Source organism: Staurois parvus, unplaced genomic scaffold, assembly GCF_062004578.1.
Source record: "Staurois parvus isolate SC_StPar_1 unplaced genomic scaffold, SC_StPar_1.0 ptg000574l, whole genome shotgun sequence".
NCBI classification, from domain to species: Eukaryota; Metazoa; Chordata; class Amphibia; order Anura; family Ranidae; genus Staurois; species Staurois parvus.
This window is the reverse complement of record NW_028318370.1, coordinates 4,773,214-4,845,302: the sequence shown is the minus strand read 5'-3', so window position 1 is coordinate 4,845,302 and position 72,089 is coordinate 4,773,214. Positions and strand designations below refer to the sequence as shown.

The 72,089-nt window shown below is 43.6% G+C and overlaps 1 protein-coding gene across 1 annotated transcript; it reads left to right on the top strand.

The window, feature by feature from the left end:
* The first annotated feature begins 36,289 nt into the window (after positions 1-36,289).
* On the top strand, positions 36,290-69,189 carry LOC149450478 (cell surface glycoprotein CD200 receptor 1-B-like). The gene is made up of 5 exons (XM_089691879.1): positions 36,290-36,341; positions 38,981-39,286; positions 63,402-63,647; positions 66,375-66,382; positions 69,079-69,189. The coding sequence occupies exons 1-5, from the start codon at positions 36,290-36,292 to the stop codon at positions 69,187-69,189; spliced, it is 723 nt and encodes a 240-aa protein (XP_089548005.1).
* Positions 69,190-72,089: the final 2,900 nt, after the last annotated feature.

The window sequence follows — 72,089 nt, the reverse complement described above, 5'->3', positions numbered from 1 at the left end:
CCCTCCAGGTAAAGTCATACTCTTCGGTAGAGTCCAGTAATCTTAAGACTTTGCCCTTTCTGTTCAATCGGGGCTCTGTGACTGTGAAAGATATGGGTCAGCTGTAGGTCATCAGCTGGAATTTATGATAAGCCTAGAAGGTGTTAAAAATGACAAGTCCAGGCCCTACTTTGGGGTTGCCACCACATCCCTTTAAAACCCGAACACATATTATTTACAGAGATTCTGTGGCTGATTTAGGTGGTAATTAAACTCACTTAGTGCCTTATCTGCATTAAATTACCGTATTTTTCGCTCCATAAGACGCACCTAGGTTTTAGAGGCAGAAAACAGGAAAAAAAAAATTCTGAACTAATGGACTGCAGACATAGTACAGGAGATGACCAGAGACTGCGGACACAGTACAGGGATGACCAGAGACTTCGGACATAGTACAGGAAATGACCAGATACTGCGGACATAGTACAGGAGATGACCGGAGACTGCGGACACAGTACAGGAGGTGACCAGAGACTGCGGACACAGCACAGGAGATGACCAGAGACTGCAGACATAGTACAGGAGATGACCGGAGACTGCGGACACAGTACAGGAGGTGACCAGAGACTGCGGACATTGTACAGGAGATGAACAGAGACTGTGGACACAGTACAGGAGATGACCAGAGACTGCAGACATAGTACAGGAGATGACCAGAGACTGCGGACACAGTACAGGAGATGACCAGAGACTGCGGACAGCACAGAGATGACCAGAGACTGCAGACAGTACAGGAGATGACCAGAGACTGCGGAAAGTACAGGGATGACCAGAGACTGCGGACAGCACAGGGATGACCAGAGACTGCGGACAGCACAGGGATGACCAGAGACTGCGGACAGCACAGGGATGAGCAGAGACTGCGGACACAGTACAGGAGATGAGCAGAGACTGCGGACACAGTACAGGGGATGACCAGAGACTGCAGACAGCACAGGGATGACCAGAGACTGCGGACAGTACAGGAGATGACCAGAGACTGCGGACAGTAAAGGGATGACCAGAGGCTGCGGACACGGTACAGGGGATGACCAGAGACTGTGGACAGTACAGGAGATGACTGCTGACCTTTGGGGAGGGGGGGGGAGCAGGTACCTGAATTTGATAGGTATCCGCTCTTACTTCTGCGGAGTTGTTCTTTGATCTTACCTGTTCCTCTATCCAGCGCCGCGCTGTCTTCCCGGCTTCTGTAGTGTCAGCGCTCGGCATGACAGCCGGGTGCCCAGTGCGCATGAGCGAGAAACACTTGCGCTTTGTGATTGGTCCGGCGGCTTCTGGGATCTTTCATGTGTCCCAGGTACCGCCTTACCATTCACAAAAAGCACCGCTTCTTGAGCATGCGCACTTGGCACCCGGCTGTCACGCTGAGCGCCCACACTACAGAAGCCGGGAAGACAGCGCGCCGCTGGATAGAGGAACAGGTAAGGTCAAAGAACAACTCTGCAGAAGTAAGAGCGGGTACCTGTCAAATTCAGGTACCCGCTCCCCCCCTCCCCAAAGGTCAGCAGTCATCTCTATAAGGTCCCGCTGCAGAGCTGAGCGGCCGGCCCGGTATTCTGACACGGCGGCGGTGGAAATACTGGACCGGCCGCTCCATATTCGCTCCATAAGACGCACTGACATTTTCCCCCCTTTTTTTGGGGGGAAAAAAGTGCGTCTTATGGAGCGAAAAATACGGTAGCTTCAGAACTTGTGTAATTAATATGTGTTTGGGTTTAAAGGGATGAGGTGGCAAACCTAGCCTACTTCCTCTCAGGTGGCCATACTAACGTAAACCTCTACAGCACGGGTGTCAAACTGGTGGCCCTCCAGCTGTTGTCAAACTACAAGTCCCATGAGGCATTGCAAGATTGAAAGTCACAAGAATGACTCCCAAAGGCAGAGGCATGATGGGACTTGTAGTTTTGCAACAGCTGGAGGGCCACCAGTTTGACACATGTGCTCTACAGGAACCCTTCAAGGGGGTTTGTGGTGATGAAACAGATGGTAAACTACATATTCAAAGGAATACAGTCAAAGTCGAACTTGTGCTTCTTGGGGAATACAAAAGTTCGTAAATTATTATTATACAGGATTTATATAGCGCCAACAATTTGCGCAGCTCTTCACAATATAAGGGAGACAGTACAATTACAATACATTTTAGTACAGAAGGAGTAGGAGGGCCCGGCTCGTGGAGCTTACAATCTAAAGGAAGGGGGAGGTGGTACAAAAGGTGATAACTGCGGGGGATGATCTGGTAGAGGTGATTCAAGTACAGTTCTTAGGTGGAGGTGGGGTAGGCCTTCCTGAAGATCGCCTAAAGGCAGACAGGGTGGGGGCTGACCGGACATGCTGTGGTAGGGAGTTCCAGAGGATGGGAGAGGCTCTGGAGAAGTCCTGGAGGCGAGCGTGGGAGGAGGTGATGAGGCAGTTAGGAGGATATCATTGGAGGAGCGGAGTGGGCAATTTGGGCAGTATCTGTGGATGAGGTTAGTGATGTAGCTAGGGGCAGTGTTGTGGATGGCTTTGTACGTTGTGGTTAGTATTTTGAATTTTATACGTTGGGTTAGTGGAAGCCAGTGGAGGGATTGGCAGAGAGAGGCAGCAGTCGCTGATGGTAAGGTGTATGAGTCTAGCAGCAGCATTCACAATAGACTGAAGGGGGGATAGCCTGTGTAACGGTAGACCAGTGAGGAGGGAGTTGCAGTAATGATGACTTATCATTTATGATGCCCTTTGATGAAGTGCAGTTCCTGTATTTCGCATGAACTGAGACTTAGACCCCTATCAAAAGTTCAAAATAATGTTCATGAAGGTAAAAATTATTGTAGGCCCCAAATATCCATTATACATCTTAAATATGGGTGTAACACGTGTAACACCCTTCTGTAATGTGGTTGCAGGATGTTAAAACCAACACAAGATGGCAGTGTCCTGCAATTCAGGGGCACTCACACTCTGTGGAACAGCCCCATGGACCTTGTATGCTGAACCGCAGGACTTTGCTGGGGAGGAATGTACCAGAAGACTACATTTCCCAGAAGAGCTGGAATTAGTTATTTATATACAGAAGCCCAGTAGACTGGACAGGAAGGGAGAGGAGAGAGAGCTGGAGAGCAGTAGTAGAAAGAGTTGTGCTGACTGCCAGAGAACCTGACCAAGCCGCAGAGCTAGAGAGAGAAGAAAGGCAAGGAGGTGATCCAGAGCGTGGTGACCAGACGGAACACTGCAAGTGAGACCAGAGAAACTGTGGTGGCCCCCATCGGCTGAGAGAGAGAGACAGCCAAGACCTGCTGGAAGCCACCGAACGGGTGAGAGAGTTCCATACACCAGGCAAACACAGACATTCTCCTCTTACCTGCTACTTTCCCTGCACACAGTTGTGGACATTGCATATAGTTAAGTCAGTGTTTCTCAACTCCAGTCCTCATGGACCCCCAACAGGTCATGTTTTCAGGATTTCCCTCAGATGAAACAGCTGTGGTAATTACTAAGGCAGTGAAACTGATCAAATCACCTGTGCAAAATAATGGAAATCCTGAAAACATGACCTGTTGGGGGTCCATGAGGACTGGAGTTGACAAACACTGAGTTAAGCGTTGTGACCTAATCCCCCCGCCGTTAATGTTGAACACATGAGCAGCACAGTCCAATCATCAGAGCTGACCTTCTGCAGGCCAGATCACATCAGTGTTCCCTTAATCATCAGCCTACCCTCTTGAAGGAACCTCTTCTACCATTGCCATTAGTCCTTGCAGTCCAGAGGGGAGTTGCCCTTTGCCAACAGAGGCGGACTGACCATTTGGAAACTCATGCACTGCCAGAGGTCAGTAGAGGGCCCCATGAGATGCCCCTGGTGCTTTTTCATAGGCTTTTTTGAGTTTTGGCAAGGACACAGGGGCCCCATGATCCCCTATTGCCCGGTGGCCCATGAGTTGTCAGCCCCTGTTTGCCAACAAGTACTTCTGCCAGCTCTTGACACCTTACATGCTTAAAATCTACCACTTGCTCACTGCATTGAAGGGACACCACCCAAGTCAAGTGCCACTTTAAGGGAAAGTACTTGTCCTTCCTTCTAATTCTAGGGACTCCTCTGTGTGTGATGGTGGGGCTATGGAAGGAGCAGCTGTGGTGGACATGGAGCCTGTGGAACAGGCTCTTTTGACAGCTGCGGTGAAGGCAAAATAGTATGAGCCTGGGAGACAGAGGATGAGGAGGATGAGGATGGCTGAGTTATCCACTCCACCACCTCTTCTGCATGTTGTGGCTTAATAATACAGCCAGCACCAGAAAAAAATGACAAGCGTGCCCTGCCTGCAGAGGATACACCATGGCAACCACCAGCACTTTTCACTGTGGACACAGAGGCTGCTTGCCCTCTTTTAGCTGCCTGTGAGCATCTGCCTCTCCTTCTTGGCCTTTTGGACATGATGGGGAATTTTCTATGGGATTTATGTAACTTTATTCTTGAGTGTGGGGTGGGATGGGATTTTGGTGCTTGGGTGAAATATCTTTGTGCACTATAAACTTTTATTTATTTATTTATTTATTTTTAATAGAAAATAGGGGCAATTTTTTTTTGGCCACAGCAGTACAAAAATTAAATTAATGTATATAAAAAAAAAGTGAGCCACTGCTGACGCAGAAGGAGGAACACCTGCGTCGTGGAAGGGGAGAACAGAAATTATGCCATAAATGGTTTTAGTGCTGTAGCCAATAAATAAATAAATTAAATGTAAAAAAAAAAAGGAAACCACTGCTGATGCAGAAGGAGGAGCACCTGCCACGCAGAAGGGGAGAACAGCAATTATGTTGTAAATGGTTTCAGTGCTGCAGCCAAAAAACATAAATAAATTAAATTAAATTAAATTAAAAAATATAAATTAAAAAAAGAAGGAAAACCACTGCTGAATCAGAAAGAGGAACATATGTGGCACAAAAGGGGAACGCTAAAAATGCAGCAACAGAACCTGAAAAAAAGACATTTAAAAAAAAAAAATCACAAAGAATAAAGAAAAAAAAAGCAGTAATAAAGAAGTGTAAAAACAGTGCTCCACAACAGTGCACTACCTTCACAACAGTGACTACACTCACAACACTGACTACACTGACTACACTCACTAAACTGACTACACTGACTACACTCACTAAACTGACTACACTCACTACACTGACTACACTCACTACACTGACTACACTCACTACACTGACTACACTCACTACACTGACTACACTCACTACACTGACTACACTCACAACACTGACTACACTCACTACACTGACTACACTCACTACACTGACTACACTCACAACACTGACTACACTCACAACACTGACTACACTCACTACACTGACTACACTCACTACACTGACTACACTCACTACACTCACTACACTGACTACACTGACTACACTCACTACACTGACTACACTCACTACACTGACTACACTCACTACACTCACTACACTGACTACACTCACTACACTCACTACACTGACTACACTCACTACACTCACTACACTGACTACACTCACTACACTGACTACACTCACTACACTCACTACACTGACTACACTCACTACACTGACTACACTGACTACACTCACAACACTGACTACACTCACTACACTGACTACACTCACTACACTGACTACACTGACTACACTCACAACACTGACTACACTCACTACACTCACTACACTGACTACACTCACTACACTGACTACACTGACTACACTCACTACACTGACTACACTCACTACACTGACTACACTCACTACACTGACTACACTCACTACACTCACTACACTGACTACACTGACTACACTGACTACACTCACTACACTGACTACACTGACTACACTCACAACACTGACTACACTCACTACACTGACTACACTCACAACACTGACTACACTCACAACACTGACTACACTCACTACACTGACTACACTCACAACACTGACTACACTCACTACACTGACTACACTGACTACACTCACAACACTGACTACACTCACTACACTGACTACACTCACAACACTGACTACACTCACTACACTGACTACACTCACAACACTGACTACACTCACAACACTGACTACACTCACTACACTGACTACACTCACAACACTGACTACACTCACTACACTGACTACACTCACAACACTGACTACACTCACTACACTCACTACACTGTCTCCTTACACACCACTAACTATCCTCATCTATCTAACTCCACCAACACACTACACAAGGCTGCTGTGTAAGCAGCCTTATATAGTGTGGGACGTGGACTTAGCCTCTGAGCCATGATTGATGGTTTTTCCTGTGACCTGCGGTCAGGTGCAAAGCTTTCGCCAAACAGAATGTGTGCAATGCATTGTGGGGCGCGCGGGCGAACTTCCCGCTGAACGCCCTTGGCGTTCGAGTGTTTGGTAAACACTTGAACTACCAATGTTCGAGTCAAAACGTACATTCGACTTTAACCATCAGCCCATCCCTACTTTCTGCTAGTAATTTATTGCGCATGTGTATATATTATCCTCTGTGGTCATCTGGGTTCAGGTAAGGAACAGGAATCATCTGGCACACAGACCGCATACAAGGCATCACTCCAGACCTCACTCACAGGACCCTCTCAGTATACAGGAACAGATCCTCAATACTTCTTCACCACCGGACACAAATAGCTCAAAAGAGGATGTTTCCACCTTAAAAGGCTCGTTTTATGGCCTTTAGGTGTTCTGGTTTCTGTTTTCTTGCGGAAACTGCATCATTAAGTGATGAACGGTAGTTACCTGAGCCGCACACTGCAGGCTGGAAGGGGGAACACACTGATCAGTAGCCGTCTTGAAGATGCTGTAGTTGACATGTCAGTCTGTTGATGATGATTTTCAGCTGTCTGTACAGAGCTCCTTGTGTAGAATGTTGTGTGATTCGTTTACTCTGATTATTATCCAGTGTCTGTGTTCCAGATGGTTGCTATTCCTTACCTGAACCCAGATGACCACAGAGGATAATATATACACATGCGCAATAATATTGCACTTCTGCTGAGTGCAATCACACTACTACTGATCCTTATCACGGAAGTCACGGGCACGGATTTCACGGAAAAATTGGATTGTTTCACGATTTTTCCAGATTTTATTGATTATATGTCATAATTTCAGTAATTATACACTGAAGTCACGATGGTTTTATAAGTCACTATTTATTACGTCAACTCATTACGGTACACTTGATTTATATTGTTATCACTTTAGCGCAATGTAGAGCTCACACTTGATGCATCAGTCACTTTATGAATTTTCAGAGCTGCATTATTTATTTATCAAGCTGTTTTGAGGATACAGAGGTTATTATTTATTATTATTATTATACAGCATTTATAAAGCGCCGATAGTTCGCTCAGCGCTGTACATTACAAAGGGGGACAGAACATGTGACAGAACAATACCAATACAATGCAAAACATGAGGGGATCGAGGGCCCTGCTCTTTGGAGTTTACAATCTAGGAGGGAGGGGATGGTGGTACAGGAGGAGATAGCTGTGGGGGATGGAGTGGTAGGAAGAGTGGAGGAGGTCAGTCAAGTTAGCAGGGGGTGGGGTAGGCTTCCCTGAAGAGATGGGTTTTCAGGGTGCGCCTAAAGGAGAGGAGAGTAGGTGATAATCTGATGGGTTGGGGCAGGGAGTTCCAGAGGATGGGTGACACCCTGGAGAAGTCCTGGAGGCGGGCATGGGAGGAGGAGACCAGGGAACTAGAGAGAAGGAGGTCTTGTGAGGAGCGGAGTGTGCGTGTTGGGCGGTACTTGGATATGAGGTCAGTGATGTAGTTCGGGGCTGGACGGCTTTGTACGTCAGTGTTAGGATTTTGAATTTGATCCGTTGTGCAATCGGAAGCCAGTGGAGGGATTGGCAGAGGGGGGTGGTGGAGATGGAGCGGTTGGAAAGGTGAATGAGTCTGGCAGCTGTATTCAGGATCGACTGAAGCGGGGATAGCCAGCGGCGAGGCAGGCCAGTGAGGAGGGAGTTGCAGTAGTCGAGTCGTGATATGATGAGGGAGTGGATGAGCTGTTTAGTGGTTTCTGGGGTTAGGAATGTGCGGATTTTGGCGATGTTGCGGAGGTGGAGTCTGCACGAGTTTGTTAAAGATTGGACTTGGGGCTGGAAGGATAGGTTGGAGTCCAGAATGACACCAAGTACTCTGGCCTGCAGGGCGGGTTTGATATTGGCGTTGTTGGATGTGATGGAGAAGTCAATGGGGGGTGGGGTCCGGGCTGGGGGGAAGCTAGCTGCTATTGTGACCCTGAGGAAGTCAGGTGATTATCGTGACGCAACGCGTCGGTACGCAGTGACAGGACTTCCGGTGCGTGGTGACGTCAGTTCCGGCGTTGGGGCCATCTTGGATCACCCAGAACCATGCACATACACCCATGATATGGGTAAAAGCTGGATTATGCTATTTTACATGTGAGTGGGAAATTTTTCTTTGTTACTTGAGTATTAAATTACTGATTTACACTATGGAGGATCTCTGTTTGTTTCTGCTATGATCCTCTGTGAGAGAACGACCAGTTGAGTTGGAGCACTAAAAGAGGATTGCGGATCTGTGGGGATTTCCAGGAGGGTCCACCTGGTGGTGATGAGGATATCCCTGTGAAAGTGTGGCTTAACCTTAAAAAGCGAGCTGGCCCTTGTGGTCACTGTAAGGAGGTGAGGGGGCATTTTGGCTAATTCTGGATTCATGGTTTGGCACTGGATTTACTGCACGTTGGATTGAGTTTACACATCATTTGTGGAGCACTATTTAATATTATAAGTGCAGCGGATAGATTTGGAGTGGACATTTATTTTCACTGAGTGTGTTTTTGTACACTTGCACTGTGTTTTATGCTCACATATATTTTTTGATTCCCTAAATTGAGGAAATCATCTAAAATGTATTTTTTGTAGTGTTTTGTACTTTATTATATTCACTTATTTATTTATTATTATTATTATACACGGTTTAATGAGTGATATTTCTAATTGTGATGAACATGTTAGTATTTATTTAGCGCTACACCAATTTATTTATTTATTGTTTAACCAGGTGCTCGCTTATTACCAGTTTCTAAGGCGCAACCTGGTGGCGTCGGCTGGACTGAAACATGATATTGCAGAGGTGATCTATTTGATTTAGGTCAGGCGAGCGTGGGGGCCATTCAATGGTATCAATTCCTTCATCCTCCAGGAACTGCCTGCATACTCTCCCCACATGAGGCCGGGCATTGTCGTGCACCAGCAGGAACCCAGGACCCCCTGCACCAGTGTAGGGTCTGACAATGGGTCCAAGGATTTCATTCCTATACCTAATGGCAGTCAAGGTGTCATTGTCTAGCCTGTAGAGGTCTGTGTGTCCCTCCATGGATATGCCTCCCCAGACCATCACTGACCCACCACCAAAACAGTCATGCTGAATGATGTTACAGGCAGCATAATGTTCTCCACGGCTTCTCCAGACCCTTTCACGTCTGTCACATGTGCTCAGGGTGAACCTGCTCTCATCTGTGATAAGCACAGGGTGCCAGTGGTGGACCTGCCAATTCTGCTGTTCAATGGCAAACGCCAATCAAGCTCTATGGTGCCAGGCAGTGAGCATAGGGCCCACTAGAGGATGTCAGGCCCTCAGGCCACCCTCATGAAGTCTGTTTCTGATTGTTTGGTCAGAGACATTCACACCAGTGGCCTGCTGTAGGCCATTTTGTAGGGCTCTGGCAGTGCTCATCCTGTTCCTCCTTGCACAAAGGAGCAGATACCGGTCCTGCTGATGGGTTGAGGACCTTCTTCGGCCCTGTCTAGCTCTTCTAGAGTAACTGCTTGTCTCCTGGAATCTCCTCCATGCTCTTGAGACTGTACTAGGAGACACAGCAAACCTTCTGGCAATGGCATGTATTGATGTGGCATCCAAAAAAATTAAATAAATAAATATTATATACAGTTAGGTCCAGGTGTGGGCTACTCCTTTGTTATTTCTTCATCAATTAAGCAGGTAAAAGGTCTGGAGTTGATTCTAAGTGTGGTATTTGCATTTAGAATCTATTGCTACGAACCTACATCATGCATTCAAAGGAGCTGTCCATGCAAGTGAAATGGGCCATTGTAAGGCTTCAAAAATTAAAAAAAATCCATCAGAGAGATAGCAGCAACATTAGGAGTGGCCATATCAACACTTTGGTACATTCTGAAGAAAGAAGAATGCACTGGTGAGCTCAGCAACATGAAAAGGCATGGACATCCATGGAAGACAACAGTGGTGATGAGTTCAGGATCCTCTCTATGGTAAAGAAAAACCCATTTGCAACATCCAGACAAGTGAAGGACACTCTCCATGAGGTGTCAAAGGGTGTCCCAGCCGACACCAGCGTTAACAGCATATAGGAATCACAGTGAAAACGAACCCAGTCACTCAGCACATGCGCAGTAGATCGCTGGGAAATGTAATGACGTCACATCAATCAAGCCCTACGCGTTTCGTCATCGACGTCCTCACGGAGCACCCTTCAGAAGTAGTACGTGTCACCATGATGACACTGTACTGCTAGGGTGACAGTATGTAAAAAAAAAAAAAAATAATAATATGAAAAAATAAAAACAAAATGTAAAAAAATGTTTAAAAATTATAATTTTTGTTATAACTAATTTGGGTTATTTTTTTTCTACTAAAAAGATAACGGAATAAATTTTGATCAAGATTTATGAAGAAAGATTATTTATTTGAAACACTACTTTTCAAAATTTTTTGACTTTTTCATTTACACAGCAAAAAAAATAAAAATCCCAGCGGTGAATAAATACCACCAAAATAAAGCTTTATCTGTCTCAAAAAAATGCTAAAAAATTCATATGGGTACAGTGTTGCATGACCGCGCAATTGTCATTCAAAGTGTGACAGTGCTGATAGCTGAAAATTGTCCTGGACAGGAAGGGGGTAAAAGTGTCCGGACAGGAAGTGGCTAACCATTTCAATATCGGGCAATTTTACACCTTCCTGCCCAGGACAATTTTCAGGTTTCAGCGCTCTCACACTTTGAATGACTATTGCGCGGTCATACAACATTGTACCCAAACTAAAATTTTATAATTTTCTTCACGCAACTAGAGCTTTCTTTTGGTGGTATTTAATCACCGCTGGGGTTTTTATTTTTTGCTAAATTAACAAAAAAAGACCAAAAATTTTGGAAAAAAAACACGTTTTTCTTTGTTTCTGTTATAAAAGTTTACAAATAAATAATTGTTCTTCATAAATTTAGGCCGAGATGTATTCTGCTACATGTCTTTGGTGAAAATAACCCAAATTAGGATGTATTTTTTAGTTTGTAGGAAAGTTATAGAGTTCACAAACTATGGGATAGATCTGAATATTGATCAATCCTGAAGTACTGACAGCCAATCTAATTTCTAGAGGTCCAAGAATGTCAGAACAGTACAGATATCCCCCAAATGACCCCTTTTTGCAAAGTAGACAGTCCAACGTACTTCATAAGAGGCATGGCGAGTTTTTTGAAGTTGTATTTTTTTTGTCATAATTTTTGGGAAAATTAAAAAATTAAAAAAATTATTTTCACTATTTTTTTTTTACATACTGTCACCAGTGCAGTACAACGTCATCATATAACTGGCATGGCGGTGATCAGGGACACTGACTGGTGACAGTATGAAAAAAAATGATATATATATATATTTATTTTTTTTTTATTATTTTTAATTTTTTATTACATTTTTTTTTTTTTTTTAATTTTTTTTTCATATTTTACTATGACCAAAGTAGTACATTGTACTACTTTGGGGAAGTGATCAGTATTTATTTTTTTTTTTTACACAATTTGCTTATAGCAAAGAATTACTTTGCTATAAGCAAGCATTTACTTGAATGAAATCGATTCATTCAGGTTTTTTTTTTTTTTTTTTTTTTTTTGTGCTTAGCTGTGATTTGGCCACAGCTAATCACATGACATGTGCATGTGACCTGCTGGGCCCCATTCACCATGGGGACTTTCCACGCAATTTCTCAGAAAAATAGATAAAATGGCCATCCAATTGTTCAAAGTCCAATTTAAAAAATGTTAATATTTGATCTGAATATGCCCCCTCGTGGTTTGCTAGGTATTAAAAACAACAGTTGTATTACAATTGTATATTATGGAAAATTATCAAATACTCTCCATCATTTTGCTTTCCTGGCCTATCTTCATGTCCGCATAGTCACAGGCCAGCTCCTCCTCTGACCCCATAGAACCACCACTGGGGTTAGCCTATAAAAAAGAGAAATGGGAACACCCCTGCATTTTGTCCCTCGCACACAACAGACATCGGAATGAATACTGATATGAAGATAGGCCAGGAAAGGAAAATTATGTGTTTGATAACAATTTTCCATATTCCTTTCTATCTCAGACCAACATACTCATGGGAAATAGCTCATCATCTGCAGAACAAGAAATTTTAATTAGAAGCTGTAGCCAAGCCGTTAACAAACCAAGGGATAACTGAAGCTCCAGAGGATGAGGAAGAAGAGACAGCAAAATCCATGCATTGGTGGTTAACAAAGGTGTTCTGCCTCCAGCAGGGGAATATATTATGCCTGTCCTGCCTACAGACTGTTTAGATAAGGGTTAAGAGTTAACAAAAATTGCATAATTCTGAGAGAAAGGAAAAAGATGCATTTTGGGAGCTCAGACTCCATCTTAGAGACTGGCAGAGCACATGTTGGACTAAAACTTGCATCTCTTTGCATCCCCTAAAGGCAGCATCACAGGTATGCTTGGACTTTCTGTCATCTATAGCCTAACTATTCATTATGATTTCTGTATGTTCTTACATTGATTGCATGTTTTTGTTTTCTCATCTGTTTTTCCTAATAGTTTCACCCGTCCTGTTTTGTTAATAAAGCTTCAAGATTACACTGAGTCTGGCTTATTGCAGAATAGGAGGGTTTATCTGCATGTCACGCTACACACAGGGAAACATGTAGTGAGGACAGAACAAAAGGTGTTAGAAGAAGACCAACTGGCAGCCTACCAGATATTCTCCGTAGACAATTTTGCAAATGCCACACAAGATGTCACCACACTCCTCGTTGAGTCCTTACCAGGGGCGGACTGACAACTCATGGGGCCCCCGGTCAATAGGGGATCATGGGGCCCCTGTGTCCTTGCCCAAACTCAAAAAAGCCTATGATAAAGGTATCAGGGACATCTCATGGGGCCCCCTACTCACCCCGGGCCCTCGGGCAGTGCCCGAGTTTCCAAATGGTCAGTCCGCTCCTTGTCCTTACTTTAGAAGGAGATGAAAGTCCAGCCAAGCAATATGCTTCTTGAATAATCCTCACAAACCAGCAGAAGATGACCCTCAAAGATACCTCAATATCCTTCTGTGTTTTTCTAGGTAAAAAGTAAAGACAGTCCACCTTTCAAAAATGTGGTAAATTGATTTGATTAAAGGTAATAGACATTTCTTTGATTTGGTCTAGGAAATGCATTTAAAAATAATATATTTTTGAAATCTATGTACTGATGGGATGCCATGTCGTGCAGGACTATTATTGTATGTATGTATTATGTATATATATATATATATATATATATATATATATATATATAATTTTTTATTATTTATTTATTTATTTATTTTTTTTTTTAATATTGAGTATGTTTTTATGTTATTTTTGGTTTATCAGTAGAATGAAGCTCTCCTGAAGAACCATGTTGGTTAAACGCGTTGAGAAACTGTAACCCTCTCCACAGCCCACACTTGATCCTAGGAAACAGCATTTCATGTGCTATATTGCATTACTTCATACATGGCGGGGTAACTATGTAGCCTTTTCAAGAATGGTGAAATGTTACTTGTATATATATATATGTGTATATATATATATATATATATATATATATATATATATACACACACACATTGACACAATGCTCAGCATAAATGAGTACACCCCAACAGATTTGTCAGAAAACCTTTATTTTCCTTTCAGAATCAACATTTTCTATGGGCCTGCAGTAAAACATGGTGGTGGCAGTGACCTTCTGTGGGGCTGCATGAGTGCTGCCGGTGTCGGGGAGCTGTATTTCATTGATGTTATCATGAATTCACAGATGTACTGCTCTATATTGAAAGAGAAGATGCTACCATCACTCCGTGCCCTCGGTCGTTGTGCACTTTTCCAACATGACGATGATCCAAAACACACATCTAAGGCCACTGTTGCATTTCTGAAGAAGAACCGGGTGAAAGTGATTCAGTGGCCAAGTATGTCTCCTGATCTGAACCCAATTGAACACCTATGGGGAATTCTGAAGAGACAAGTTGAGCATCCCTCTCCATCCAGCATCCAGACACTAAAAGAGGTCGTTCTTGAAGAGTGGAAAAAGATCGATGTTGCAATATTTCGCCAACTTGTTCATTCCATGCCTAGAAGACTTGGTGCCGTCCTTACAAATCATGGAGGACATACAAAATACTAGACGTAGTAATTTTTGTTGTGGGATGGATTCATTGTTTCATCAACTAATTTGAGTAAAACTGAAGATTTTGTAATCTAAGTTATATTATTAACCTTACTTTCATGTGATGAGCTAAACAAATGTTCTATAAAACTCAGTTTTGTCCAAATTTTGGAAATTGTTCTTGTGTTCATTGAGATATTGATTAAAATCTTACTTTTCAAAAGGGGTGTACTCATTTATGCTGAGCACTGTATATATGCTGTAGATGGAACTATAAGCATAGGGGACCATTCCATTAAATTATAGGCAGATGCTTTTTAAACCCTTGTTTTGTCTTTTAGCATTATTCAACCTGATATTTTAGGTTGAATTAATATTAATAAAATGTTGGCTCATATTCGATGCATGTTTGTCTCTCTTTGGTTGAATATATTTTTATTATCAAGATAGGCAAATACATCACAAGTAATCAAAAATTGCATATTTATGAAAAATGCGCCACACACCTACCAAATGGAAATCTTATAAGATTTTACGGATTTTAGATAACATGGTGGGAGAGTTGGTAGATTTACCAGATGAAGAGTCTAACCTGGGAATCAATGGGACGTTGAGATCACAACCCAGAATGACAGGTCCAGGTTAAAGGCCTCTAGTTTGGAGAGGACCAGAGATAGGAATTGCAGTTGTTCCTGGTTAAGAAAATAAACATTAACCACAGTGAAGATATATTGACAAAATTGTAATTTAAGAAAAATACAGCAAGGGTGAAAGTGCAATGAAATGCAATAGAGAATAGAGACTCCCTTAGATTTCAACACAGGATTGGTACTATGAAACCAGGTGGTAAAAATTTCTGTTTCGGAGAAGAGTGATCTTGTGAGACCTAAAATGAGTCTCCTGTAAAAGTAAAATCTTGGTGTGGGTCTTGTGAAAATGGTAGAGAATTTGTTGCCTCTTTTCAGGGGTGTGGAGACCCCTGTAGTTAAAGGAAGACAGTTTGATTACAGACATACCTGCCATTTATCTGTAAAGAGGGCGGAAAAAACGTGAAAATGCAGATGCACCCAGAGCAAGGAAGGGGAGTAGGAAAAAAGGCAAGCAAAGAAAGAAAAAGCAATGAGAGAGACCAATAAAAAGGACAATATCAACCAAGCAAGACATCTCCTGGAGGCCAATCGATCAGATCCGCTCTACGAGTATATGATGGTAAATGAAAGGGGAAACTAGAGTACGTACAAAAGAGATGTGATTGTCAGATAACACGGTAAGCAAAATAGCCTAGTCATAAATACAATATACAGTATACAGCAGAGCCTCAAGGGGACTGGAAACCCTATGAAGGGGAACCTAGCAGCTGCTTGTAGCGGCTTGCTCTGCATAGCCTTGAATATATTATGGTCTTCCAGGTGAACAATATAATGACATTGAAACTATGATGGAGACAGACAGGCATCCAGAAAAAATCCCGGATGACAGTAAGTCTCCTACCCGGTAAGATAAAGAATTGTAGTAACCGCTCCCAGCAGGGAGAAAACAGTGAAAAGTATAAACCACAGAAAAAGGAGATGAACTCAGACGAGAGCCCAGAGTGGGGGCAACAAATGGTAACAAATGGGGTAATGCATTCAGCAAAATTAGAACAAATAATAGTGCAGGATCCTCATCGCCAGGGAATATCAAGTGTCAGAGGGTTTATGAGAATCAGTACAAGCTCTCTTTTTCTTGGGAGGCTTTTGCCAATCTGAGGATAATGGAAGACCAGGTGTCTCAGCTTTGAGAGGCCAATCTGGTATAGCGATCCGGTATGGAGATCTGTCGGAGGTCAACAGTACTGAGGAACGTAGGTAAGTCCCCCCTGTGTGTGGAAGATGGCTGATTTTCCCTCGTGGGAGACCCTTAAGTTGAAGGGAAATCCCAAGAAATACTTGATTAGCCTGGTTTGAAGAGCCTCCATGTGGGGCTTTAAGGACCACCTTAGATCCAGTGTAAGTTGCGACAAATCTTAAAGCAGTATTACAAGTGTTTAGTTAAGGATAGCATCCTGAGTGAGGGCCACTTGCATCATTTCTTCATTCACTTTTTTAAAGAAATTAATGTGGCAAATGACATCCCGTGGAAATGCAGGGTTAGGATTTCTAGGGCCTAGAGATCTATGGAAGTGATCAATTTCAATAGGACTGTCTATAGGTTTCTGGAGAAGTTGATTAGAAATATCAGTAGCAGCAGGGACTAAATCTTTGGTCTCAACAGATTCAGGAAGGTCCCTGATTCTCATATTATTGCGCCTATTTCTGTTTTCCAGATCATCTTGCTGAAGCATAAGCTGCTGGATTTGTATAGTATGTTCCTGGAGGACTACCTCGTGGTTATTAAGTGCAGAATAGATGCTGTTATTGGATTTCACCAAATCCTCTAATCTAGAGTCCAAATCCTTGTTTAGCTCTAAAATTTCTTGTTTATATAAGTGCTTAAGTCTGAACATACGATTCCAAATCCTGCCTGGTGGGTATGGCCCTAATGTAGGCTTTCACATCCCAGTCATCCCTGGTGCCCCGGGATGTTCGTACGGGTCTTCTGGAGCTGTAAGGGATCTCATCTGTCTCCAGGGGCAAAGGAGAGTAGCTACCTGAATCACCATGTCCAGCTCTAGCGTGGCCTCCATGGCATTGTGTGCAGCCGGTGCCATCTTGTCCACTGTCTGGGCTCTGCTACAGGAGGAGGATCCGGTTAAGAATTAGCCAGTTTCCCCCATGGATCTACCCCCACTGGGCTTCCCAGAGGTAGTGTCCTGGTGCTTATGCATTCCTGAATATATTTCGAGGATGATGTGTGATAGGAGTAGCCGTAAAAGCCAAGCAGAGCGGGAGCCTCTGAGAGATGAAGCTTTTCACGCCATACGCCAGACCATGCCCCACGTTTGTCTTTGAGAGCTAGGCAGCTCTTGATCAAACCCTTTGACACTATTCGATAGCTTTCAAAAAGAACTAGTTTTCCAAAAGTATATCGGGAATAAGGGCATGAGACCCAGTGGATTGAATTCTTCACCCTGATTCAGAAGGAATGCAGGTGAGACTGATTCCCCAATTCTAATGTGGGGTGTAGAAGCTTGGGGTAAGCAGATTGCAAGCAGGGGCGCACTGACCATTTGGAAACTCGGGCACTGCCCGAGGGCCCGGGGTCAGTACGGGGCCCCATGAGATACCCCTGGTACCTTTTTCATAGGCTTTTTTGAGTTTGGGCAAGGATACAGGGGCCCCATGATCCCCTATTGCCCGGGGGGCCCCATGAGTTGTCAGTCCGCCCCTGGTTGGGAATCCTATATACACCTAGACCCTAAGTTGGTCACCATAAATAAAACACTACAAAACAAGCCCATGGACTGGTTACTGACTTTGAATGCAAGAGTGAAAAATTTGTGAAGTAAAGGGGGACCCAAAAACAGTGGCTCTCAAGGGGGTAGCACTACACTATATATAAAAAACTATGCTTGGAAATCTTTAATATATCAGAAATCACTTCCTACTTCTAATATGCATATTTCACAGAAGGTTTGAGCTATCTGTACATCTGATAAACCATTGAGAGAAATATTTAGTAATATATGGTTTAGTAATTAGTTCTCTTTTATTCCTCTAGCTCAGCCCTCTGTGTCTCTGCATATAAACAGAGATGGATCTCTGGAGTGTAGAGCCATTGGTGGATTCCCGGCTGCAGAGATCTCCTGGATCCCACATTCAGATAATATAAACACAAGTGACGTTAAAGATTTGAATGACACCTGGACAGTGATCAGCACATATAAGTCTGATGGAGGCAATGCGACATGCCTTGTGTCTCATCCCACATTTGGGAATCTCTGGAGCCTGTCTATTATATCAGAAGGTAAAACTGGTGAGTTCATGTTAAGAATGTTAGATTCCTCCAACCAACATAGACATCCAGCCTTCTTACTTTACATTCAAAGGCCAATGTGTTTTAGGATCCCAATCTATTGACCTCAAAGTTCATTCCCATTGTAGCACAATATGATACAGCTCTATGTGAAAGTGGCAACTCTGCTGCGAATTCAGAAGTGCAACAGCGTTGCCACCCCATCGCAGGAAGTTGCATTAGGTAGACTCCACTGGCAGGCTCGATAGATATTTGTGGGACTTTGAAGGGGACTAAAAGAAAAAACTGTAAGGGTAGAAGATCCTTATAACTGTATAAGTGTTGCAGTACATATTTATTTCACTGGGTGGCCTTGGTTCTACTTTAATTACCCCAAAGATAGGACATTCACTTACAGGTCGGCTATGTAAAAATGTATTTTACCTGGTAGTAATTTCTAGTAATGAATAACAGGAAAGACCCTATTTTTTGATCAGCTGAAACCAATTTCTGATATGAATCGGCATTAAAGTGTATGTAAACCCAGGGTCAGATTTACATCTCAGGAGTCTATAGGCTGAGAATTCTGAAGCCCCCCTCCCCCGAATTGGTGCCAGTTTATGCAATAATAATCCAGAGGATAGGCGGCAGTTTCTGCAATAATCCCCAGCATTGGCCCCAGTTTCCTCAATAATAACCCCCTGCACTGGCATCAGTTTCCACAGTAACAACCCCCAGCATTGGTGCAGGTTTACACAATATTAACCCCTATCCTGCAAAGGGGTCAAAGTGGTTGTAAAGGATCAAAGTTTTTTTATCTTCATGCATTCTTTGCATGAAGGTAATAAAAAACCTTCAGGTGTGCAGCATCCCTCCCCCCCCAGCCCCCCTAATACTCACCTAAGCCCCCTCTCGATCCAGCGATGTTCAATGGAGTCTTGGCTTTCCCAGGACTCCCTCTTCTCATTGGACAAAAGCAGGAGCCATTGGCTCAATAAAAGTAGTCTGCATGAACACATAGGATAACACTAATTAGCTTCTAGGAGCAGAAAAATGCTAATAACAGCTTCTAGGAACTTAAAATTATATTTCTCATATTTTTATTTTTTTTTTAAATAACAAACAAGTTATACTTACCTGCTGTGTGTAGTGATTTTGCACAGATCCTCCTCTCCTCCCCCGCAGTCTCTCCTATGCCCCCACAGCAAGCAGCTTGCTATGGGGGCACCCACTGCTCTGTGTGTACATTCACACATGGAGCTGCAACGTGGCACCACCCCCTCTCTCTCCTCATCGGCTGACTGGTTGTGATTGACAGCAGCGGAAGCCAATGGCTCCCACTGGCTATCTCAGCCAATGAGAAGGCAGAGACCCGGGACAGCCGAGGCTACACATTGATGGATCGCGATGGGACTCAGGTAAGTATTGCAGGGGCTGGGGGCACTGCTACACACATAAGTTTTTTTACCTTCATGCACAGAAGCCTTTACAACTGCTTTAAAAAAACGCCAGCATGCATGGAGCCTAAGTGTTCCTTTAAATAACATTTTTAGATCATTGACATAACCAGTCCAGACAAAAATATAAATATGATAATAAATGTAATACATGATGATTGTAATCTTCACTGTGCCATTTTCATTTGCCTTTAGGTGTTACTCAATGTTTTTGGAGGATTATTGCCCTCATCGGCTTCAGTTGTCTTGTGATAGGACTTTTTCTATACTGCAGATACAAGTCCAAGGTAATGTAGGAAGAGAAACTTAACCCAAAGTGGAACTCTGGAGGATATTTGTGATCCCACGGACCAAGTGAAGCAGAAATGACTAGTGGCCTCTCACCACTGCTGATGGTCTGGTGATGGACAACAGTATGTAGCCTTCTTCCAGTATCTCTGAAGTCTTTGATGAAGCATTACTGGAACTGCAGACCAGGACACTTGAACAGCAGCTCCCTGGAACAACAGTTCAGTCTTTGGGTAACACCAGCAGCCTTGGCACACAGCACAACTCAGCCCACGTGGCCCTCTCGTGGAACTGTACCCCAGCGGCTCTTTCTGTACAATGTCTCACAACAGATATTCTTTCTGGGCTCAGCATAGGATCAGTCTGTTCTTAAGACAGTCCTTGTCTCTGCTGCTCCCTTTATTACATCTTTATTACACCCCTTTATGCTGCTCCCTTTATTACATCAGCCACCTGTCCCTGGACCCTTGGCACTTTAGCCCAGACAGTTCCCAACAGCTCTCCTCACCCCTGTGCTGGGCTCCTGCAACTTTGCTCTGTACAAGACATGACAATGGTCCAAGTCCATTTGCTGATGCTGGTTTTTCACAATATTAACACAGAGTGGACACTATAAATATTTATATATTTTTGATTTTATGCGTATTTTTCAAATAATAATTTTGTGCATATTTTTGACAATTTTTCATTTTATATCACTTTTCACAGGTTGATAGTTATTTTAATCACGTCTTTAGATATACAAATTTTATCAATTTGGTTTTGAATCAAATGTTTATAGCACATTGATCATTTATTCATTTACAAATGTATTTATTGAAGTGCGCCAAATATATATTATTATTATTCACCCTGCGCACATTTGCGCGGTGTCCTGTTCTGTCCATGGGCAGGGTGCTTTACTTAAGCAGCTCCTTGAAGCAGCTCCAAGTACAGTATATAAAATATAAACCCACGAGCAGCTGAATAAACATAAAAATGAATATAAAAATAGCTAAACCACCAAATCAAAAAATTCAAAAACAAAAAGCTGCCCACAAGTACACATCCTCATATAAATGTGCTACAAAAGAAAAACCACACAATAACAGTGCCATGCTTTTCTCATAACGTCATTAGAACCACTCAAACGTGACATTATTTGTAGGGAAATTAATTTATGTCACGTTTGAGTGGGTCCAAGGTCTAAATACAGTAGCTGCTTGTATATGCAACAAAGCATAACCATTACAGAATATAACCAGTTGACTGTGACTAACGCTGACTATACCATGACCTCGATAATGAGAACCTTTCGATACATCGACATATAGTGTTGTAATAGAATGAAGAATTTAATAGTGTAATGTAAAGTTAAATTTTTTTTAACCACTTGAGCTCCTGAGGATTTACCCCCTTAATGACCAGGCCTCTTTTTGCTACTCGGCGCTGCACTAATTCAACTGATAATTGCGCGGTCATGCAATGCTGTACCCAAACGAAATTTACGTCCCTTTTTTTCACACAAATAGAGCTTTCTTTCGGTGTAATTTGATCACCTGTGCGCTTTTTATTTTTCACGCTATAAACAAATAAAGGCCAAAAATTTTGAAGAAAAACAATATTTTTTACTTTCTGCTATAAAAAATATATAGTAAACTCAAAGTTGGTTATAAATTTTGGCCAAAATGTATTCTGCTCCATGTTTTTGGTAAAAAAATCCCAATAAGTGTATATTGATTGCTTTGTGTGGAAGTTATAGCGTCTACAAACTATGGTATAGATACTGCAATTTACGCCATTTTTCTGCTATACAGCGCTGCACTAGTTTAACGGACAATTGCGCGGTCATGCAATATGGTACATAAATGAAATTTACATCCTTTTTTCCCCCATAAATTGAGCTTTCTTTCGGTGGTATTTGATTGCCTGTGCGGTTTTTATTTTTTGCGCTATAAAAAAAAAGGCTGACAATTTTGAGGAAAAAAAAACAATATTTTGGACTTTTTGCTATAAAACATGTCCAGTAAAAAAAAAATGCAAAAATCAAATTTAGTCATAAATTTCTGCCAAAATGCATTCTGCTCCATGTCTTTGCTAAAAAAAAACCCCAATACGTGTAAATTAATTGGTTTACGTAAAAGTTATAGCGTTTACAAATGGCGGGAAAGATACTGGGATTTTTAATTTTTATTTATACTAATAATGGCGGCGATCAGTGACATATAGCGGCAATCAGCGACATATGGCGGCGACCAGCGACTTATGGCGGGACTGCGGCGGACATTTTGAAACTGGGGGGGGAACTGACTTGGGGTCACTGACATCCCCAGTGACTCCAATACAGTGATCAGTGAAACAAAACCACTGAAACTGTACCAATGTCACTGGGGAGGAAGGGGTTAACATTTTTAGAATTTGCTGTGTAAGGGGAGTGTTTTACTAGGGGGCAGGGGTGTGTACTGGACGGGGGGAGGGAGGGGGGAGCTGATCGAGGGAGAGAAACTCTTCTCTCCCTCTGCAGCTTGTCGGCGAACTGTTACAGAGCAGGCTGTGTGTAAACAATGCAGCCCTGCTCTGTGTCAGTGATTACCGCTCATCCGGCCGTGACCCGGCAGCGGAGACCCGCTGCTGACACCTAGCGCGCGCCCCCTACCTGTTTTGAAGGCAGCCGTTTTAAAACGTGCTTTTGCCTATGTGTGCCGCCCTGCCACCGTTTATATGCGGTGGCTGGGCGGCATGTGGTTAAATTTCTTTTTTGAGCTTTCAAGTAAGGTAGAAAATGCAAAACAGCTAACAATTAGAGCAGCAAACGCGACCAACGGCACCAGGTCACTCAGAATACCAGAACACATTGAAAAATAACAGTACAGGATTATAGGCCTGTCCATATCACTTCCATGATCACTTAGTATGATAGGGTGGTGGTAGTGGTGGTGGGGTAGTGAAGGGAGGGAAGGGGAAAGAAAGGGGAGTAAGGCTTTGTCACCAATGTGTTTTTTAGTGCTTCTTGCAGAAATGCACTACAGTCCATTTAATATGGTTTCCTATGGAACATGTTCACATCGATACTTTTTTGAGCTGCTGTGTTTTTGGAAAGGGTCAGGGACTTTTTTAAAAGCAAAAATCAGCGTTTATGCTACAATTATTATTATACAGGATTTATATAGCGCCAACAGTTTGTTCAGCGCTTTACAATATAACGGGAGACAATACAGCAACAATACAGTTCAATGCAAGAGGGTTAGGAGGGCCTGATCCTGGGAGCTTACAATCTAAGATAGAGTTCAATGGAGAATCTGCTGAAATGCATGGTAGTGTGTTTTTGCCGCGTTTCTCATTTATATTCTGCCCAGCGGAAAAAAAAAAGAACCGAACAAAACACGGTAAAAACGCATAAAAAAATCTGTGTCAAAAAACGCAAAATGAACTGCGAAAAGCACTGCAAAATGGACAAAAAGCAAACTGCATAGGTGTGAGCAGAGCCTAAAGTTACATTTTTAATTATGGTCAATACATTGATATACAAACAAGATTAGAAAAAAAAGTAAAGTTTAGGAGGAGAGTATCACACGTCACAATTTAATTTTTTTGATGTACGCTGTTACTATTTGAATGGACTTTAGGCTCATTGAAGACCTTTTACTAGATTATGAAAAAGAAGGTTAAAGGCTAAGTCCACCTTTCAAAAAAAGCATCTATGTTTGCAGGAATAAAAATGCATTTATTGTGTTTTTGCATCACAACATGCAAAGGATTGCATTCACGATCAGCGGATCTTGGGTACAATGACAGGCTCCTGCAGACGTCCTCCAGCTCCATGTTTGTACCAAGGAATGGACTTTCTGTTGGAAAGCCGGAGTAGGTGCCAGTGGACTATTTCCCTGAGAACTACAAGTCCATTTGCCCCGGATTTGTAGTACATTTACTCACATATCTCTGAGAAAGAATGATGCGGCTGGAGGGGATAAGAACCCGCACGCTGTCATAGAGGGGGTCTTATGGGGGAGTGGAGGTTTGCTTGGCACCATGTTACAAGTCGGTTATGCCACCTCACTTATTCGCTTGATGATAAATATAATAAGTGATTACAACCTTTTGTCTTTATATGAATTTAGCCAATCGGGAAGCGGCTATTACCAATAAATTTAATACCAAATGATAACAACTGTGCTAAAAAATAAAGATCTAATGTATTTACCCAGAAAAGAAGCTTGCTATTAACCAAATTTATGAAAATATAAAGTAGCTGGTATAACTTTAAAAGTTGTGATATTACAATGTAAATACAGAATGGTACCAATACATAGAGACAACTACAGCAGAGAAAGTTACAGAGAAAAAGAACAAAGGATAATGATGATACGATACGCACACATCCTGATGTCTGATCTTTGATGCCTGGGCTCAAAGAGAGAGAGCGAGAGCAGAAAGAGAGCCACGTCTTGCTTTTATACCCCCTCTCTGCCCCCCTCCCTCCAGGTAAAGTCATACTCTTCGGTAGAGTCCAGTAATCTTAAGACTTTTCCCTTTCTGTTCAATCGGGGCTCTGTGACTGTGAAAGATATGGGTCAGCTGTAGGTCATCAGCTGGAATTTATGATAAGCCTAGAAGGTGTTAAAAATGACAAGTCCAGGCCCTACTTTGGGGTTGCCACCACATCCCTTTAAAACCCGAACACATATTATTTACAGAGATTCTGTGGCTGATTTAGGTGGTAATTAAACTCACTTAGGTGTCCGTTTATGACACAGAGAATAGCTGCGATTCAACAGATCTCAGCTATTCTCTGGTCATTCACAGTTTATGACACTCAGGAGATCATGTCAGCCCTTCGCTGGAGATCTGTGTTCTCCCTCCAGATTCTCCAGCCCAGAGCTGGAGAATCAGAGGGACCGCAAACTAAGCAGAGATAATTTACCTCTGTTTAGTAAACTGATCTTTTACTGTAATCTCACGAGATTATAGTAAAATGAGCCGTTTTCCAGAGTTTGTAGACCGTTCTCCCTTCGTTCGGAGAACTGCTTCATAAACTGCATTCACAGGAGAACTGTGTTCTCCGAGAATGCCGGAGAACTGAGCAGCGATCATTTACCGCTGGTTCATAAACGGACACCACAGTGCCTTATCTGCATTAAATTACCGTATTTTTCGCTCCATAAGACGCACCTAGGTTTTAGAGGCAGAAAACAGGAAAAAAAAATTCTGAACTAATGGACTGCAGACATAGTACAGGAGATGACCAGAGACTGCGGACAGCACGAGGATGACCAGAGACTGCGGACACAGTACAGGAGATGACCACAGACTGCGGACACAGTACAGGAGATGACCAGAGACTGCGGACACAGTACAGGAGATGACCAGAGACTGCGGACACAGTACAGGAGATGACCAGAGACTGCGGACACAGTACAGGAGATGACCAGAGACTGCAGACACAGTACAGGAGATGACCAGAAACTGCGGACACAGTACAGGAGATGACCACAGACTGCGGATACAGTACAGGAGATGACCAGAGACTGCGGACACAGTACAGGAGATGACCAGAGACTGCGGACACAGTACAGGAGATGACCAGAGACTGCGGACACAGTACAGGAGATGACCAGAGACTGCGGACACAGTACAGGAGATGACCAGAGACTGCGGACATAGTACAGGAGATGACCAGAGACTGCGGAGATAGTACAGGAGATGACCAGAGACTGCGGACAGTACAGGAGATGACTGCTGACCTTTGGGGAGGGGGGGGGAGCGGGTACCTGAATTTGACAGGTACCCGCTCTTACTTCCGCGGAGTTGTTCTTTGATCTTACCTGTTCCTCTATCCAGCCGTGCGCTGTCTTCCCGGCTTCTGTAGTGTCGGCGCTCGGCATGACAGCCGGGTGCCCAGTGCGCATGAGCGAGAAACACTTGCGCTTTGTGATTGGTCCAGCGGCTTCTGGGATCTGTCATGTGTCCCAGGTACCGCCTTACCATTCACAAAAAGCACCGCTTCTTGCGCATGCGCACTTGGCACTCGGCTGTCAAGCCCAGCGCCCACACTACAGAAGCCGGGAAGACAGCGCGCCGCTGGATAGAGGAACAGGTAAGGTCAAAGAACAACTCTGCGGAGGTAAGAGCTGGTACCTGTCAAATTCAGGTACCCACTCCCCCCCCTCCCCAAAGGTCAGCAGTCATCTCCATAAGGTCCCGCTGCAGAGCTGAGCGGCCGGCCCGGTATTCTGACATGGTGGCGGTGGAAATACTGGACCGGCCGCTCCATATTCGCTCCATAAGACGCACTGACATTTTCCTGAGCCGCACACTGCAGGCTGGAAGGGGGAACACACTGATCAGTAGCCGTCTTGAAGATGCTGCAGTTGACATGTCAGTCTGTTGATGATGATTTTCAGCTGTCTGTACAGAGCTCCTTGTGTAGAATGTTGTGTCATTCGTTTACTCTGATTATTATCCAGTATCTGTGTTCCAGATGGTTGCTATTCCTTACCTGAACCCAGATGACCACAGAGGATAATATATACACATGCGCAATATTGCACTTCTGCTGAGTGCAATCACACTACTACTGATCCTTATCACGGAAGTCACATGCACGGATTTCACGTGTGAGTGCTGGGTGGTACTTGGATATTAGGTCAGTGATGTAGTTCGGGGCAGTATGGTGGACAGCTTTGTACGTCAGTGTTAGGATTTTGAATTTGATCCGTTGCGCAATCGGAAGCCAGTGGAGGGATTGGCAGAGGGGGGTGGCGGAGACAGAGCGGTTGGAAAGATGAATGAGTCTGGCTGCCGTATTCAGGATTGACTGAAGCGGGGATAGCCAGCGGCGAGGCAGGCCAGTGAGGAGGGAGTTGCAGTAGTCGAGTCGTGATATGATGAGGGAGTGGATGAGCTGTTTAGTGGTTTCTGGGGTTAGGAACGTGCGGATTTTGGCGATGTTGCGGAGGTGGAGTCTGCACGAGTTTGTTAAAGATTGGACTTGGGGCTGGAAGGATAGGTTGGAGTCCAGAATGACACCAAGTACTCTGGCCTGCAGGGCGGGTTTGATATTGGCATTGTTGGATGTGATGGAGAAGTCAATGGGGGGTGGGGTCCGGGCTGGGGGGAAGCTAGCTGCTATTGTGACCCTGAGGAAGTCAGGTGATTATCGTGACGCAACGCGTCTGTACGCAGTGACAGGACTTCTGGTGCGCGGTGACGTCAGTTCCAGCGTTGGGGCCATCTTGGATCACCCAGAACCATGCACATACACCCATGATATGGGTAAAAGCTGGATTATGCTATTTTACATGTGAGTGGGACATTTTTCTTTGTTACTTGAGTATTAAATTACTGATTTACACTATGGAGGATCTCTGTTTGTTTCTGCTATGATCCCCTGTGAGAGAACGACCAGTTGAGTTGGAGTACTAAAAGAGGATTGCGGATCTGTGGGGATTTCCAGGAGGGTCCACCTGGTGGTGATGAGGATATCCCTGTGAAAGTGTGGCTTAACCTTAAAAAGTGAGCTGGCCCTTGTGGTCACTGTAAGGAGGTGAGGGGGCATTTTGGCTAATTCTGGATTCATGGTTTGGCACTGGATTTACTGCACGTTGGATTGAGTTTACACATCATTTGTGGAGCACTATTTAATATTATAAGTGCAGCGGATAGATTTGGAGTGGACATTTATTTTCACTGAGTGTGTTTTTGTACACTTGCACTGTGTTTTATGCTCACATATATTTTTTGATTCCCTAAATCATCTAAAATGTATTTTTTGTAGTGTTTTGAACTTTATTATATTCACTTATTTATTTATTATTATTATTATTATTATTATTATACACGGTTTAATGAGTGATATTTATAATTGTGATGCACATGTTAGTATTTATTTAGCGCTACACCAATTTATTTATTTATTGTTTAACCAGGTGCTCGCTTATTACCAGTTTCTAATGCGCAACCTGGTGGCGTCGGCTGGACTGAAACATGATATCGCAGAGGTGATCTATTTGATTTAGGTCAGGCGAGCGTGGGGGCCATTCAATGGTATCAATTCCTTCATCCTCCAGGAACTGCCTGCATACAGTACTCTCGCCACAAGAGGCTGGGCATTGTCGTGCACCAGGGGGAACCCAGGACCCACTGCACCAGCAGGAACGCAGGACTCACTGCACCAGTGTAGTGTCTGACAATGGGTCCAAGGATTTCATTCCTATACCTAATGGCAGTCAAGGTGTCATTGTCTAGCCTGTAGAGGTCTGTGTGTCCCTCCATGGATATGCCTCCCCAGACCATCACTGACCCACCACCAAAACAGTCATGCTGAATGATGCTACAGGCAGCATAATGTTCTCCACGGCTTCTCCAGACCCTTTCACGTCTGTCACATGTGCTCAGGGTGAACCTGCTTTCATCTGTGAAAGGCACAGGGTGCCAGTGGTGGACCTGCCGATTCTGGGGTTCAATGGCAAATGCCAATCAAGCTCTATGGTGCCAGGCAGTGAGCACAGGGCCCACTAGAGGATGTCAGGCCCTCAGGCCACCCTCATGAAGTCTGTTTCTGATTGTTTGGTCAGAGACATTCACACCAGTGGCCTGCTGTAGGTCATTTTGTAGGGCTCTGGCATTCCTCATCCTGTTCCTCCTTGCACAAAGGAGCAGATACCGGTCCTGCTGATGGGTTGAGGACCTTCTTCGGCCCTGTCTAGCTCTTCTAGAGTAACTGCCTGTCTCCTGGAATCACCTCCATGCTCTTGAGACTGTACTAGGAGACACAGCAAACCTTCTGGCAATGACATGTATTGATGTGGCATCCAAAAAAATTTAATAAATAAATATTATATACAGTTAGGTCCAGGTGTGGGCTACTCCTTTGTTATTTCTTCATCAATTAAGCAGCTAAAAGGTCTGGAGTTGATTCTAAGTGTGGTGTTTGCATTTAGAATCTATTGTACGAACCTACATCATGCGTTCAAAGGATCTGTCCATGCAAGTGAAACGGGCCATTGTAAGGCTTCAAAAATTTAAAAAAATCCATCAGAGAGATAGCAGCAACATTAGGAGTGGCCATATCAACACTTTGGTACATTCTGAAGAAAGAAGAATGCACTGGTGAGCTCAGCAACATGAAAAGGCATGGACATCCATGGAAGACAACAGTGGTGATGAGTTTAGGATCCTCTCTGTGGTAAAAAAAAACCCATTTGGAACATCCAGACAAGTGAAGGACACTCTCCATGAGGTGGGTGTATCATTGTCAAAGTCTATAATCAAGTGAAGACTTCACAAGAGCAAATAGAGAGGGTTCACCACAAGGTGCAAACAATTCATAAGCCTGAAGAATAGAAAAGCCAGATTAGACTTTGCCAAAAACATCTAAAAAGCCAGACCAGTTCTGGAAAAGCATTCTTTGGATGGAGGAAACTAAGATGAATCTGTACCAGAATGACGGGAAGAAAAAAGTGTGGAGAGGGCTTGGAACAGCTCATGATCCAAAGCACACAACGTCATCTGTAAATCATGGTGGAGGCAGTGTGATGGCATGGGCATGCATGGCTTCCAGTGGCACTGGGTCATTTGTGTTTATTGATGATGTGACAGAAGACAGAAGCAGCCGGATGAATTCTGCAGTGTTTACAGATATACTGCCAGCCCAGATTCAGCCAAATGCAGCAAAGGTGATTGGATGGCCCTTCACAGTACAGATGGACAATGATCCAAAACACACTGCAAAAGCAACCCAGGAGCTTTTGAAGAAAAAGAAGTGAAATATTCTGCAATAGCCGAGTCAGTCACCTGATTTCAACCCAACTGAGCATGCATTTCACTTGCTGAAAGCAAAACTAAAGGCAGAAAGACCCACAAAGAACAACTGAAGACAGCTGCAGTTAGAGCCTGGCAAAGCATCAGGAGGAAACCCAGTCTTTGGTAATGTCCATGGGTTCCAGACTTCAGGCAAAGCATCAGAAAGGAGGAAACCCAGTCTTTGGTCATGTCCATGGGTTCCAGACTTCAGGCAGTCATTGCCAGTAAAGGATTCTCAACAAAAGGACCAATTACCTTTGGTCCTTTGAAAAAGGGGGGATGGCTACTCTTAAGAGCTGTAATTCCTAACCCCTTCCTCCAATTTGGATGTACGTACCCTCAAATTAACCCTGAGAGCGTGCACTTTCAGCCCATATCCATTATATAACTATAGCTTGAATATATTTTGGGAAATACATGAAAAAATTGTGCCTGTGTCCAAATATATATGAACCTGACTGTACTGTATATGTAGTTTAAGGGTGTATTTATAATAAATTAAATACATAAATAAAAAATTAAATGCAGTGCGATTCCTGTCTGAATCGCATGCAGTTTCCTGCACCACACTTATGTGAACCCAAGTTAAAGTCACTGTGACAGGAATCAAAATTATATAAATGTGTAGTTTAAGGGGTGTATTTATGAAAAATTTAATAAAATTCATGAAAATAAAAAGGGACCCGTCGTTAGTCTTTTAATTAAAAACTAATATATATTCTGTTTCCATAAAAATATAATATGTATAAAAATTTGTAGTTTAACCACCTCAGTTCCAGTAGATTTTAACCCTGTCATGACCAGGGTATTTTTTTGCTATTTAGCACTGCGCTCTTTTAACTGGTAATTGTGTGGTCATACAACACTGTACCCAAAGGAAAAGTTATATCATTTTTTCACACAAATAGAGAATTCTTTGGTGGTATTTGATCATCACTAGGTTTTTCACTTTTTATTATGTAAACGAAAAAAGGACCACAAATTTGAAAAAGGAACCATATTTTTTCTTTCGGATATAAAACATATCCAATAAAAAAAAATGTAAAAAGTTAAAAATCAAATTTCTTGTGCTACATGCTATTCTGCTACATGTCTCTGGTTAAAAAAAATCCCAATAAGTGTATATTGATTGGTTTGTGTGAAAGTTATAGTGTTTACAAACTATGGAACCAAGGTATATATACTGGAATTTTGTTTTCTTTTTTTATACTACTAATGGTGGTGATCAGTGACTTATAACATGACTGCAATTAAGCAGCGGGCAATCTGACACTAATACTGGGGAGTCCTGACTAAATGACACTGACATCACACTAACTGACACTGACATCACCAGTAACACTAATTAAGTGATACAATACTATACACTGTGACTGTACTAATGACACTGGCTGGGAAGGGGTTAACATCTTGGGCGATCAAGGGGTTAAATGTGTGCCTAACATGTGTTAATTTGTGTAACTTGTGCTGCATTTTACTAAATAGCTCTTTGTTTCTTATCCCTGCTTTGCAGGGATAAGAAACAGAGATTGTTCCCTCTGTGCAGAGCCCTGTGTTAACTGTCAACACAGAGCTCTGGGCTGTGATTGGACACAGCTGATCCGCAGGTCCCGGCCATGAACCAATGGCAGGCAGTGATGTACCAGTACATCGCTTTGCCTGTATGGGCAGCCTGTCTGCAGTATATTGCAGGAGGGTGGTCCGCAAGTTGTTAAAGGGTGTATTTACAGTATAAAAATAAAAATTGCAGAACAATTCAACATGTATAAATACAATGATGATCAACAGGCATAAATACATCAGTGGTTCATATAGTGAACTCGGTGTAGAGCTATTCACCCTGAGGTCATCACAGAGAACAAGGGGGTGCTCTTTATGTCTTGAGGAAAATAAATGTAATCTCCAGATAAGGAAAGGTTTCTTCACAGTGAAAGCTGTGAGAATGTGGAATACACTCCCTCAAGAGTTGGTATACCCGTCCACCGCCAATCCTCTGTCCAAGTATACCACATCCACTGCCACCCATCTGTCCATGTATACCACTTCCACTGACACCCCTCTGTCCAAGTATACCATGTCCACCGCCACCCCTCTGTCCAAGTATACCACATCCACCGCCACCCCTCTGTCCAAGTATACCCTCTCCACCGCCACCCCTCTGTCCAAATATACCGCGTCTACAGCCACCCCTCTGTCCAAGTATACCCTCTCCACCGCCACCCCTCTGTCCAAAAATACCGCGTCCACAGCCACCCCTCTGTCCAAGTAGATCCTCTCCACCACCATCCCTCTGTCCAAGTATACCACGTCCACAGCCACCCCTCTGTCCAAGTATACCACATCCTCTGCCACCCATCTGTCCAAGTATACTACGTCCACAGCCACCCCTCTGTCCAAGTATACCACGTCCACCGCCACCCCTCTGTCCAAGTAGACCCTCTCCACCACCATCCCTCTGTCCAAGTATACCACGTCCACAGCCACCCCTCTGTCCAAGTATACCACATCCACTGCCACCCCTCTGTCCAAGTATACCACATCCACTGCCACCCCTCTGTCCAAGTATACCACGTCCACCGCCACCCCTCTGTCCAAGTATACCACATCCCCCACCACCCCTCTGTCCAAGTATACCACATCTGCTGCCACCCCTCTGTCCAAATATACCACGTCCACAGCCACCCCTCTGTCCAAGTATACCACGTCCACCGACACCCCTTTGTCCAAGGTTTTTCTCACCTCCTCATAAAAAGAAATCAGATTTGTTTGACAACTTCTGTCTTTCATGAATCCATGCTGTCTGTTGCTTAAAATATTTCTTGCCAGCAAGAACTCATCTATGTGGTCTTTTATTAACTGCTTCCCAACCGCGCTATAGCTGAAAGATGGCTACAGCACGGTGGTCTAGTTCTGGGAGAACGTCCATGGATGTCCTCCCAGAACACGTCCCCAGAGGCACGCTCCCGGCACTGTCGGTGATGAGGTAAAAGGCCAATCACAGCAGCCTTTTTCCACGTGATCAGCTGTGTCCAATGACTCAGCAGATCACAATGTAAATACAGTTGCCGGTTATCGGCTGCACTTAGTACTGCCGATAACTGGCATATGTGACAGGGGAGATCTGCACTAATAATCAGGGCACTGATTACTAGTGCTGCCCAGCAGCGCCGCCCATCAGTGCCTAGTAGTTGCGCCCAGCAGTGCTGCCAGTCAAAGCCTTCGTTTGGTGTCATTAGTCAGTGCTGCCAATCAGTGTCACCTATCAGTGCCGCTTATCAGTGTCCATCATTGCTGCATATCAGTGCATCATCAGTGCCTCCTCATCAATGCCCACCACTACCACCTCATCAGTGCAGCCTATCAGTGCTACCTATCAGTGTTGCCTCATCAGTGCTCATCAGTGCTGCCTCATCAGTGCCCATCAGTGCTGCCTCATCAGTGCTGCCTATCAGTGCAGCCTCATCAATGCACATCAGTAAAGGAGAAAAATTACCTGTTTGCAAAATTTTATAATAGAAACAAAGAAAACAGTTTTGTTTTTTTTAAATGTTTTTCTCTTTTTTCATTCATAGTGCAAAAAATAAAACCCCAGTGGTGATTAAATACCAACAAAAAGAAATCTCTATGTGTGTGAAAAAAATTTCATATGGGTACAGTGTTGCATGACCGCGCAATTGTCATTCAAAGTGTGACCGCGCTGAAAGCTGAAAATTGGCCCGGGCAGGAAGGGGATATAAGTGCCCGGTAGACAAGGGGTTAAACTCTCCAGTATCTTCCCAACTATAGAAGCTAAACTAACAGGTCTATAATTACTTGGTAAAGATTTTGATCCCTTTTTAAATATTGACACCACATTGGCCTTACTCCAATCCATTGGTACTACGATCCAGGGAATATCCGACTGCCTCTCGGGGATCAGTAAAGAATTTTTTCTCCTGCAGGAGCAAATTGGATCATGCTTTGCTGGGTTTTTTGCCTTTCTCTGGATCAATGGTGGGTATAGGAATATAACTTTTTTTTGTTTTTTTTGGTTGAACTGGATGGACTTTTGTCTTTTTTCAGCCAGACTAACTATGTAACTACAATTCATTCTGTAAAACTGCCTGTACATTTGATGATGGGTGAGAAAGTGAATATTATTAGGCTATGTCTCTAGGCTGAATGTTATTCATTCATAAAGGATAGAATGAATCAGGCAATTACCACTTTTTGGCCAATAGATGGCACTGACAATTCTAGTGAATAAGTATTTATGTCCTTTGATCACTAGCTCCAACTAGGGGCCAAAATGTGGCATTTTACTGATTCACTCGATGTTTTATGAATTAACCACATGCCGCCCTGCCACTGTATAAATACGGCGGCAGGGCGGCATGGGCAGCCAAAACAACGTTTCAAAACGTGTGTTTTGTAAACAGGTAGGGGGCGCGCGCACAGGTACCGGCTATGTCCCGGCGATCGGCGGCAATAGCTGACAGATAGCACAGCTGCAGTAGCTGTGCTTTCTGTCAGTTCCCTGACAGCTCCAGGACAAGCTGATCGGGACAGAAGAGTTTCTCTCTCCCGATCAGCCGTGTCCCCTGCAGTACGCCCCCCCCGCCCCCTAGTAAAACACTCCCCCTCACACAGCTAACACTTTCCCTGAAAAATAAAGTTAACCCCTTCCTCCCCAGTGTCATTAGTACAGTGTCAGTGTTTTTTTTTTGCACTGATCACTGTATTGGTGTCACTGGGGATGTCAGTGACCCCAAGTCAGTACCCCCCAATGTCAGAATGTCCGCCGCAGTCCCGCCATAAGTCGCTGATCGCCGCCATTATTAGTATAAAAAAAAATGAAAAATCCCAGTATCTTTCCCGCCATTTGTAAACGCTATAACTTTCACGTAAACCAATTAATTTACACGTATTGGGTTTTTTTTTGCAAAGACATGTCGCAGAATGCATTTACTTTTAGTTTACTATATATTTTTTATAGCTGAAAGTAAAAAATATTGTTTTTCTTCAAAATTTTTGGTCCTTTTTTGTTCATAGCGTGAAAAATAAAAAGCGCACAGGTGATCAAATTACACCGAAAGAAATCTCTATTTGTGCGAAAAAAAGGACGTAAATTTCGTTTGGGTGCAGCATTGCATGACCGTGCAATTATCAGTTGAATTAGTGCAGCGCTAAGTAGCAAAAAGAGGCCTGGTCATTACCTCCCTGGCGGTATGATTATTTCAGATTTTTGGTGCTGAAAGCGGTACATTATTTTGCATGGAAATATGTATTTTTTTTATTGTAGGCTGTAATATTTAGGAATAACTCACTGAAATCTGTCTGAACAAGAGTCTATTAAACATCCCGGGTAGGATAAAATTTGAAACACAAAATCATAAATTATAATTTAATTAATAATCATAAAAAATAATAATATAATAATAAATTTAATTCAATAATATAATCAAACCAAAAACACTAAAATTTGAAATATAGCGCCAAGTTCACACATCGCTGAGCAAAGTCGCAGAATCGTTTTCAGTGTCTGATGAGGAATTTCCCCCACGAATCATTATCACTCAATTCTGCAAGTGGTTCTGATTTACTATCGCTGTTCTCTAGCCGGTCTAAAACCACTTTTGACCTAAAGGGACGCTTTTTGGACGCAAAATGCAGACAGAGCGCAGGACAAAGCACTCGGGACAAAATGTATGTGAAATGGTTTGAAACAGCAATGTTTTACTATGTAAAATCGTTTTGAAAAAATGACACTTTTTTGAAATTTTTAAATTTCCCGCCGCCGGCGGCACCCGTACGTCCCGACGTCACAGGGACCGGAACACGGAAGCCGGATGCCGGCATCGGCCGGAGGAGATGGTCGGGGACACTGCAGGGGACACATCGCGGGAGCGAAGGACAAGGTAAGTGCTGCAGGGACTCCCTATGCAGCGCCGCATGGTAAGCCCGAGTGTAGCTCGGGGTTACCGCTTTTGGTACTGACATTTTACCCCGAGCTACACTCGGGAATACCGCCAGGGAGGTTAAGGGGGGTAAATCCTCAGGAGGTCAAGTGGTTAATAACATTCAACCTGGAGAGAAATAAGCCTCGTAACATCTGACTTTGCTCCCAGTTCACACATAACGAATGTACATGGGGTGTTGAAGGACAAATAGCTCTGCAATTTTTTTTGTTTTATATAAATACACCTTATAGTGTAGCAAAAAAATAAAATTAAGCTCTGAGTTTCAATGATGGTTTTGTTTGTGACCACTGATTGACCACAATATAAAAGTTCCAGGAACGGCATTATGTACACAGGATGTGCGACTCTGTTAATAGCTGTAACGGTGGCATGACCTTACAGACCTCAGAGTCTCCTCTGCAGACATCATGTATCTTCTGGCTCTCCTGCTGCTTCTATACCGGGATGTATCATCCACAGGTGAGAGCTTTATATTGGGGCTGAGGAGAGGAGGGTGAAGGCAGGGAGGTTACCGCTATTAAAATGGAGTTTGTATTTAGGGACTTTTCACAAGGGCGTTCCGTTTTTTTCATCAGTTCAGTCATTTTTTTGTAAAAAAAAAAGGGATCAGTTCACATCAGTTTTCCATCAGTTTCCATCTGTTTTTCATCAGTTTAAGTCAGTTTTTCATCAGTTTACATCCATTTTTCATCTGTTTACATCCGTTTGCATCTGTTTTTCGTCCATTCTGTTTTGGGGTTTTTTACAGAAGAAAAATAGGATTTTTTTCCTAGAAAAAATGGATCAGTTCACATCAGTTTTTTTGATCAGTTCACATCAGTTTCCATCCATTTTCCATCAGTTTAAGTCAGTTTTTCACCAGTTTACATCCATTTTTACATCCGTGTACATCTGTTTTTCATCCATTCCATTTGGTTTTTTTTTTATGGAAGAAAAATGTTTTTTTTTCCAAGAAAAAACGGATCAGTTCATATAATTTTTTTATCAGTTCGCATCAATTTTCCATCAGTTTCCATCCGTTTTTCATTAGTTTACGTCAGTTTTTCACCATTTTACATCAATTTTTCATCCGTTTACATCCGTTCGCATCTGTTTTTCGTCCATTCCATTTTTGTTTTTTTTACGGAAGAAAAATGGGTTTTTTTCCAAGAAAAAACGGATCAGTTCACGTCAGTTTTTTTTATCAGTTCACATCAGTTTCCATCCATTTTTCATCAATTTACGTCAGTTTTTCACCAGTTTACATCAATTTTTCAACTGTTTACATCCGTTCGCATCTGTTTTTCTTCCATTCCGTTTTTGGGGTTTTTTTACGGAAAAAAAAAGTTTTTTTTTCCAAGAAAAAACGGATCAGTTCACATCAGTTTTTTTTAGCAGTTCACATCAGTTTCCATCCATTTTTGATCAGTTTACATCAGTTTTTCACCAGTTTACATCAATTTTTCGTCCGTTTACATCCATTCGCATCTGTTTTTCGTCCATTCCTTTTTTGTTTTCTTTTTACGGCAAAAAAAATTTTTTTTCCAAGAAAAAATGGATTAGTTCACATCAGTTTCCATCCATTTTTCATCAGTTTACGACAGTTTTTTATCAGTTTACATCCATTTTTTGTCCGTTTACATCCGTTCGCATCTGTTTTTCGTCCTTTCCGTTTTTTTTTTTTTACGGAAGAAAAATAGAGGTTTTTCCATGATACATGACTAAATATCAATGATCCTGGTGATAATACATGACACACGACTAAATGTCAGTGATTCTGGTGATAATGCACGACACATGACTAAATATCAGTGATCCTGGTGATAGTACAAGACACATGACTAAATATCAGTGATTCTGGTGATAATACATGACACACGACTAAATGTCAATGATCCAGGTGATAATACACGACACACGACTAAATGTCAATGATCCTGGTGATAATACACGATACATGACTAAATATCAGTGATCCAGGTGATAATACACGACACAAGACTAAATATCAATGATCCTGGTGATAATACATGACACACGACTAAATATCAGTGATCCAGGTGATAATACATGATACACGACTAAATATCAGTGATCCAGGTGATAATACATGATACACGACTAAATATCAATGATCCTGGTGATAATACACGACACAAGACTAAATATCAGAGATCCTGGTGATAATACACGACACACGACTAATATCAATGATCCTGGTGATAATACATGACACACGACTAATATCAATGATCCTGGTGATAATACATGATACACGACTAAATATCAATGATCCTGGTGATAATACACGACACACGACTAATATCAATGATCCTGGTGATAATACATGATACACGACTAAATATCAATGATCCTGGTGATAATACATGATACACGACTAAATATCAATGATCCTGGTGATAATACACGACACACGACTAATATCAGAGATTCTAGTGACAATACATGATACTCCTAGACAGGGGCGGACTGACCATTAGAGCACTCGGGCACTGCCCGAGGGCCCTGGGTCAGTAGGGGGCCCCATGAAATGCCCCCGGTACCTTTTTTATAGTCTTTTTTGAGTGTGGGCAAGGACACAGGGGCCCCATGATCCCCTATTGCCCGGGGACCCCATGAGTTGTCAGTCCGTCCCTGCTCCTAGATTGTAAGCTCCCAGGATCAGGGCCCTCCTATCCCTCTTGTATTGAACTGTATTGTTGCTGTTTTGTCTCCCATTGTAATGTAAAGTGCTGAGCAAACTGTTGGCGCCATATAAATCCTGTATAATAATAATAATATATAAATCCTGTATAATAATAATAATATATAAATCCTGTATAATAATAATAATATATAAATCCTGTATAATAATAATAATAATATATAAATCCTGTATAATAATAATATATAAATCCTGTATAATAATAATAATATATAAATCCTGTATAATAATAATAATAATATATAAATCCTGTATAATAATAATATAAAAATCCTTTATTATAATAATAATAATAATAATATATAAATCCTGTATAGTAATAATAATAATAATAATACATGACTTTGGAGGTCAATAAACCGTTCGCTAAAAAAATCTGATCTCCTGATTTTAGATATTCCTGCTGTGGTGGGGAGAAGAGGCAATTCTACAGTTCTACAATGTGGAGGGGATTCTGGAGACCAAATAACGGCAATTATATGGAAGATCCATCACATCAGTAATTCTCGGTGTTTATTCTCATATGTCCCACACACCAAAGGAGGATCACAGATATACAACAACTGCAGTACAAGAATGACACTAACCAATATAACACTGACCATCCAGGACAGCCAGATATCTGATGGAGGAAATTATACCTGTGAACTGTCAACTCCTAGAGGGACCTTCATCTATACAACTATTTTACAAGTATTAGGTGAGTAGGATCTGATTTCGCCATCACAAGAAATTCAAACCGATATATCAAAATGTTTTGTCTTCAAAACGCATACCACACTCATTGAATTCGTTTTCTTTTTTAGACTCCATTAACACTTGTGCAACTTCAAAATTGTGCGATTTTCACTGCGACTTTACAGTGCGGCTTTCACACGACTTTGGATGAGTGGGACTTTGGCTTTGACCAAGGATAATTGTTTGTGCTGTACAAAGTCGCACACGAGTCGCATGTACCACATTCAGGTGTGACCTTTGGAAGGTTTACATTGAAGTCTATGGCCCTCAAGTCACATGAAAGTCGGACCAAAGTAGTGCAGGAACTACTTTGAAGTCACTGCGACTTGAGGTTGCATAGATGAATGGTACCCATTGGGAAACATGGAGGGCGACGTCATGTGACTTTGGACCCCAAAATTGCATGACAAGTTGCATAAGTGCGAATGGAGCCTTATGCAGGCCACAGACGGGTCGAAAACCAGACGTTTTTTAATTTAAAAAAAAACGAAAAATCGGTCGTTCGATCGGCCAACGTTACCACCAACGGTAAAAAAAATCACCCGGCATTTAATTACTTCTGTCCCTGCAGAGAGCTCCGCTATTATATTTGACATGAAAAAGTATTGCAGTTGCAACATTTGTATCTATTTGTATCCATGTCGGATACAGATGTTTTTATTCGGATACAAATAGATACATTGTTCCAACCGCAAGACTTTTTCATGTCAAATATAATAGCGGACTGGAATTCTTATTATTATTATTTTTCTTCTTTTTTTCTTCTCCTTCTTTTTCTTCTTCTTCTTTTCTTATTCTTCTTTTCTTATTCTTCTTTTTCTTCTTCTTTTTCTTTTTCTTCTTCTTGCAGGTCACGGCTCATGCGCAGATTTTTTATCAGTAAAACAATTGGCCGAGTTACCCATCTTCAAAATTCCAACCTTACCGATAAAAAAAATGTGCCAAAACCCCGAAAAATGGCCGACCAATTAACCCACTAACGGTGCAAAAATCGGCTCTTTATTTTTTCAGGCAAAAAATTGGCCGATTATTGACCCGTCTATGGCCTGCATTAGGGCTTTTCCTCCTCTCTGTTTTCACCTGGTGATCCTGTCAGTAAGTCTGTTATTTCTCAACTCCATTTACCAGACCAAGCTGTCCAGCAAAAAAGGCAGTTATTTATTTTATTATTTATTTCAGGTACTTATATAGCGCTGTCAATTTACACAGCACTTTACATATATATTGTACATTCACATCAGTCCCTAACCCTCAAGGGGTGTACACTCTATGGTCCCTAACTCACATTCATACATACACATACTAGGGACAATATACACAGGAGCCAATTCACCTACCAGCATGTCGTTGGAGTTACCCCCGGTTCACATCTGTGCGGGTGGTGCCACTGCAGATCCACACAAAAATCCGTGCACCCGCACAGAGGAATGTGGGCCCGCGGGCCGGTGCCATTAATTCTAATGGTATGCCGCCCACACTGGAAATCACAGCCATAATAGGACCGAGGTTCCCATGTGGGCTGCGTTTTCAGAAGTGCAGGGACTTCTTCCCTGCGTGTCACGGGGCACGAGAGTCCATTCAAATGAATGGGCTCTCATGCCTGTGCAAAACGCGGCCCGCAGAGATGTGAACCTAGCCTCAGAGGTTTGAGACAAACCATTTTCAGGGTATTGATAATGATCAGCTTTTGTTTTGGAAAACTTTTATCCCAAAAGGCAAAAACAAAAAGCCTATTCCTGTAACAGCTTATAAAGTGCTTGCTGGAGTTCAGCTTTCAGGGCCAGTTCACACTACATGTGTTTCAGTTGCTTTTTTTCTGCATCCAAAACTCACAGAAAGTAGGTGATATGATTGTCAGTGTCATAGTTCACATCAGTGCTTGAGCGTTCCGGTTGCAGAAAAAAAAGTACAACAGGCTGCATTTTTTTTACACAGAACTGTAGTGGAACACATCAAAAACGCACCGGAAGTCACCAAAAACACACATGTCCCTATTTAAATGGAAGAAAAAGAAGCGGGAAAAATGAACCGGAATGCATCAAAAATGCACTGGAACGTGTCAAAAATGCATGGAAAAAGCACCGGAATGTGCCAAAGATGCTTCAAAAACGCATGTGCAGAAACACATCCGGAATGCATTTCTATAGTGTGAACTGACCCTCAGAGCTGATTCACATGTGCGGTGCGGATTGAAGCTCAGGTTTCATAGCTAATTGTTACAGGATTGTTCACCTGCTCATGTCAGGTTTACATCAGGTTCAGGACAGGATTAGCTCAGGATTTTATCTGTTCACACATATGCAGTTTAGAAACACCTCCCATAGAAGTCAATAGCCTGTAATCTGCTCCTGAACCGGACCGCACTGCTCAGAAATCAGACAGGACTCTTTTTCAATCTGCACTGAATTCGCACATGCAGTGCACCGGACATATGTGAACAGGCACCATAGGAAGCAATGTTTTTTCACATGTCATGTGGATTGGATGGGGTTTAAACCGCATCCAATCTGCATATATGTGAACCTCCACTAATTGACACAGTAGTTGTTCAGCTACTTGATACAGAATTGTTCACCTGCTCATGTCAGGTTTACATCAGGTTCAGGACAGGATTAGCTCAGGATGTTATCCTGTTCACACATATAAGATTTAGAAACGGTTCCCATAGAAGTCAATAGCCTGTAATCCGCCCCTGAACAGGACTGCACTGCTCACAAATCGTACAGGACTCTTTTTCAATCTGCACCGAATCCACACCGCCAGTGACCAGACATACAGTATGTGAACAAGCACCATAGGAAGCAATGTTATTTCACATGTCAAGCGGATCAGATGCATGCAGAAACCACATCCAATCTGCATATATGTGAAACGTCACATAAGATAAGTTCATCTTTTGACAAAAAATAATAAATGTACATTTGTTAGCAGGTAAAAAAAATGTATTTATTATTTTTGGTTGCAGGAGCCTGTAAAGAATTGCATTAGCGATCAGCAGATTGCTGGAACCATGCAGGTCTCCTTCGCATACCTCCCAACTTTTTGAGATGGAAACAAGGGACATCTATTAGCAGACATACTGTATGTAGGCATAGGACATACCCCCCGTCATGCCCCCCTAAAGGAGAATTATACAAAAATATAATGATTGGTTAAACCCACAAGTGCTTGTTTTTAGCACTACTATTCCTTTATATTGGCTTTTGAATTTTACAAATGCATCAATTTAGAAACTGGATGAAAGGTTTAGCACTGGGAAACACTTAATAAATAGATAAATAGTGCATTTAATATACAACTATATAGATCACAATAAAATGACGGACAAATGAAGAGGACAGAGGGCTTTGTTCCGAATCAGGGACAGTTCCTTGAAATCAAGGACAGTTGGGAGCTATGTCTTCAGACCTGTAAGTATATCTGCTTGCCCATACGGAATGTACAGGGTGTATGGGATGTACGGGATGTACAGGGTGTACAGAATGTATGGGCTGTATAGGGTGTACGGGATATACGGGATGTATGGGATGCATGGGATGTACAGGGTGTACGTAATGTACAGGATGTACGGGATGTATGGGATGTACAGGGTGTACGTAATGTACAGGATGTACGGAATGTACGGGATGTACGGGATGTATGGGATGTACGGAATGTACAGAATGTATGGGATGTACAGGGAGTACGGGCAAGCAGGTATACTGACAGGAAGATTCAGTGAATTACCATAGCTCTCCACAGTGCCGTGACAGTTTAATGATGACTACAAGCTGACAGCTATGAGCCCTTAGGGTGTCTCCACTCAGGATGGAGGAGCAACTGAGACACCCTTGGACAGCAGCACTGTCAGTCTGGGAAGAGGGTAGTGTTAGGGCTCATTCACATGTGTGTTGATTATAAAGAACAAAGCAATGCACTCTGTTAGGATAACTCAATTTCGTGCCGGCAGCCTCCGTCCAATCATGCCAGATACAAAGTACTTTGGGAATAATACAATTCAGACACTGAGGTGTGAAACGCAGAAATCAAAAGTCTTTTATTATTGTTTGAGTTTAAATACTGAGATAACACCGAATACTTTGGGCAGTATCCATAAAGCACCAATCAGAATACATTATACTGTAGATGTTGCAATAACTCACCATATGGTGCGTAGTAGAAATATAGCAAACAAGATCATAAGTTCTACAAACCTTCATGGCTGAGGACCAGGGGCGGACTGACAACTCATGGGGCCCCCGGGCAATAGGGGATCATGGGGCCCCTGTGTCCTTGCCCAAACTCAAAAAAGCCTATGTAAAAGGTACCAGGGGCATCTCATGGGACCCCCTACTGTCCCGGGCCCTCGGGCAGTGCCTGAGTTTCCAAATGGTCAGTCCACCCCTGCCGAGGACACATATAGATAACAATATTCTGGTCCCCAGAGAACATTCTGTTTCTGAAAATAAAAGTTGGTTAGTAAGCACAAAGCAAAAGTTAGTTAACTGACAAAAGATTTCCCAGCAACACCTACCAGCCAGCCTGCGAAACAACCAACTTGGCCCTAACAGTTTGCGTTAATAACAGAGGTTTTCTTTGCACATATTTGCAAATACATGCGTAAGCCACAGTCCCGCGTCAAGGGTCCTTTGTATACTGTGGACCTAACTAAAATTTCCAAAGCCTCCATAGTAGGAGCACATGTATAAATTGATAGGTTAAGGGCAGGTGTGCCTGGAGGAGCCCGTTCCTCCTTAACCATTTCAATGCCGGGCAATTTTACACCTTCCTGCCCAGGCCAGTTTTCAGGTTTCAGCACTCTCACACTTTGAATGACAATTGCGCGGTCATACAACACTGTACCCAAACTAAAATTTTATCATTTTCTTCACACAACTATAGCTTTCTTTTGGTGGTATTTAATCATTGCTGGGGTTTTTATTTTTTGCTAAATTAACAAAAAAGACAGAAAATTTTGAAAAAAAAACACGTTTTTCTTTGTTTCTGTTATAAAAGTTTGCAAATAAATAATTGTTCTTCATAAATTTAGGCCAAGATGTATTCTGCTACATGTCTTTGGTGAAAATAACCCAAATTAGGACGTATTTTTTAGTTTGTAGGAAAGTTGTAGAGTTCACAAACTATGGTATAGATCTGAATATTGATCAATCCTGAAGTACTGACAGCCAATCTAATTTCTTGAGGTCCAAGAATGTCAGAATAGTACAGATATCCCCCAAATGACCCCTTTTTGCAGAGTAGACAGTCCGACGTACTTCATAAGAGGCATGGCGAGTTTTTTGAAGTCGTATTTTTTTTTCATAATTTTTTGGAAAATGAAAAAATAAAAAAAATTATTTTCACTATTTGTTTTTTACATACTGTCACCAGTGCAGTACAGCGTCATCATATAACTGGCATGGTGGTGATCAGGGACACTGACTGGTGACAGTGTGAAAAAAATATGTATATATATATATATATTTTTTTTTTTCTTTATTTTAAATTTTTTATTAATTTTTTTTCTTTTTTTTAAGATTTCTTTTTCATATTTCACTATGTTCAAAGTAGTACAATGTTACCATAATAACATTGTACTACTTTGGGGAAGTGATCAGTATTTTTTTTTTTTACACAAAGAATTACTTTGCTATAAGCAAGCATTTACCTGAATGAAATCGATTCATTCAGGGTTTTTTTTTTTTTGTGCTTAGCTGTGATTTGGCCACAGCTAATCACATGTCATGTGCATGTGATTAGCTGTGACCATTCACAGCTAGGCAGTAGTATACAATGGATGGCATGAATGAAGCCATCCATTGTATACAACTGTCATGTGACCTGCTGTGATTGGTCACAGCAGGTCACATGGTATCGGCAACGGGGGCCGGTACTCAGATCTGTCATCGGCCGTGTCCGAGGTACACGGCCGGTGACAGATCGCGCCACTGCGCGGCTCTGCAAGCGCGCAAACTGCGCATGTACGGGAGGACGCCATATGGCGGCCTCCCGGAAAGGTAATGCACTTTTGCGGATGCCATTTGGCCATAGGCCGGGCGTCAAATGGTTACAGGTACATTCCAGTTTACCGAGAACATTCTGTTCATGAAATTAAAAGTTGTTTAGTAAGCACAAAGCCAAGGTTAGTTTACTGCTTCCCGTCCGCCCTATAGGCAGTGATTTTGCATCTTCAGGTCGGGGGTGCGTGCGTGCCCTGCCCGTGCCAACATTCATGACTGCGGCTGTCAATCACCGGCTGCCGGTGATTGTCGAGCATCTCTGACGAGGAGGAGAACTGTTTGTAAACAAAACAGTTCTCTCTCCTGTCAGCTCCTGCACACTGCTTTTGCCTAGCAGAGCCATGCAAAGCAGTTGGCTTACAGTGAAGCACAAACTAAGCCAGTATGTAAAACAGCACACAGTTAACCCTTTGATCACCCCACATGTTAACCCCTTCCTGCCCAGTGCCGTTAGTGCAGTGTCAGTGCTTTTTATTAGCACTGATCACTGTATTGGTGTCACTGGAGAAGTCAGTTCCCCCCCAGTCTCAGAATGTCCGCCGCAGTGCCGTTAAAAGTCACCATTACTAGTAAAAATAAAAATTAAAAATCCAAGTATATATACCGCCATTTGTAGATGCTATAAATTTCATGTAAACCAATTAATTTACACATTTTGGGATTTTTTAGTAGCAAAGACATGGAGCAGAATATACGTTGGCCTAAATTTATGACGAAATTAGATTTTTTAATTTTTTTTTACTGGACATGTTTAATAGCAAAAAGTCAATAATACAGTTTTTTTCTCAAAATTGTCGCCTTTTTTTATAGCGCAAAAAATAAAAACCGCACAGGTGATCAAATACCACTGAAAGAAAGCTCTATTTGTGGGAGAACAAGGACTTAAATGTAATTTGAGTGCAGCGTTGCATGACGGCGCAATTGTCAGTTAAAGTAACGCAGTGCCGTAACTTTGAAAAACCGCGAAAGGGCTGCAAGGGCTGGGACAGTGATAATAATGGAGGATTTTAACTACCCAGAAATTGACTGGAGTAATACTGCAGGAACAGTTAAAGGGCAAACATTTTTAAACCTACTACAGGACAATTTTATGGTATAGTTCATAGAAGCCCCTACTAGGAATGATGCGCTGCTGGACCTGGTAATATCAAACCATTATTATGAATATCCATAAAAAGAACATCTGGGTAGCAGTGATCATAACATGATTTAATTTATTGTTAGCTGTAAACAAAGAGCACATACAGGAAAAATAAAACCGCTCAATTTCAAGAGAGCTAATTTTTCTAGGCTGAGAGCTGCTCTCCAAGACTTAGATTGGGAGGGAATATTGGAATCGATAAACACAACACAGAAATGGGAGTTCTTCATACAGTAAAGACTGTATGTGATCACACTACAAAATATATTTCCATGGGCAACAAGTTTAAAAGGCTAAAAATCAAACCTATGTGGCTTACGGCCAAAGTTAAAAAATCTATAGATAATAAGAAAAGAACTTTTATTAAATATAAAAATGTAGGAACGCGATCATCGTTTAAACATTACAAAGAATAAGCAGAATATGCAAAAAGGAAATAAAGGCCGCAAAAATTGAAAATGAATGACAGATTGTAAAAGATAGCAGGACTAACCGCAAAAAATTCCTAGACTCTCTAGCACCCCTAACCACACGCATCTTCAAACCTAGGCCGCTTCAACCCTGGCAGAATGACAGCACTAAACGCCTCAAACGCCGCAGTCGCGCACTGGAGAGACTGTGGCGCAAAACCAGGTCCCCTCACGCATTTTCCCTCTACAAATCTGCCTTCCTCACTTACACCTCCTCCCTCCACGCCGCCAAGCAGGCCTACTTTGTTAACCTAATTAACACCCTCTCCTCCTGCCCTCGTTGACTCTTCTCCACCTTCAACTCCCTGCTCTCTCCCCCCCCTCCTCCACTCAGTACCTCACTCACCGCCCACGAGATTGCCACCCATTTCCGTAACAAGACTGACACTATCCGTAAGGACATTGTCAACTCGCAATCTACCTCCCCACCTAGCCTCCCCACCCCCGTCACCCCTTCTTCTCCCCCCTCCTCTGCTCTCACAACCTCACTGCCCTCCACCTCTCCCAAGGCCCCGCCCACCGTAACCCCCCCTGCACTGCACTCCCTCAGCCCTGTCACTACTGAGGAAGTCGTCAAGGTCCTCTCAGAAGCCCGCCTCACTTCCTGCCCCCTGGACCCTATCCCCTCTCAACTCCTCCGGTCACCCCCCTCTTGCCTCATCCGCTCCCTCACCCACATCTTCAATCTCTCCCTCTCTACTGGCGCATTCCCCTCCCCCCTAAACACGCACATATCACCCCCATCCTCAAAAAGCCCTCCCTGGATCCCGCTGACCCCAACAACCTCAGACCCATCTCCCTGCTGCCACTCACCTCCAAGCTCCTTGTGCGCATAGTCTACGATCGCCTAAGCGCCCACCTTATTGACAATAACCTCCTTGACCCATTACAGTCCGGCTTCCGTCCCCTACACTCCACCGAAACTGCCCTCCTCAAAATCACTAACGACCTACTAAACGCCAAAGCCAAGGGCGACTACTCTGTCCTCCTTCTCCTGGACCTCTCTGCGGCCTTCGACACAGTCGACCACCCCCTCCTCCTTAATAAACTACTCTCCCTTGGCATCAGAGATACCACTCTCTCCTGGTTCTCATCCTACGTATCCCAACGCTCCTTCAGTGTCACCTACAATGGCGCCACCTCCCCCTCCCTCCCCCTCTCTGTTGGGGTCCCTCAAGGCTCTGTCCTTGGACCCCTTCTCTTCTCCATCTACACCTCCTCCCTGGGCACACTCATACACTCCCATGGCTTCAATTATCACCTCTATGCTGACGACACCCAAATTTACCTCTCCACCCCTCTCCTCACCCCCACTATCTCCGCCCGCATCACTCACCTCCTAAACGACATCTCAGACTGGATGTCGCTCCATTTCCTCAAGCTTAACCTCTCCAAAACAGAGCTTCTCATCTTTCCCCCTGCCCACACCCCCCCTATCCTATCCATCACCACCACAAACACCACTATCATTCCCGCCCCGCAAGCCAAAGTCCTTGGCGTCATTCTTGACTCGAACCTCTCCTTCCTGCCTCATGTCAAATCACTTACAAACACCTGCAGGCTCCATCTCCGCAATATTGCCAAGATACGTGCCTTCCTCACCCCAGACACCACCAAACTTCTTGTACACTCCCTCATCATCTCACGCCTTGACTATTGCAACTCTCTTCTCACTGGCCTACCCAAGTGCAGGCTCTCCCCGCTCCTGACCATCCTGAACTCAGCGGCTAGACTCATCCACCTCGCCACCCGCTCCACCTCTGCCACCCCCCTCTGCCTCTCCCTCCACTGGCTCCCGATTGCCCAACGCATCAAATTTAAACTTCTAATCTTGACCTACAAAGCCGTTCATAACACTGCCCCTGACTACCTCACCAACCTGATCCCCAAGTACCACCCTACCCGTACCCTTCGCTCCTCACAGGACCTCCTTCTATCCTGCTCCCTGGTCTCCTCCTCCCATGCACGACTGCAGGACTTCTCCAAGTCCTCCCGTATCCTCTGGAACTCACTGCCCCAATCCATCCGACTGTCGCCTTCCCTCCCCACATTCAGGCGCTCCCTCAAAACCCATCTCTTCAGGGAAGCCTACCCCACCCTCACCTAACGGCCATTCTCCCTCATTCCTCCCACCACTTCATCCCCCTCAGCCACTTCCTATTGTTCCACTACCCCCTCCCTCCTAGATTGTAAGCTTGAAAGAGTAGGGCCCTCTTACCCCTCGTACGCTGTCTGTTTTTGTGGTACTGTGCCATGTATTGTCCCCCCATTGTACAGCGCTGAGCAAACCCTTTGGCGCTATATAAACTCAATGTAATAATAATAATAATAATAATAATAATAATAAATTCTTCAAATGTATTAATAGTAAAAAGGTTTGGTCCGAGCATGTAGGCCCTTTACAAAATAATCTAGAGTGGGTGACTGCGGACAAAGAGAAGGCAAATTTATGTAATCCCTTCTTCAGCTCTATGTATACAAAGGAGCATGGGGGAGCTCATGTCCATAATGGGCGTGGTATTGACACAGCTCCAGATGATCCACATTGGCTCACAATTGATATGATCCAAAAATATTTAGACAGAATAAAGGTGAATAAAGCACCTGGACCAGATGGCATACACCCACCGGGCCTTAAAGAATTCAGCTCTGTCATTTCAAAGCCATTGTTTCTCATTTTTAGGGACTCTTTAATAACTGGCATAGTACCACTGGATTGGTGTAAGGCCAATGTGGTGCCAATATTTAAAAAGGGGTAAAAATCTTTACCAAGTAATTATAGACATGTTAGTGTAACTTCTATAGTTGGGAAGATACTGGAGAGTTTAATAAAACACCACATAGATGAGTTCTTGCTGAAAAAAAATATTTTAAGCAACAGACAGCATGGATTTATGATAGACAGAAGTTGTCAAACAAATCAGATTTATTTTTATGAGGAGGTGAGCAAAACCTTGGACATAGGGGTGGTGGTGAACGTGGTATACTTGGACAGAGGGGTGGTGGTGAACGTGGTATACTTGGACATAGGGGTGGTGGTGAACGTGGTATACTTGGACAGAGGGGTGGTGGTGAACGTGGTATACTTGGACAGAGGGGTGGTGGTGGACGTGGTATACTTGGACAGAGGGGTGGTGGTGAATGTGGTATACTTGGACAGAGGGGTGGTGGTGGACGTGGTATACTTGGACAGAGGGGTGGCGGTGGACGTGGTATATTTGGACAGAGGGGTGGCGGTGGACGTGGTATACTTGGACAGAGGGGTGGTGGTGGACGTGGTATACTTGGACAGAGGGGTGGTGGTGGACGTGGTATACTTGGACAGAGGGCTGGCAGTAGACATATTATACTTGGACAGAGGGGTGGCGGTGGACGTGGTATACTTGGACAGAGGGGTGGTGGTGGACGTGGTATACTTGGACAGAGGGGTGGCGGTAGACATGGTATACTTGGAAAGAGGGGTGGTGGTGGACGTGGTATACTTGGACAGAGGGGTGGGGGTGGACGTGGTATACTTGGACAGAGGGGTGGGGGTGGATGTGGTATACTTGGACAGAGGGGTGGCGGTGGACGTGCTATACTTGGATTTTGCTAAAGTGTTTGGCACAATTCCCCACACACGGCTAATGTGTAAGGTAAAGTCTACAGGCTTGGAAAATTTTGTATGTAAATGGATAGAAAATTGACTAAAAGATGGTATTCAAAGAGTAGTGGTTAATGATTCATACTTTGAATGGTCTAGGGGTGTCAGTGGTGTTTAGATACAATGTTTCAACCGCTGTATGGAGTGAATGTCCCAGAACTGTCAGAAATAGACTATTTATGACAGTTCTGGGACATTCACTCCATACAGCGGTTGAAACATTGTATCTATTTTTTTCCATAAATGACATTCTGCAGATACACTTAGAGGAGCGCTGCAGATACATTTTTTGCCGGCTTGGAATTATTCTTATTTTCATCCTACTTCTTCTTCTTCTTCTTCTTCATCCTCATCCTCTTCTTCTTCTTATGAGGATGAGGATGAAGAAGAAGAAGATGAAGAAGAAGTAGGATGAAAATAAGATTAATTCCAAGCTGGCAAAAAGTGTATCTGCAGCGCTCCTCTAAGTGTATTTGCAGAATGTCATTTATGGAAAAAAATAGATACAATGTTTCAACCGCTGTATGGAGTGAATGTCCCAGAACTGTCATAAATAGTCTATTTCTGACAGTTCTGGGACATTCACTCCATACAGCGGTTTCAACCGCTGTATGGAGGGAATGTCATAGAACTGTCTGAAATAGACTATTTCTAACAGTTCTGGGACACTCACTCCATACAGCGGTTGAACCGCTGTATGGAAGGAATGTCCCAGAACTGTCATAAATAGTCTATTTCTGACAGTTCTATGACATTCCCTCCATACAGCGGTTGAAACCGCTGTATGGAGTGAATGTCCCAGAACTGTCAGAAATAGACTATTTCTGACAGTTCTGGGACATTCACTCCATACAGCGGTTTCAACCGCTGTATGGAGGGAATGTCATAGAACTGTCAGAAATAGACTATTTCTAACAGTTCTGGGGACATTCCTTCCATACAGCGGTTGAAACATTGTATCTATTTGTTTCCATAAATGACATTCTGCAGATACACTTAGAGGAGCGCTGCAGATACACTTTTTGCCGGCTTGGAATTATTCTTATTTTCATCCTACTTCTTCTTCTTCTTCTTCTTCTTCATCCTCATCCTCTTCTTCTTCTTATGAGGATGAGGATGAAGAAGAAGAAGTAGGATGAAAATAAGATTAATTCCAAGCTGGCAAAAAGTGTATCTGCAGCGCTCCTCTAAGTGTATTTGCAGAATGTCATTTATGGAAAAAAATAGATACAATGTTTCAACCGCTGTATGGAGTGAATGTCCCAGAACTGTCATAAATAGTCTATTTCTGACAGTTCTGGGACATTCACTCCATACAGCGGTTTCAACCGCTGTATGGAGGGAATGTCATAGAACTGTCTGAAATAGACTATTTCTAACAGTTCTGGGACACTCACTCCATACAGCGGTTGAAACATTGTATCTATTTGTTTCCATAAATGGATCATTTATGGAAACAAATAGATACAATGTTTCAACCGCTGTATGGAAGGAATGTCCCAGAACTGTCATAAATAGACTATTTCTGACAGTTCTGGGACATTCACTCCATACAGCGGTTTCAACCGCTGTATGGAGGGAATGTCATAGAACTGTCAGAAATAGACTATTTCTAACAGTTCTGGGGACATTCCTTCCATACAGCGGTTGAAACATTGTATCTATTTGTTTCCATAAATGGATCCATTTATGGAAACAAATAGATACAATGTTTCAACCGCTGTATGGAAGGAATGTCCCAGAACTGTCAGAAATAGTCTATTTCTGACAGTTCTGGGACATTCACTCCATACAGCGGTTTCCGGCAAAAAGTGTATGTGCAGAGTTCCTCTATTCTGCAGATACACTTAGAGGAGCTCTGCAGATACACTTAGAGGAGCTCTGCACATACACTTTTTGCCGGCTTGGAATTAATCTTATTTTCATCCTACTTCTTCTTCTTCTTCATCCTCATCCTCAGAAGAAGAAGAGGATGAGGATGAAGAAGAAGAAGAAGAAGAAGAAGTAGGATGAAAATAAGAATAATTCCAAGCCGGCAAAAAGTGTATGTGCAGAGCTCCTCTAAGTGTATGTGCAGAGCTCCTCTAAGTGTATCTGCAGAATAGAGGAACTCTGCACATACACTTTTTGCCGGCTTGGAATTATTCTTATTTTCATCCTACTTCTTCTTCTTCTTCTTCTTCATCCTCATCCTCTTCTTCTTCTTCTGAGGATGAGGATGAGGATGAAGAAGAAGAAGAAGTAGGATGAAAATAAGATTAATTCCAAGCCGGCAAAAAGTGTATGTGCAGAGCTCCTCTAAGTGTATCTGCAGAATAGAGGAACTCTGCACATACACTTTTTGCCGGCTTGGAATTATTCTTATTTTCATCCTACTTCTTCTTCTTCTTCTTCATCCTCATCCTCAGAAGAAGAGGATGAGGATGAGGATGAAGAAGAAGAAGAAGTAGGATGAAAATAAGAATAATTCCAAGCCGGCAAAAAGTGTATGTGCAGAGTTCCTCTATTTCTGACAGTTCTCTGACAGCTTCTTCACATGTACAGCGGTTGAAACATCTGTATCCTAAATGGAAACTAATAGATACAATGTTTCAACCGCTAAACATGTGTTCCTTCTGTCAGAGAACTGTCAGAAATAGCGGAGCTCACTGCAGGGACACTTTTGCCGGCTGATCAGGAAATATTCGATTCGCGCACCCGAAGTAGGCAAAATTTCGGATTCGACGCGAATCGAATATTTCCTGAAATTCGACTCGAATTCCGGTTCGCCTGGTTCGATTCGCTCATCTCTATATAATACATAAGGAGGATATGATCTCCATGTATAATACATAAGGGGGGATATGGTCTCCATGTATAATACATAAGGGGGGATATGATCTCCATGTATAATACATAAGGGGGGATATGGTCTCCATGTATAATACATAAGGGGGATATGATCTCCATGTATAATACATAAGGGGTGAAATGATCTCCATGTATAATACATAAGGGGGGATATGATCTCCATGTATAATACATAAGGGGGATATGATCTCCATGTATAATACATAAGGGGGGATATGATCCCCATGTATAATACATAAGGGGAGATATGATCACCATGTATAATACATAAGGGGGTATATGGTCTCCATGTATAATACATAAGGGGGATATGATCACCATGTATAATACATAAGGGGTGAAATGATCTCCATGTATAATACATAAGGGGAGATATGATCACCATGTATAATACATAAGGGGGATATGATCTCCATGTATAATACATAAGGGGGGATATGATCTCCATGTATAATACGTAAGGAGGGGATATGATCTCCATGTATAATACATAAGGGGGGATATGATCTCCATGTATAATACATAAGGGGGGATATGATCTCCATGTATAATACATAAGGGGGGATATGATCACCATGTATAATACATAAGGGGGGATGTGATCTCCATGTATAATACATAAGGGGGGATATGATCACCATGTATAATACATAAGGGGGGATATGATCTCCATGTAAAATACATAAGGGGAGATATGATCACCATGTATAATACATAAGGGTGAAATGATCTCCATGTATAATACATGAGGGGGGATATGATCTCCATGTATAATACATAAGGGGGGATATGATCTCCATGTATAATACATAAGGGGTGAAATGATCTCCATGTATAATACATAAGGGGGATATGATCTCCATGTATAATACATAAGGGGGGATATGATCTCCATGTATAATACATAAGGAGGGATATGATCACCATGTATAATACATAAGGGGGAAATGATCTCCATGTATAATACATAAGGAGGGGATATGATCTCCATGTATAATACATAAGGGGGGATATGATCTCCATGTATAATACATAAGGGGGATATGATCTCCATGTATAATACATAAGGGGGGATATGATCACCATGTATAATACATAAGGGGGATATGATCTCCATGTATAATACATAAGGGGGGATATGATCTCCATGTATAATACATAAGGAGGGGATATGATCTCCATGTATAATACATAAGGGGGGATATGATCACCATGTATAATACATAAGGGGGGATGTGATCTCCATGTATAATACATAAGGGGGGATGTGATCACCATGTATAATACATAAGGGGGGATATGATCTCCATGTATAATACATAAGGAGGGATATGATCTCCATGTATAATACATAAGGGGGGATATGATCTCCATGTATAATACATAAGGGGGGATGTGATCACCATGTATAATACATAAGAAGGGATATGATCTCCATGTATAATACATAAGAGGGGATATGATCTCCATGTATAATACATAAGGGGGGATATGATCACCATGTATAATACATAAGGGGGGATATGATCTCCATGTATAATACATAAGGGGGGAAATGATCTCCATGTATAATACATAAGGGGGGATATGATCTCCATGTATAATACATAAGGGGGATGTGATCACCATGTATAATACATAAGGGGGGATATGATGTCCATGTATAATACTTAAGGGGGGATATGATCACCATGTATAATACATAAGGGGGATATGATCTCCATGTATAATACATAAGGGGGGATATGATCACCATGTATAATACATAAGGGGGGATATGATCTCCATGTATAATACATAAGGGGGGATATGATCTCCATGTATAATACATAAGGGGGGATATGATCTCCATGTATAATACATAAGGGGGATATGATCTCCATGTATAATACATAAGGGGGGGATATGATCACCATGTATAATACATAAGGGGGGATATGATCACCATGTATAATACATAAGGGGGGATATGATCTCCATATATAATACATAAGAGGGGGAAATGATCTCCATGTATAAATACATCAGTGGTTCATATAGTGAACTCGGTGTAGAGCTATTCATCCTGAGGTCATCACAGAGGACAAGGGGGCACTCTTTACGTCTGGAGGAAAAGAGATTTAATCGTCAAACACGGAAAGGTTTCTTCACAGTGAGAGCTGTAAAAATGTGGAATAGACTCCCTCAAGAGTTGGTTCTGGCCAGCTCAGTGGGTTGCTTTAGAAAAGGCCTGGATTCTTTCCTAGATACACAGAATATGACACCAATGCTCTTTTTAGCTATCTGTAAGGGGAGAATTCCTCCCAATGACCCCATGGGTAAGGAGCATTCCTCCCACTGACCATCAAACTAATGTATCATGAGCTGTAGATAGTGGGGTTGATTTACTTAAAATGAAGAGTGCAAAATCTGGTGCAGTTGTGCATAGTAGACAGTCAGCTTCAAACTTCAGCTTGTTCAATTAAGCTTTGATAAAAAAAAGAGAGGGGTCTGGCCAGGGACCAGAGCACCAGTCTACACAGAAAACGTGACCTCCAAACAAAGTTTCTTTTTTTTAGTTTAATCAACTGTAACAAACAACTAATAGACACAATAATTCTGAAATTAAGTGTGAGCTGGTGTGACAGGGAGATCGGAGCTGTGAGATCCGAATTTGGGGGTGTCTGTGTGCCTCAGACCCTGAGGCAGCCAGGCACCCCCATTAACCCCCAATCACCGGTACCACCGATTCGTTTTACTAGATGGCAGAATTATTCTATCACCCGTCGTGGACCATTTGAAAAATCATGATGGAATAATTCTGTCACCCGTCTGGAAGGGGTTAATGTTCATTCACAGTGGTTTGTGTTTGATTTTTATTTATAAGGTTAAATAAGCTAATTCATTACATTAATATGAACATGAGCTTTAAATATTTAAATATTGTGAATTTAAAACAGTAGGTAATATATGGAAACTCAAGATAATGGTCGAATTAATCATGTGATTTCTGGGGATGATCTGTCCATAACTTCCAATAATTATTACTATGGCTTACACTTTGCCCTAATAGGACATATGTTAATGTAATGCAGCACTACCCCCTTAGGAGTTGCAAAGAGATTTCAGCTCCCCCTATAGTTCTTGTCAGGGCTCCAGGGTATGACCAGAGGTATGTGAACTGACGCAGGGAAACGCAGGCTTCAGATATGTTATAAACAATATAATTTATTAACACTAACAATACATAACGCAGTGCAATACTAAAACATAACACAGTGCAAACGAACCAAACCACCCACAGATAACAATACATACAATGCAAGCGTCGTCAGGCAGGCCGGGTCAATAACAATCGGGCAGGTAGGTACAGGGGGTCAGGCAGAGAATGGTCGGGGTCACAAGCCAGGGATCAAACAGGAGAAGTCAGCAGAGGTCCGGATCAGGCAGGGTCAGCAACGAATCAGTCAGACAGGAACAGGAACAGGGATGCAGGTAACAAGATACAGGGGCCCATAGAAAAACAAATACCAAGGCCCAGACTGCAGGTCTGGCCATCCCTTAAATACACCTGCATAATCAGCTTCAGGTGTTTGGCTGACTACAGGGTTGAGTCTCTGATTGCTGAGAGCACCCGCTGGCCAGCCCTGGTACTGCAGCCCACAAGGCAGGTGAGTCCCACCATTACTGGCAAGTCCATTCCTGACAGTACCCCTCCCTCAAGGAGCGGCCTCAGGACGCTCCAAACAGTCCTAGCTGGGCAAAATGTTCCACCGCCCGGGTCTGGTAAATGGCGGGATATCAAAGACTGGCACATCGGGCTGGACTCCGGGCAGCGGCACATCGGGCTGAACTCCGGGCAGAGGCACAGGGCCCCCAGGAGGAGCGGCAGGCACAGGGCCCCCAGGAGGAGCGGCAGGCACAGGGCCCCCAGGAGGAGCGGTGGGCGCCGGGGCCCCAGGCGGGGCGCCGGGCCCCCAGGCGGGGCGGCAGGCGCCGGGCCCCCAGGCGGGGCGGCAGGCACCGGATCATCAGGCACGACAGCGGGCATCGGGCCACCAGGCATCAGGTCATTTGGCTTGCCAGTGGGCACCGCATCATCTGGAAAGGCAGTGGGCACCGAGTCACCAGGCACGACAGTGGGCTCCGAGTCAACTGGCATGACCGCGGGCACTGGGTCAGACATTGGATCGTCTGGCTGGACAGCGGGCATCAGGTCACCAGGCATCAGGTCATTTCGCTCGACAGCGGGCACCGCGTCATCTGGCAAGGCAGTGGGCACCGAGTCACCAGGCACGGCGAGTCAATTGGCACGACAGCGGGCACCAGGTCATCTGGTGCTGGATCGTCTGGCTCGACAGCGGGCATCGGGTCACCAGGCATGACAGCGGGCACTGGGTCATCAGGCATTGGATCGTCTGGCTCGACAGCGGGCATCAGGTCACCAGGTATGACAGCGGGCACTGGGTCATCAGGCGCTGGATCGTCTGGCTCGACAGCGGGCATCGGGTCACCAGGCATGACAGCGGGCACTGGGTCATCAGGCATTGGATTGTCTGGCTCGACAGCGGGCATCGGGTCACCAGGTATGACAGCGGGCACTGGGTCACCAGGCATCAGGTCATTTGGCTCGCCAGCGGGCACTGCGTCATCTGGCAAGGCAGTGGGCACCGAGTCACCAGGCACGACAGTGGGCTCCGAGTCACCAGGCATGACCGCGGGCACTGGGTCAGACATTGGATCGTCTGCCTCGACAGCGGGCATCGGGTCACCAGGCATCAGGTCATTTTGTTCGACAGCGGGCACCGCGTCATCTGGCAAGGCAGTGGGCACCGAGTCACCAGGCACAACAGTGGGCTCTGAGTCAATTGGCACGACAGCGGGCACCGGGTCATCAGGTATCGGATCGTCTGGCTCGACAGCAGGCACCGGGTCATCTGGCGCTGGATCATCTGGCTCGACAGCGGGCATCGGGTCACCAGGCATGACAGCGGGCACTGGGTCATCAGGCATTGGATCGTCTGGCTCGACAGCGGGCATCGGGTCATCAGGTACCGGATCGTCTGGATCGACAGCGGGCACCGGGTCATCTGGCGTTGGATCGTCTGGCTCGACAGCGGGCATCGGGTCACCAGGCATGACAGCAGGCACTGGGTCATCAGGTTCTGGATCGAGAGCGGGCACCAGGTCATCTGGCGCTGGATCGTCTGGCTCGACAGCGGGCATCGGGTCACCAGGCATGACAGCGGGCACTGGGTCATCAGGCATTGGATTGTCTGGCTCGACAGCGGGCATGGGGTCACCAGGTATGACAGCGGGCACTGGGTCATCAGGCGCTGGATCGTCTGGCTCGACAGCGGGCATCGGGTCACCAGGCATGACAGCGGGCACTGGGTCATCAGGCATTGGATCGTCTGGCTCGACAGCGGGCATCGGGTCACCAGGCATGACAGCGGGCACCGGGTCATCAGGTACTGGATCGTCTGGCTCGACAGCGGGCATCGGGTCACCAGGTATGACAGCGGGCACCGGGTCATCAGGTACCAAATCGTCTGGCTCCACAGCGGGCATCGGGTCACCAGGCATGACAGCGGGCACTGGGTCATCAGGCATTGGATCGTCTGGCTCTACAGCGGGCATCGGGTCACCACGTATGACAGCGGGCACTGGGTCATCAGGCGTGATAGGATCATCAGGCTGGATCAGTTCATCAGGCTGGGTACAGACATCAGGCAGGGTAGAGACATCAGGTTGAAGTGCGGGTGCCGAGGCACCAGGATGAACCACGGAAGGCAGGTTCTCAGACGGCAGGCTCACCGGTTTGGATACTGGCAGGATGGTACTGGTTGGAAAGAATTTTCGCTTTTTTCTGGTTTTAACTACTGGAGCACTGCAAGTAAACGCAGGTCTGCAAACGAATGGAGCAGCTGAGGACAGAGAAGAGCTGGAAGATGGAACAGAGGAGGGAGCAGTTGCTACAGAGGACTTCTTTACAGGGTTAAAGAAAGGATAGGTGCAGCGAGTGGGAGCAGAGGACTGGTATGTGGTAGTTAGAGTATACTGGGCAGTCACTGGGGGTGCTGTCGGGGATGCAGGAAGAAGGCCTTGAGTGGAGGAATGATGTTGTAAGCTGACTGAGGCTGGGTGCAACAAGTCTGACCATGTCTGCAGTATGGGTTGAACAAAGCTCAGCTTACACAAAGCCTGTCTGGTCAAAGACTGCACTGCGTTTATACAATCTCTTAGTACCTGTGGTGAACATGCAGAATAACGCTCCAGAAAGTAATCCACATCATCCTCTAATAACCACACCAGGGACTCTACCTGGTCGGCACTAAATGGCGGCAAAAATTCATCCCTGCATTCGGGGGTACCAGATGAAACCAACTCAGCACAAACCTGAATCAATGGCTGCACCTCAGAGAATTCTGTGCCCTGATCTACTAGGCAATGAGCGATCCGTATACATTCTAGTAGTTGATCCCTGGGATACTCCTTCAGAGTCTGATAAGCATATTCTCTGTCATCAAACACTAGCAGAGATAAATACACAACCTCATCCAGATCCATCCTTCCCAGCAACAATAAGCCAAGATGGCTTCCCTGTGCAGCCACTTCTGGTCAGGATTGGCCTTGGTGTAATGTCAGGGCTCCCGGGTATGACCAGAGGTATGTGACTGACGCAGGGAAACGCAGACTTCAGATATGTTATAAACAATATAATTTATTAACACTAACAATACATAAACACAGTGCAATACTAAAACATAACACAGTGCAAACGAACCAAACCACCCACAGATAACAATACATACAATGCAAGCGTCGTCAGGCAGGCCGGGTCAATAACAATCAGGCAGGTAGGAACAGGAGGAGCAGGCAGAGAGTAGTCAGGTCACGAGCCGGGTACAGCAACTAACGGGCAGGTAGGTACAGGGGGTCAGGCGGAGAATGGTCGGGGTCACAAGCCAGGGATCAAACAGGAGAAGTCAGCAGAGGTCCGGATCAGGCAGGGTCAGCAATGAATCAGTCAGACAGGAACAGGAACAGGGATGCAGGTAACAAGATACAGGGGCCCATAGAAAAACACATACCAAGGCCCAGACTGCAGGTCTGGCCATCCCTTAAATACACCTGCATAATCAGCTTCAGGTGTTTGGCTGACTACAGGGTTGAGTCTCTGATTGCTGAGAGCACCCGCTGGCCAGCCCTGGTACTGCAGCCCACAAGGAAGGTGAGTCCCACCATTACTGGCAAGTCCATTCCTGACAGTTCTGCACAGCCAGGCGACATGCATTTCCACTGGACTTGCATCCAGAGTCAAAGATCAGTCCTTGAGTATTGGTTTTGTTATTTTTATCTAAGGGATTTGAATGGGGATAGGGTTAGGGGTGTACAGGATGCCCAAGGGAACAGATGAAGTGAGAACAACTTTCTGGAACTATTTACAAGCCTTCACTGCAACAGTCTCCAATGGAGAGCTAGCCAGCATCTCCTAATGTACCACCCCAGACCCTAGATGAACTCCTCTTTCTTCACCCAGCAATCTGGAGGTATCTCTGAACAGGCTATCTGGTATCTGGTTCCAGGTAGGTGGCAAATCTGGTTTCCCACCAGAGTGCTTCTTTTCCTATCTGCCAAGGGCATGCGTGGTACTCACTCACATCCTTTCCTGTGCTGCTGATGGGTTAGTGGCTGCTACCAGGCCTTTTAGCTGGGCCACTCCTTCCCTGCTGTACAGGTGGCCCCCACTCCGGGGGCCAGTGAAACTCTGAGCTTTCTTCCTTCCCAGCTCTGCTGCCTATGGGTGAGCTCCTCTCTTCATCTGGGCCCCCTTCCATCCTCCTGCCTTCAGCCTCACATCTTCCTCTCTGTCCTCCACCTGAACTCTCCTGCAGCTGAGCAGACTCACTTACTTTTAAGGGTTGTCCTATCCCCTTGCTAAGTCTCCTGTTGGGGATTGGCCAGGATCCCTCAAGAGTACAAGCCAGCCACTCTTTGGATCCACCCACTGCCTCTAGGCCTTCCTCCAAAGCTCTAGAGAAGGGGGAAATTCCAGAGGGGCTAGCCTGTAGAGCCTTTCTGCCCTGACCACAATTTGACCTCCTGACTACTCAGCCCCCCTCTCTAACAATCAGGACCCCTAGCTAACTAGGAGGGCGCTACAGTAATGAATCAGCTTATTTAACCTTATATATTAAAATCATGCATAAACCACTGTGAGTGAACATTAAGAACAAGAAAGCATGCAAAATGTTTAGTTTTCAGAATTGTGTCTATTGGTTGGTTGTTACATTAAAAATGATTTAACCACATGCCGCCCAGCCACTGTAGAAATACGGTGGCAGGGCGGCACGGCTTGGCAAAACCACGTTTTAAATTGTGTGTTTTTAAAACAGGTAGGGGGCGCGCGCGAGGCGCTCCGCCACCCTACCTGTCCCACCAATCATGGCCCCGGATGTCAGTTGCTGGGTCACAGCCGGTCGTTACCGGCTATGTCCCGGCGATTAGCGGCAATCAGTGACAGAGAGCACAGCTGCAGTGCTGTGCTTTCTGTCAGTTCCCTGACAGCTCCTGACACGCTGATCGGGGCAGAAGAGTTTATCTGTCCCGATCAACAGTGTTCCCTGCAGTACACACCCCGCCCCCTAGTAAAACACTCCCCTCACACAGTTAACCCTTTCACTGAATAATAAAGTTAACCCCTTCCTCCCCAGTGCCATTAGTACAGTGTCAGTGGGGTTTTTTTTGCACTGATCACTGTATTGGTGTTACTGGGGATGTCAGTGACCCCAAGTCAGTTCCCCCCCAGTGTCAGAATGTCCGCCGCAGTCCCGCCATAAGTCACTGATCGCCGCCATTATTAGTATAAAAATTTTTTAAAATCCCAGTATCTTTCCTGCCATTTTTAAACGCTATAACTTTCACGTAAACCAATTAATTTACACGTATTGGGTTTTTTGTAGCAAAGACATGTCGCAGAATGCATTTTGGCAGAAATTAATGACTAAATTAGATTTTTAAATTTTTTTTTACTGAACATGTTTTATAGCAAAAAGTCCAAAATATTGTTTTTTTTCCTCAAAATTGTCAGCCTTTTTTTTTAGTGCAAAAAATAAAAAACGCACAGGTGATCAAATACCACCGAAAGAAAGCTCAATTTGTGGGAAAAAAAAGGAGGTAAATTTCATTTATGTACCGTATTGCATGACCTCGCAATTGTCCGTTATACTAGCGCAGTGCTGTATAGCAGAAAAATGGCGTAAATTGCAGTATTTATACCATAGTTTGTAAACGCTATAACTTTCACACAAAGCAATCAATATACACTTATTGGGATTTTTTTACCAAAAACATGGAGCAGAATACATTTTGGCCTAAATGTATAACTAACTTTGAGTTTACTATATATTTTTTATAGCTGAAAGTAGAAAATATCGTTTTTCTTCAAAATTTTTGGTCTTTATTTGTTTATAGCATGAAAAATAAAAAGCGCACAGGTGATCAAATACCACCGAAAGAAAGCTCTATTTGTGTGAAAAAAAGGACGTAAATTTTGTTTGGAAGCAGCATTGCATGACCGCGCAATTATCAGTTGAATTAGTGCAGCGCTGAGTAGCAAAAAGAGGCCTGGTCCTTAAGGGGGGTAAATCCTCAGGAGGGCAAGTGGTTAAAAAACAAAGCAAACCAAAAAAAAAACTGAGATCCCTGAGATTGGAAAATTATTTCAAGGGTTCCTCTGTGTTCAAAAGTTCGAGAAAGGCTGTTCTAGAGGGATCCAACAGATATGGAACATGTATACTTACATTGGTCCAAGCTGGACCAGCGTAGCTGTGTAACAATATCCATACCTGGAAATTTTCTTGTTATATAATATGATAAAAATCACTTTCTGCTCCTAATTTGCATATTTCACTGAAGATTTACATGTGATAAACCAGAAATAGCAACTATTAATATTTGGTTTAGTAAGGAGTTCTTATTTATTATTCCAGCTCAGCCCTCTGTGCCTCTGGATATAAACAGCGATGGATCTCTGGAGTGCAGAGCTGTTGGCGGATTCCCGGCTGCAGAGATCTCCTGGATCCCACATTCCGATGATATCAACACAACACAAATTAAAGATTTGACTGATACCTGGACAGTGATCAGCATATACAACTATAATAGTGATTTTGCTGAATGCTTTGTGTCTCATCCCACATTTGTGAATGACTGGAGTCAGCTAATATTACTACCAGGTAAAACCAGCGAGTGTATGTAAAGTATGTCAGATTCCCCTAACAAACATAGACATCCAGTCTTCTTATTCTATATTCAAAGGCCAAAGTTTTGGAGGATCCTACTGTATGGACCTCAAAGTTCTTTCGCTTTGTAGCACAAGCAGACACAGCTCTACGTGAGAGAGGCAACTCTGCTCTGAATTCAGAAGTGCAAAAGCGTTGCCACCCCATCACAGGAAGCTGCATTAGGTGTATTTCATAGGCAAGATCAGTAGGTATCTGTGTGACATTGCAGGGGGACTAGGAGAAAACTGTAAATGTAGATGTCCTTATCATTTTAATTAAGTACATATTGATTTCACTGGGCGGCCATAGTTCTACTTTAACCATTAGCAGCCCGGCCTATAGCCGTTTGGCGGCCGCAAAATTGCTCTAGCTTTCCGAGTGCACGCCATTTGGCGTCCTCCCGTGCATGCGCAGTTCACGCGGTTGCAGAGCGGCGTGATTTGTCACCGGCCGTGTACCTCGGACACGGCCGATGACAGATCTGAGTACCGGCCCCCGTTGCAGGTACCATGTGACCTGCTGTGAACAATCACAGAAGGTCACATGACAGTTGTATACAATGGATGGCTTCATTCATGCCATCCATTGTATACTAGTGCCTAGCTGTGAATGGTCACAGCAGGTCACATGCACATGTCATGTGATTAGCTGTGGCCAAATCACAGCTAAGCACAAAAAAAAAAAAAAAAAAAAAAAACCCGAATGAATCGATTTCATTCAGGTAAATGCTTGCTTATAGCAACATTGTACTACTTTGGTCATAGTAAAATATGAAAAAAAAATCTTAAAAAAAATGTATTAAAAAATTAAAAATAATTTAAAATATATATATATATACCGTATTTGCCGGCGTATAAGACGACTGGGCGTATAAGACGACCCCCTACTTTTCCTGCTAAAATGTAGTGTTTGGGCTATACTCGCCGTATAAGACTACCCCTCTTCCAATGCACACCAGAGGGAGGAATAGTGCCCCATCATTGATGTCAGTGGGAGGAATAGTGCCCCATCATTGGTATCAGTGGGAGGAATAGTGCCCCATCATTGGTATCAGTGGGGGGAATAGGTGCCCCATCATTGGTATCAGTGGCAGGAATGGTGCCCCATCATTGGCATCAGTGGGAGGAATAGTGCCCCATCATTGGTATCAGTGGGGGGAATAGGTGCCCCATCATTGGTATCAGTGGCAGGAATAGTGCCCCATCATTGGTATCAGTGGCAGGAATAGTGCCCCATCATTGGTGTCAGTGGGAGGAATGGTGTCCCATCATTGGTGTCAGTGAGGGGTGGAATAGTGCCCCATCATTGGTGTCAGTGGGGGGAGGAATAGTGCCCCATCGTTGGTGTCAGTGGGGGGGGGGGAATAGTGCCCCATCGTTGGTGTCAGTGGGGGGGGGGAATAGTGCCCCATCGTTGGTGTCAGTGGGAGGAATAGTGCCCCATCGTTGGTATCAGTGGGAGGAATAGTGCCCCATTATTGGTATCAGTGACACCAATGATGGGGCACTATTCCTCCCACTGAGACTTGCTGACCCTGTTCTCGTATAGTGCTGCTGCAGCCAGCATATGTGGTTGCAGCAGCACCTCTACACAGAGCACTTACCTGCTGCTCCGGCACTCAATTTTCGCGGGGCCGCTCGGCTCCGCCCTTTCGCCGGTGATTGGCCGCCTGTGTGCCTTTCCTGAGCTACAGCTCTGGCGGCCAATCACCGGTGAGGAGGCGGAGCCGCGCAGCCGCACGAACATCCAGTGGCCGAACTGAAGGAGACGCCGCGCTTCCTGGACCGGATCGTCGTGGGACTGGATCCAGGTAAGAGACGTCAGCCCCTGCAAACCCCTGTACTTAATGCCGCAGCCCCCCTAACATGTGTACCGGCGTATAAGACAACCCCCGACTTTTGAGAAGATTTTCAAGGGTCAAAAAGTCGTCTTATACGCCGGCAAGTACGGTATATATATATATATATAATTTTTTTTCATACTGTCACCAGTCAGTGTCCCTGTTCACCGCCAAGCCAGTTATATGATGTATACAACATGTGAAGTACGTCGGACTGTAAATTCTGCAAAAAGGGGTCATTTGGGGGATATCTGTACTGTTCTGACATTCTTAGACCTCAATAAATTAGATTGGCCGTCAGCACTTCAGGATTGATCAATTTTCAGATCTATACCATAGTTTGTGAACTCTATAACTTTCCTACAAACTAAATAATACATCCTAATTTGGGTTATTTTCACCAAAGACATGTAGCAGAATACATCTCGGCCTAAATTTATGAAGAACAATTATTTATTTGTAAACTTTTAAAACAGAAAGAAAGAAAAACGTGGGTTTTTTTCAAAATTTTTGGTCTTTTTTTTTTTAATTTAGCAAAAAATAAAAACCCCAGCGGTGATTAAATACCACCAAAAGAAAGCTCTAGTTGTGTGAAGAAAATTATAAAATTTTAGTTTGGGTACAATGTTGTATGACCGCGCAATTGTCATTCAAAATGTGAGAGCGCTGAAACGTGAAAAATGGCCTGGGCAGGAAGGTGTAAAATTGCCCGGTATTGAATTGGTTAATTACCCCATAGGTAGGACATTCAGTTATAAGTCAGCTGTGCTAAAATGTCTTTTGCCTTGTAGTAATTCCTAGTGATGAGTAATAGGAAATTTTACTCTTATTTGGTGGAGTGGACTCTGTCCTTTGCTGTGCTGGCACCAATCTCTGATATGTATCAGCATTAAAATGTATCTAAACCTCAACACTGAACTTCTCTGGTTTACAAAATGGTTTACATTTTGGTTTGTTAAATAGACCATTGAAAGCGTTTTTTTATATCTGTTCAATAAGTGAAAAAACTGTTCTCTCTGCCTGTGCTACACTGTTATCAGTTTATTATTCTGAGGACTACGGGACCACACCCATCCTGAGCTCACCCTGTTGCCCCTAAACCTTCCAGTGCTATCCCCCAGAGGAGTGACCCATACAGTGCCTTGAAAAAGTATTCATATTTCTTGAAATTTTCCATATTTTGTCATGTTACAACCAAAAACGTAAATGTATTTTATAGGGACTTGATGTGATAGACCAACACAAAGTGGCACATAATTGTGAAGTGGAAGGAAAGTGATAAATGGTTTTCAAAATTTTTTACAAATAAATATGTGAAAAATGTGGCGGCATTTGTATTCAGCCCCCCGGAGTCAATACTTTGTAGGACCCCCTTTCACTGCAATTCCAGCTGCAAGTCTTTTTGGGGATGTCTCTACCAGCTTTGCACATCTAGAGAGGGACATTTTTGCCCATTCTTCTTTGCAGAATACCTCAAGCTCTGTCAGATTGGATGGAGAACGTCTGTGGACAGCAATTTTCAAGTCTTGCTACAGATTCTCCATTGGATTTAGGTCTGGACTTTGACTGGGTCATTCTAACACATGAATATGATTTGTTCTAAACCATTCCATTGTAGCTCAGGCTGTATGTTTTGGATCGTTGAACCTCCGTCCCAGTCTCAAGCCTTTTGCAGACTCTAACATGTTTTCTTCTAAGATTGCCCTGAATTTCGGTCCATCCATCTTCCTATCAACTCTGACCAGCTTCCCTGTCCCTGCTGAAGAAAAGCATCCCCACAACATGATGCTGCCACCACCATGTTTCACGATGGCGTGTTCAAGGTGATGTGCAGTGTTAATTTTCTGCCACACATAGCGTTTTGCTTTTAGGCCAAAAAGTTACATTTTGTTCTCATCTGACCAGATCACCTTCTTCCACATGTTTGCTGTGTCCCCCACATGGCTTCTTTCAAACTGCAAACCAGACTTCTTATGGCTTTCTTTCAACAATGGCTTTCTTCTTGCCACTCTTCCATAAAGCCCAGATTTGTGGAGTGCACGACTAATAGTTGTCCTGTGGACAGATTCTCCCACCTGAGCTGTGGATCTCTGCAGCTCCTCCAGAGTTCCTATGGGCCTCTTGGCTGCTTCTCTGATTAATGCTCTCCTTGCCCGGCCTGTCAGTTTAGGTGGATGGCCATGTCTTGGTAGGTTGGCAGTTATGCCATACTCTTTCCATTTTCGGCTGATGGATTGAACAGTGCTCTGTGAGATGTTCAAAACTAGGGTTATTTTTTTATAACATAGCCCTGCTGTACACTTCTCCACAACTTTATACCTGACCTGTCTGGTGTGTTCTTTGGCCTTCATGATGCTGTTTGTTCACTAAAGTTTGCTAGAAAACCTCTGAGGGCTTCACAGAACAGCTGTATTTATACTGAGATTAAATTACACACAGGTGGACTCTATTTAATTAGGTGACTTCTGAAGGCAATTAGATTTTAGTTAGAGGTATCAGAATAAAAGGGGGCTGGATACAAATGCATGCCACCCTTTTCAGATATTTATTTGTAAAAAATGTTGAAAACCATTTATCATTTTTCCTTCCACTTCACAATTATGTGCCACTTTGTGTTGGTCTATCACATAAAATCCCAATAAATACATTTACGTTTTTGGTTGTAACATGACAAAAATGTGCAAAAAATGTCAAGAGATATGAATACTTTTTCAAGGCACTGTAAGCCCCTCACTGGAGATCTTCAGCTTGGCTTGTCACTTACCCCTTCCTGCCTTTAGATATCATAAGGCACAGCTTAGAGACCCCTCTCTGCCTGATGCTTTATTAGTCCCGTCCCTCATTTTCTCTTGGGGCCTTCCCTGGTTTACTCTATTGCCCCTGAGCAGAATCACCTTGGGACCCTTCAGTGGGCATTGTTGGTCAGGTACCTCATTAAAGGCCTTGCCATTAGCTGTTCTGGGATATGTTTGCAGAGTGCTGGGAGAATTTTACTACCACACTACAACCTATACACCAAGAAGCAACACCTATCTAATTTGCCATGCCTCTGGCAAATTAGATGGTAGGCGGTGCGCTATGCACTACATGCATATTATGGTGCCCCTTATTGAAATATGTTCATATTGTCTTTATATTATACTTTGAATGTCTGCTTCCTGAAAGATGTAAGCTTTAGGGTGTGTTATATATGGGGTGCCTTATTATGTGGGTGTGGCTACAAATGGAGATATGATTTTTTGAAGGTGTTATTATAAGTGAGTGTGGTCAGTAGGATGTCCTTGGATTTCATTTTAAAACTCTGGTCACCTTACCATAGAATGCCATTCACTCTTGGGACTGGGTGTCAACCTTCACAATAGGGAACTCACTCCGCAATGGAAAGGGACATCCTGCAGGGCTCTCTGTACACTGCAATGTGGACTATATGTGCTCCTTTAAATTATCAAATCACTGAAACAACTAATCCAGACAAGATTATAAACATGATTATAAATGATGACAGTAACCATGCCATTTCCTTTGCCTTTAGGTCATCATCAGTATATTTCATATCATTGTTTCTGGAGGATTGTTGCTCTCACCATCTTCAGTTGTCTTGTCATAGGACTATTTTTGTGCTGCAGATACAAGTCCAAGGTAATACCTATGTAGGAAGAGAAAAAAACCCCAAAGAGGAACTTTGACATACAGTATATGATGCAGTCTGTCATTAACTCTTACATATTTTTTAAGTCCTTATTTGTAATATAGTTTTATCTGTTGATCCTGCCAGAAGATCTGTTATTTTTCCACTTTCTGTAACAGGCCAAGCGGTCCAACAAAAGTATCAGGGGTTGGATCAAACCATTTAACATTGGCAGGGGGTGCCAGTATTACTTCATTTCTGGGTACAGAGTTGTTTTTTCCTGGCTACTGTAATACCATTAACATAAAAAAATGCAACTGCCACCATTTTATTCTACAGCAGTGGTATTCAACCTTATTGAGATCAGAGCCCAGTAAATTCTTTCAAAACCTATTCGGCTAACGCAGGGTTTTTTCTCAGAAAAAAAATGTGCAGGAACTCTCCCCCACACCCTGGTCATGCCCCTAACCAAGTATAATTTGCAAGGGGCTATACAAGTCATTTGTTAATAAAAAACAATGCAGTAAAATGTGCAAAAAAGTAGAAATATCCAGCACTTACCAAAGCAAGCTCAGAGGCACTTCCAGACGATTTCAGCATTCTTGTCATATGTATCTTCTCTGCTTCTCTCCTTGCTTCTCATGCCAGTAGCAAAGTGATGACCACAAAGTAGATATGAGTCAACATATTTAAAGGGGTTAAAACACCGTAGAGGAGGACCATCAACTCTGACAAACAGTAATCCTGGAATGGTTTTTTTTATAAGGGAAGCTCTGTTGGGAGTAACAATTAAATTCATTTGTGAGAATCCTCTCACACTCGTGATGAAATTGGGACACTTTCGATGGCATTTATAAGAGGGCGTAGATCATCAGGCAAATTTTTCTCATGCAAATACTCTCTGAAAGCATGGGTTATTTTCCTTTAATTCAACTGGAATCTAGTGGACATATTTCTAATTTCCTTCTCTCAAAGTAAGCTTTTGCTCAACATTGTCAGGCCAATGGGAGGAGATATGGGGGAGCGGACGCCACTCAAAACCAGCCCCGGGAGTCCAGTGTGTTTTATGTGTGGAGTGGCCTCAGCACTGTACTAGCTGTGCCCTTTGATGCATTTACCCCACCCATTAGGGCTTGGTCACAGATGCCTGTGACCAAACCCTGGTGGGTGGCGTAAAATTCATCAGAGGGCACGGCTATTGTGGAGCTGAGGCCACTCCACACATACAACACGCCGGACTCCCAAGGATGGCCTTGAGCGGCGTCCACTCCCCCATATCTCCTCCCAGATACTGGAACGGACTAAGGACACTACTCTCTTCATTCCAGTGCTGGTGGGGTGATCCTTTCTGCTTATCTGGCTTTGGAGCGCTGCCATTAAGCTTTGCATATTGTCAAGCCAATGTTTGGAGTCAAGCACCCTGGTGCACTTTTAATAAACCTAGAGCTTTTTATATACCTGTTGCAGGGTTCGCAAAAGGAAGGGTGCACACGTAAGGGCTGCAGGTATGTAGAAGTTAGGCAAGCATGCAGACTGTAGGCTGTGGGCCTCTGATTACAAAGATCCTAAAGAGGAGAGCAAATACATTGCAACATTTCACATTTGGACCTCAGATTATCCCCAAAGTATGCTGGAATTGTATTGTGTTTTGCACTACTGCACCATGCTGAAAAGGGAGTTGAGGGCTCATGCACACCAGCCCTCTGAACTATACAGCAAAAACAAAAAAGGGCATACTGGGGTGCCCACAAGTCACAGGTGCAGCTAGCTGCCAACATCCTGGAGAAACCAATGCCAGGTTGAAATACACAGGAGCTGTACATACGTGATTATGTGTATCAATATATGCATACAGCCACTGTGTATTTCAGCTTGCCGTTGATATTTACTGGCAGATAGATGTACACAAGGCCTGCGACTTACGGGGACCAAAACATGCCCTAGACACGAGTCTGAACCCACCTGAGCTATCCTGCCAGGAATCTGTCACTGCAGATTGACAATCATAGGTGGAAAGGGCTATCCTTGTCCTGAAGTCGCACATATAGACAGCCCTTGTAAACATGTGGCTGTGGGGAATGCCTCTGCCACCTATGATTGGCTGTTAGCTTTGACAGCTTCCCAGCAAGATAGATTAGGCAAGTTTGGACATATTTGAACACGTGAGCTCATCCCTACTGTACAGCTCTAAGAGCACATGTGCATGAGCCTTGTGACTTTGTTACTGCAGTAAAATCGATAATAGACCCACTACAGCAAGAATAGATCCTGCTGGCATCAATAGACAGCCCCCCCATATCCAGCAAAGAGACAGCCCCCATATCCAGCAAAGAGACAGCCCCCTTATATCAAGCAAAGAGACAGCCCCCCCAAGATATCCAGCAAAGAGACAGCCCCAAATATCCAGCAAGGACACAGCCCCTAATATTCAAAAACACCTCACCATATATTCAGCAAAGATATATCCCCAAATCAAAAATTCAGCAAAGAGACATGCTAAAATATTTAATGAGACATTTCCATATATTCAGCAAAGCGATATCCCCACATATTCAGCAAAAACATTCCCATATATTCAGCAAAGAGACATTCCCAAATATCCAGCAAAGAGACATTCCCAAATATCCAGCAAAGAGACATTCCCAAATATCCAGCAAAAAGACAGCCCAGTCCAGCAAAGAAACAGCCCAATTCAGTAAAGAGACAGTTCAGTCCCGCAAAGAGACAGTTCAGTTCAGCAAAGAGACAGGCCAGTCCAGCAAAGAGACAGTCCGGTCAAGTCCAGGACAATTCAATCCAGCAAAGAGACAGCCCAATTCAGCAAAGAGACATTTCAGTCCATTAAAGAGACAGTTCAGTTCAGCAAAGAAAGTCCCATCCAGCAAAGAGACAGTTCAGTTTAATAAAGAGACAGTTAAGTCCAGCA

Excerpts from the sequence above, each read along its gene's own strand:
- LOC149450478 (XM_089691879.1), top strand. The coding sequence starts at position 36,290 with ATGTATCTTCTGGCTCTCCTGCTGCTTCTATACCGGGATGTATCATCC. Across the intron at positions 36,342-38,980 it reads CCGGGATGTATCATCCACAG|ATATTCCTGCTGTGGTGGGG; the intron begins GTGAGAGCTTTA and ends TCCTGATTTTAG. Across the intron at positions 39,287-63,401 it reads AACTATTTTACAAGTATTAG|CTCAGCCCTCTGTGCCTCTG; the intron begins GTGAGTAGGATC and ends TTATTATTCCAG.